Source organism: Diadema setosum, chromosome 3, assembly GCF_964275005.1.
Source record: "Diadema setosum chromosome 3, eeDiaSeto1, whole genome shotgun sequence".
Lineage (NCBI taxonomy): Eukaryota > Metazoa > Echinodermata > Echinoidea > Diadematoida > Diadematidae > Diadema > Diadema setosum.
This window is the reverse complement of record NC_092687.1, coordinates 35,705,085-35,777,173: the sequence shown is the minus strand read 5'-3', so window position 1 is coordinate 35,777,173 and position 72,089 is coordinate 35,705,085. Positions and strand designations below refer to the sequence as shown.

The following is a 72,089-nucleotide window of genomic DNA, read 5'->3' as shown; positions in this document are numbered from 1 at the left end:
AACAGCCGATGTTTTGAAAATAGAGCTATTAGTATGCTCCCAAATTACCCAACCTTTTAGCAGTCAACGTACGCAAGCCATATACACACTTCATTATCATTAATGCAAAACGCTTAAGCATTTTATGCAGATTGTTTAGTCAACTAGGGTGAATTGTCCAGTCTGTTTTTTTTTTTTTTTCTATTCAGAATGGCATCTACAAAGGGTGCCATCTGAACTGAATACAGTATCAGCCGAGTGTTATATTCTTCTCCACTCATGCAGTGCACCGGCTGTCTGTACAATGTATTTATAATATGTTAACCTGTATTTTGTTGGAATTTGGTGTGTGCTTTGTTCGCTATAGAGTTTTCCTTGGCAACCGTGTACTTGCACCATATAGTGATGGTTGGCGGTCCCAGGGTGTTGGTCTTCTTGGGGCATAGGGATGGGGTGATCTTTTGCTCCGTAGTTATGGAACAGGAGAAATCCGTATAAATGATAAAAACGGTTTATTCATAGATGTTCCTTGTGAACAAGCCCGTTGCTGGTTCTTTCCAAATTGATTCCTCGGGCAAGGATTCCCTTACGCTGTAGCTGCCTGAGATCTGTACCCTGCAGGCATGATGGTTGTCAGATCAATTTATTGTAATCTAGAGCCTGGGATTAGGATTCATTGTAGTCAAATTTATGGTTATATCATAGTGTATGTGATAAATATATTGATATGATTGCCGGAATTTTATTGCGATTAGATCCAGCACGGGATATGGTCCGTGACAACCAAATCCACGCCTACCGCATTATCCATGTGAGAGATATTTGTTATGATTCTCAATATTCATCAAACCCACCTGCAATTACAGTTTTTTTTTTGTTGTTGTTGATAAATACCCTTATGATATAATGATAGTAAGTTATATCCTTTTGTTGAGATTTAGTTTTTTTTTTCTGATTAATTGACATCAGCCAAATGTTATATTTTTCTCCACTCACGCAGTGGACAGGCTGCACAGTGTATTATAATACAATTGGTGTGACAATAGGCCCTACATAATTCTGTTAACCTGCATTTCGTTCGAATTTGGCGTGTGCCTTGCGCTTTAGAGTTGCCCTTGGCAACCGTGTACTTGCCCTATGTAGTAACTATTGGCGGTCCCAGCGTGTGGATCTTGTTGGGGCATACTAGGGACGGGGTGATCTTTTGCCCTGCAGCTATGGGAGAAGAGAAATCCGTAAAATAATAAATGATAAAAATGGTTTATTTATAGATATCCCTTGTGTTCAAGCCCATTGCTGGTTCTCTCCAAATTGATTCCTCGGGTATGGGCTCCCCTAGACTGTAGCTGTTTGAGATCTGTACCCGGCAGGCATGATGATTGTCAGGTCACTTTTTGTAATCAAGAGCCTGCACAGGGTAATGGTTTATTGCAACCAAATCTGTGTTCATACCATAATTTATGTGATAAATACGCTGTTATGATTTTCGGTATTTTATTGTGATTTGAGTCTGCAAGGGGTTATGGTCCATGCAACCTAATCCACGTACACATTACAATACATGCGAGTTGTTATGATTTTAAATATTTACTAAACCTACCTGCAATCAATGTTTTGTTGTTGTTGTTGATAAATACCCTTTATGATGTAATAATAACAAATAAAATATGAGTTTTGGGATTTTTTTTTTCTCTTTCTCTTCTGGTCGAAATATTTTTCTGATTAATTGGCATTCTCAGTCAAAACTCCAACAACTGATGTTTTTTAAAATTAGAGGTATGCTCCCAAATTACTCATTTTTTTAGCAGTAAACGTATGCAAGTTACATTCCATTATCATTAATGCAACACGCTTAAGCATTTGATGCAGGTTGTGTATGGTTACCCAGGGTGAATTGTACAGTCTCCTCTTTATTGTTCAGGATGGCATCTGCAACGGGTGCCATCTGAACTGCATACAGCATCAGCCGAATGCTATATTCTTCTCCACTTACGCATTGGACCGGCTGTGCAGTGTATTACAATTCAGTAGGCCCTATGTTAACCCTCATCTTGTTCGAATTTGGCGTGTGCCTTGCGCTTTAGAGTTGCCCCTGGCAACCGTGTACTTGCCCAGCGTGTGGATCTTGTTGGGGCATACTAGGGACGGGGTCATCGTTTGCGCTGCAGCTATGGGAGAAGAGAAATCCGTAAAATATTGAATGACAAAAATGGTTTATTTATAGATATTCCTTGTGTTCAAGCCCATTGCTGGTTCTCTCCAAATTGATTCCTCGGGCATGGGCTCCCTTAGACTGGGAGTAGCTGTTTGAGATCTGTACCCGGCAGGCATGATGATTGTCAGGTCACTTTTTGTAATCAAGAGCCTGCACAGGGTAATGGTTTATTGTAACCAAATATGTGTTCATACCATAATTTATGTGATAAATACGCTGTTATGATTTTCGGTATTTTATTGTGATTTGAGTCTGCAAGGGGTTATGGTCCATGCAACCAAATCCACGTTCACATCACAATACATGCGAGTTGTTATGATTCTAAATATTTACTAAACCTACCTGCAATCAATGTTTTGTTGTTGTTGTTGATAAATACCTTCATGATGTAATAATAATAAATAAAAAATGAGTTTGGGATTTTTTTTTTTCTCTCTCTCTTTTGGTCGATATATTTTTTCTGATTAATTAGCATTCTCAGTCAGAACTCCATCAACTGATGTTTTTTTTTTTTTTTTTTTTTTTTTTTTTTTTTTTTTTTTTTAAATGAGAGGTATGCTCCCAAATTACTCAAATTTATTTATTAGTAAACGTATGCAAGTTACATTTCATTATCATTAATGCAACACGCTTAAGCATTTGATGCAGGTAGTGTATGGTTACCCAGGGTGAATTGTACAGTCTGTTCCTTTTTTTTTTCTTTCTTTTTTTTTTTTTTTTTTTTTTTTTTTTGTTCAGGATGGCATCTACAAACGGGTGCCATCTGAACTGCATACAGTAACAGCCGAATGTTATACTCTTCTCCACTCACGCAGTGGACCGGCCGTATATACAGTGTATTACAGTACAATGATTATGTTAACCTGTCTCTTGTTCGAATTCGATGTGTGCCTTGCGCTTTGCAACTGTTACTTGTCCTATATAATACAATGGCGGTCCCAGCGTGTGGATCTTGTTTTGGCATAGGGATGAGGAGATCTATTGCTTTGCAGCTGTGGGAGAGGAGAAATCTGTATAAGAATGAATGATAAACCCGGTTTATTCGTAGACATTCCTTGTTTTCAAGCCCATTGCTGGTTCTCTCCCCAGTTCTCTCCAAATGGATTCCTCGGGCATGGGCTCCTTTAGACTGTAGCTGTTTGAGATCTGTACCCGGCAGGCATGATGGTTGTCAGGTCACTTTATTGTAATCTAGAGCCTGCACGGGGTAAGGGTTCGTTGTAACCAAATCTATGTTTGTATCATAATCCATGTGATAAATATGTTGTTATGATTTTCGGCATTTTATTGCGTTTAGAGCCTGCACGGGGTTATGATCCATCGCAACTAAATCCACGTCTATGCCATAACCTATGCAATTTTTTTTTTCAATATTGACTAAAACTGACTGCAATTAATACTTTGTTGTTGTTGTTGATATATACCCTTTACGATAACGACAATAAGTTAATAAAATGTGTTTGGGTGTTTTTTTTTTCTCTCTCACTCTCTCTTGGTCGAAATATTTTTCTGATTAATTGGCATACCAATTCAGAACTCAATCAGCTGATGTTTTGAATTTCAAGGTATGCTCCCAAATTACTCAACCTTTTAGCAGTCAACGTACACAAGCTAAATTTCATTATCAATATTGAAACACGCTTAAGCATCTTATACAGGTTGTGTAGTTATCCAGGGTGAATTGTTGAGTTTGTTCTTCTTGTTCAGGGTGGCATCTGCCAACGGGTGCCGACAGTATCAGCCGAGTATTGTATTCTTCTCCACTCACGCAGTGGACCGGCTGCACAGTTTAATACAATTTATTACAACATACTATGTCAATTTGTAACTTGTTCGAATTTGGTGTGTGCTTTGTTCGCTATAGAGTTGCCCTTGGCAACCGTGTACTTGCCCTACATGTTCTTTTTGTCCAGGATGGCATCTGCCAACGGGTGCCATCAGAACTGACAGTATCAGCCGAGTATTGTATTCTTCTCCACTCACGCAGTGGACCGGCTGCACAGTTTAATACAGTTCATTACAATTTATGTCAACTTGTAACTTGCTCGAATTTGGTGTGTGCCTTGTTCGCTACAGAGTTGCCCTTGGCAACCATGTATTTGCCCTATATAATATACTGGCCGTCGGCGGTCCCAGCGTGTTGGTCTTTTTGGGGCATAGGGATGGGTGATCTTTTGCGCTGCAGTTATGGGAGAGGAGGAATCCGTATAGAATTAATGATAAAAACGGTTATTTTTTTTTCTCATTTCTTGTAAAATTGATTCTTCGGGTAAGGATTTCCTTCCTAGAGTTGCCCTTGGCAACCTAGTATTTGCCCTATATAGTGGCGGTTGGCGGTCCCTATGAGACTTGAGATGTCTTCTCTTCTGTCATAACACAATACGTATTACATACATGTGTTCCTTCTATTGATCGGATAAAGAACAATTACCGCAGTTTTATTATAACTTATTTTGAATATTAGTATTCATGCTTATGACAAACTGTTCTCTTTATGTTTGTGCCTACTTAGATCGTATTAATGTTATGTATAGGACGATCCTATTTTCCTTTGTAGACAATGTTATATTAAGAGACAACGATAAAATGTGTAACTGCAATATTGCAACAATCTCCACAGTCAAATTGTTCTCTACTGCCCTCTACAGGTGCCCTCGTGGACTGGAGCAACAGACAACACGCTCACCCTTTAATACGCAATTCTATAGACACAGCATTCAATTCAATTAATGATGATGACTTTTTTGATTTGGCAGGACCTTCTTTTGAACAAAACGAATCAAATATCAATCAAAATGACAATTTTTTTGATAATTATGTTTCTGACAGTTTTAATTCATCGCCGCAAGAATTAGATTATGATTTTGACACAGAGAACCAATTGCAAAGTCCGTCTTCTGAATATCTTACTCAATCCCAATTTACCAATGTTGTCAAGGAATATGATAGTACTACTTTTTCTCTTTTACATTTTAATATTAGAAGTATTAATAAGCATTTTGAAGAATTGAGGTTATTTTTAAATAGTCCCATCATGCATAATATCTCGGCGGTAGGTTTAACCGAAACCTGGCTCTCTCATGACTCCAGTCTTCCCTTCGCTCTCGACGGGTACGATTTAGTGGTTAATAACAGACAAAATAGGGTAGGTGGAGGCGTTGCCATATATGTTAAACAAAATTATGATTATGTAGTCCGCGATGAGTTCACCAGTATGACTGATTTTTTTGAGTCTTTATTTATTGAAATCACAGTTCCAGGCAGCAAAAATATAATCATAGGTGTAGTAATGCATGATAGACCACCAAACGCGAATACTAAATCATTTTTAGATTATTTTTCGGATCTGGTTAAAAACCCACTTTTTATCAATAAAAATTGTTTTATAATGGGTGATTTCAATATAGATTTACTAAAACAGAACAATATGTCGCAAGATTTTTTGGAAATATTTTTGTCTGCCTCTTTTTTACCCTTAATATCTAAACCCACACGTATAGTTAATGAATCTGTTTCTTTAATTGATAACATTTTTTGTAACATTCTTCCTCCTCCTGATTCTTTTGTAGTACTCTCAGATATCACCGATCATTTCCCCATCTCGACTGGTTTTTCTTTAAATGAAACAGTTAATAATAAAAACAACAATATATTTAAACGAAGAATTACTCATGAAAGTATAGCTAGGCTAGGTGCTAGCTTAGACACCGCAGACTGGTCCTGTATCTTTGATACAGATGATGTTAATTTGTCTTATGAATATTTTATGAAGATTTTTATCCAACATTTGGACATTTGTATTCCAAAACGTAGAGAAAAATCAGCTAATTACAAAAAAATACCCAGGCTCCCATGGATTTCAAAATCACTCCTGCGTTCAATAAATAGAAAGAATAATTTATATTACAGATTTAAAATGAAACGTACTGAGCAATCAAAGTTGAAATACACTAGTTACAAAAATACTTTGACGAAAATTATACGAATAGAAAAGAAAAAATATTATACTAATCAGTTACAATTTTACAGGCATGATATGCAAAATACATGGAAAGTTTTAAAGCAAGCAATGAATATATCAAATGTTAAGTCAAATATTACAAAAATTAGATTTGATGGTGAAATTGTTGAAGATTCTCAACAAATTTGTGATATTTTGAATAACCATTTTTCTTCAATTGGGGAAAGCCTGGCAAGTAATATTCCTCCCTCCACAAAACATTTTTCCGAATTTTTGGGTCCCCCAAATTCTAGTTCAATATTTTTTAATCCAACATACACTCAGGAGATAATTAATATTGTCTCTGATTTCAGTTCCAAAAAAAGTGCTGGACACGATGACATCAGCAATTTTCTTTTAAAGGGGGTAATATCGTCAATTGCGGATCCCTTAGCTCATATATTTAATCTATCCCTTTTTAATGGCACCTTCCCCGAAAGTATGAAAATAGCAAAAGTCATCCCCTTGTTTAAAAAAGGTGACAAATTAGATGTAAATAATTACCGACCAATTTCTTTGTTAAGTGCATTGTCAAAAATTCTTGAAAAAATTATTTATAAAAGAACTATTAATTTCTTTAAATTTAATAATATATTTACGAATTCTCAGTTTGGATTTAGGGAGAAACATAGCACCACACATGCATTATTGAGTTTTATAGAAAAAGTGGCACATGCTATCGATAAATCTTCTCATTTGATAGGTTTGTTCCTGGACTTCTCCAAGGCCTTCGACACCATCAATCATGATATTTTACTTAACAAATTACACCATTATGGAGTGCGTGGGAAGGCCTTGGAGTGGTTCAGGAGCTACCTCATGAACAGGAAACAATATGTTTCTTTAAATGGTTGTAATTCACAAATATTAAATATTAAATGTGGGGTGCCACAGGGAAGTTTATTAGGTCCACTGTTGTTTACTGTTTACATAAATGATTTTTGTAGATCATCAGATGTTCTTTCTTTTATTCTTTTTGCAGACGACTCAAATCTATTTTTTTTCACACAATAATCTTTTTACCCTTGTTAATACAATAAATTTAGAATTAGAAAATGTTGCCCAGTGGATAAAAGCAAATAAGTTATCTCTTAATCTTCAAAAAACTAAATATATGCTTTTTAGCAATTCTACTGAGGCATTACCTGTTGATATTGTTTTAGATGGTACTCCACTCGAAAATGTTTCCCATATAAAATTTCTTGGAGTAACAGTTGACAATAAGCTGTCCTGGAAATTTCATATTGACAGTATATGTAAAATTATTTCACGTAATATTGGTATAATTAATAAGCTTAAGTTTTGTTTTCCTTTGTCGTCCCTGCTCGTATTATATTCATCCTTAATATTGCCATATTTAAGTTACGGTATTCTCGCGTGGGGAAATACATATAAAACATTCTTAGATAAATTACTTTTATTGCAAAAGAAATCACTCCGTGTTATATGTCATACTGCATTTTTGTCCCATACTGACCCACTATTTTATGAGCATAAAATATTGAAAATTAATGATTTGTATTTGTTTAATCTAGGACAATTTATGTATAATTATAATAAAAATAATCTCCCAAATATATTTGAAACAATGTTTCAAAGAAATCAATCCATTCATAATTATCCAACACGGCGATCAAATGATTTCCATTTGCCATTTATGAGAACTTTGTTGGCTCAAAACACATTTATTTACGACGGGCCAAAGTACTGGAATTCACTTCCCAGTAACATTACTACAGCTCAATCTCTGAATTCCTTTAAGAATAAATTAAAATCATTTTTATTGAAACTTTATAACATCCAACAGAGTTAGTTTCCCTTTATCATCTCAGTCAAGTCATCATTCTTTTTTACATAAGTCCTTCTATTAAACTATGTCCCTGTTTGTGTTCTAATTATAACGATGTGTTTTTTTTTTTCTCCTGCATTCTTACCAACATAACTACGTATAAAAAATGTTTTGCATTACATTCAATCCAGCTTGTATTTTATCACTTATTTTACATTATGAAATCCAGATTGCTTGCGTCCACGATGGCACATGCTGTAGTTCCCTCTTTTTTCTCCCTTTTTTTCTCTTTTTTTCCTCTTTTGCTTTCCTTTCCTTTTCTCTCTTTTTCCTCTTCCCAATCATTTTGATGTCAGTTGACATCGGTTCGTTTATTGTGTTTTATATTGATGTTTTGTGTTTTTTTCTGAGGGTCCCATATCGTACAAGCTTTGCTTCTTAGTGGGACCCTCCACTTCCATCCTCATCCTTAGTTGACTTGTATTATACGCTTTATGTATTTAACAAAGATGTAATCACATCTACTTTTCATTTTCATAATTTTCTTATGTACCTTTTCAAATTTTGTTCTATATCACAAATATCCCGTGTATATGCAATGTAAATAAATTTCTTTGTTCATTTTGATGGAGGTGAAAGTAAAGTTGAAAGTTGAAAGTTGAAAGTTGATCGACGGCTGTGTCAGCGTAGCATGATGGATGATCGATTATGTGGAAGAGCGATATAACGATGATAATCGATCGTTGTAGTCTGTGATACAGCCGCTTGTTTGGTGTTTAACCACAATAATTACGTCGGCTCGACAGTAAAATGTGGAAGAAAGAAAGTGATCTTGATGCGTCTGTTTTTTTATCGTTTTAGTTAATTTTCTCCTGCGTGTGACTGTGTATCTGTCAACATTGTTTGCTGACTAAATGATGGACAGATAATATGTGTACAAAATGTCAGTAAAAGATATATGAAAAAAATGGGAATTGTCCATCATGAATATTGCACAATAAAATGGATATTTACTACAAAACAAAAGCAAATACTGGGGGTGCAGTTTTTGTATACATAATACAAAAAAAAAAATGTAATGGAAAAAGTAAATACTATCATAAAGACAATTACTTTCTAGTATAAGTTGAACCTATCAATTAAAAACAAATTACTATTTCAATTTCAATATTCTGTTTCTTTTTAGGTAAATGAGCACTTTATGAGAAGTCCACAATATTAACGTAAATACATGATTGTATAACATAACATGCACTTTTCATAATACTATTCTCATTAATTTATTATTTAAATTAGGCCTATAAATTATGTAGATTACTAGAAACAAATCCCCTTTGAATTCAACTTCCTTCTCATCTTCTTTTCTCTCTTTCTCTGTCCCTCCTAATACCGTAATAAATAGCCTAACCATTTTATTCCCTTCATTACTATTCAAATTAAGTTATTATCAACTTTTGTCATGATAAAATTAATACTTGCCACAATATTTAAAGAAAGGATCGATGTCTAAATCCTGGTATCAATGATATGTACCTGTATCAATAATTTGAATAGTGATAATCATGATAGTGGCAATGAAAACAGAGAGCTATCACTATAGCTCACTTGAGCCTTCGACTCAGGTGAGCTAACAGTGAAAAAAAAATACGAAAAAGAAAGTAGGGGCTACACATGAAGTTTAGTGAAGAAAAGAATATTCAGTGTTTAGTTTAATGTACTTTTATAGTACAGTTACTTTAAAAGAGTAGACCTTGCAATAAGCAGCTTAAATATATATATACATGTAGCTATAATGGGGGAACCATTCTCGACTAGCACTTGTGCTAACTTTTGGTTTCCCCTTTAACAACATTATCTTCTGTTTTTCTTTTCTTTTTTTTTCAGAACCTTTGTCTATGCGTATTTCTGCATTACATACTTATTCATACTCTTTGCCTTTTCAGTGATAAATGTATCACAACGAAACTAAATCTATTACACCACATGTATTCTAATGTAAGATAAATATAAGTATGTCAAATATATGCTTGCATAGCTGTAAGAACCTTATACAAAATCATTGTATTCTCATAAAAACTTTTCATGTTATTGTATCTTACCCTATGGAATTTCATGTTATCATGTTATTATATTCACATGTATGTTGTTATAAACTCAACTCAACTGAACTCATTACACGTATTGCACGAGTCAAGTTCGATATTGTTAGTAAGCGGCTAATTAGAGACTACCTACCAGAATCGATTATAATCGTTGACATCGTTCTCGCGAAATCGGTGCACTATACTTACATCGGAGACTATGTTCGCGACCGACGTACTTTTCAACTCCGATTTCTCATTTTTCTTACCTTTTCGGCTTTCTAATTCCATGAAAACTCTCTGATATGGCCCTAATCTCCCGATTCTCAATCATTTTGAGAATATATTCATTAAAAAGCTTGAAGTCAAAACTTTACTTTGCAGGGCGAGGGTTTTTGACACACCATATATCGCATTTTTTTCTGTACACGAGTTTCTTTGCGTATGAGAGGGGTACTTTGAGTGATTTTTTACGTGTTCATGGTGTTATACGGCTTTCGTGCGGGCGGCGGGATCAAATGAAACACACTTTTCCACATGTTTTGAAATTGAAATTCATGGGTGTTGTGATTTTCGTGCGGGCGGCGGGATCAAATGAAACACACTTTTCCACATGTTTTGAAATTGAAATTCATGGGTGTTGTGATTTTCCCCCCGATTTTTTTTTTTTGACGAACCAAAGTGTGTGTGTGTGTGTGTGGGGGGGGGGGTGGCTGCAGTGTTCCCACCCCCCCCCCCCCCTCCCCCGGGTTCCGTGGCCCCTGCAATTCAATGTCAGAGCAATGGACATGATGATTTTATTATAATAGGCATAAAATATATAAATAACTCACAAGAATCTTTAATTTCAATGTTTTGTTCGTATGCTTGTTTGTTTTATTCTTTTAGTCTCTACGGCAGCCAGTGAAGCTGTTACCAGCGTGATGCCAAACCCGTGTCTTTTTACGGGAGACGATTTTCCCTGTGATGCAGAAAATGGAGTTTGTGAGCCAAATGGGGCTGATTACCAGTGCAGCTGCAATACGGGATTCAGCCTAGAGGACGGAAATGTTACATGTTCACGTGAGTTAACGCCCAGGTCCCATTACCTTTTAGTTTCACTGTTTTGTTTTGGTTTTTCGTTACGTAAACTTACGGAACTACTGAGCATCATAAAGAAAGGAAAGTTAACAAACAACAACTTGAATGAGAACAAATAGACAAAAAACAAAACAACAACAACGCCTTGAGTAGACATGAGTCTGATTTGTTTATTTCTTTCGTTTTTTTTTAATCAAATATGTATGAACGTAAACGATCGCCAATTTGTAAAGAAACGTAATACCCACATTATCAAAAGGCGATTTTGTGCTGATATTATTGTTGTTGTTGTTGTTGTTTTTTTTTTTTTTTTTTTGGGGGGGGGGCGGTGTAGGACTACATGAAGTAATACGCTGCTGTATATTGATACCCATACTGTATCTTGAGGTCGGTCCTAAGTTATTCACATTCATCTCGTCTGTTCCAAGCAATGTTAATGATAAACACTTATTTCGATGAGGTAGTTTCATTGTCGTCATGGATTGTTTTGATTAGTCTTTCCTTTTCAAAGGTTGAAAGATGATGGTAACTAGTCTACAAGATTGCAATTAGGAAAAACGTCTATCGAGACGATGTTGAATTACAAAACATTATGCTTCTTCCTCATATTCTCTTTCAGCTTTCAGATGTCTTCGACTTGGAAAAAAAAATGTTGAGATTAATTCCCCAGTTTCCCTATCTTAGTGTTAAATGCAATCTTAGCATCACGTATGAACATTCTTAATATTCATAATTTCTGCATATATTGATACACATACATATGATGCAAAGTAATTTTGTGATACCACAGCACACCTACAGTCTCAACAAAGGCATTGAAAAGTATCATCACACCAGATGGTCTTCGTTTAAAATTTTTAGTTTTAATGTTTCATTTGACGTTTGTACTATGAGCATGTGTGATGTTGCTGTAACGTTACCTGGCAAGAAATGGGAATGAAAAAAGGTATTAGAAAGGAACACACACACGCACGCACAAACACACACACACACACAACCTTACAAGACTGCGGGGCGTACCAAACATGTACAAACATGTATCGCCCATGTCATGTTTTGTCCAGCTGTTCTTCAATTAGAATTTTAATCAATATCTCATTCTTTTTGTCGAAATAAAATAATCGGACCACTCTAGCGACATAATTAGTAAAATGTGGTATAAATATTTTTTACGTTTTTTTTTTTTTTTTTTTTTTTAAGAGTTTGAAAGGCATTAACTCATGTGAAAGGGGTTTCTTCACGAAAGTAAAAATAATAACCGCTACATAACATGAGGTATAAAGACATGAGGTACATATGTATATAAATCTCTCTCTCTCTCTCCCTCCCTCCGTCTATGTATATGTGTCTATATATATATATATATATATATATATATATATATATATATATAAACATGTTGTATATATATATGAAGAGTTTGCAAAAATCGATAAGTCCATTTGTGAAGATTTTGAAGTACGATCTCTGTCATAAAGTACACAATAATACCTTTTGAATGATATATTGGTCACTACATAAAAAGGTCTTCTAAATTAAGGTTAAAAGAAGCAAAAACATTCTTATTATTCTCTTTATTTTTCTTGACCTTTAATCGCAAATATCTCCATTTGGCAAATATGGACTTATCGGTTTTTGCAAACAAACTCTTCATATTATATATATATATATATATATATATATATATATATATATATATATTTTAATGAATAATTAATCCATCCCTTTCATTGTTTGCAGCACTCTCATCAAGATATTGATATGCACTTTTTAATGTATCTTTCCGCATTCTTCTAATAACTAGCAACGAGGCTGTACAACATGTTACACTCACCGTTTAATTTCGGGCTTCTCTTTGGCGTTGTTGTGGCACTGTACGGTGCGGCGGTCTCCACTCCACTGATTGCCCGAGAGCTGAAATTTTGCTTCCTTCTAATATTTGCCGTCCGAAAGAAAAAGGTGTAGTCAAAATAACTAAGTTATGTTTTTTTTTTTCCCTCAAAAAACACTCATCAGCTTTGAAAATTGACTCTCAGTCAACACGGAACGCATCATGCAAAAAAAAAAAAAAAAAAAAATCCTTTTCAGGTCTGCAGGAAACGTTGCTGTTTCCATTTAAATCTGAGCTTTTTATCTGTAAATGTTCTCTCAAATACCTTTATATGAAATATCGTGCGAGAAAACAAACACCTTTAGATATAACCTGCTATTAATCGCCTCGATTCGTTTTATCTTATTCGTTATCAATTTTCTTGATTGTACATGGAATGTCTATACTTCATTATTTTTTTTTCTAAAGATTTGCATGCATTTCAATTTACAAGTAGACAACAAACCAACTTGAACTTTACACTATCAAATATCCACACATGTTAATTTGTTGTTGTTGTTGTTGTTGTTGTTTGTTTGATGATCTATCGTCTTGTTATCCTGGAGACTGTTTTAGTTCGGCAATCAATCAGACAATACATGCAAGCAAACACGAAAAAAAAAGGGGGGGGGGGATACTAGTTTTCCACCAATCACGCTACATTTTCCGGTACCCTGCTAATGATTTTTTTTTTCTCTCTCTTTCTTTCTATTAGTTTCCTCATCCAGCGGTTCCAGCACCAAAACTTTTAACATTCACAACTTTTGCATCGATTGTCCCGATTTTCCTCAAACTTACACTGATATGTTCTACGTTATGTTCCTGTTTTCACTCAATCCACACTTCTCTCTGGGTTTGACTTTCCTTAATATTAAAGAAAGACGTAAATCATTAATTTCATGTAGGAACTCATTCGACTGGGAACAGAGCTGCTACGCACATCTAAGTTTGATTTTGAATTAATGAAGACTACTACGGAATGAATTTTATTTCGGGAAATGAAAAAGTACAGCCAGGGAGAATCACGTTCCCTCCTTTTTTTTTTTTTTTTTAAGTATATCACTCTTTTTCATTTATTCACTCCTTTATCTTTAACTCCCTCCCTTCTCTCCTCCTTCATGTCATTTGTTCTTTTCTCCTCTCTCTCTTCTAGGAAAGTGTGAAATTCATACCGGTACCGATGTACAAGCTGGTCAGATTGTCGCATGAAATAGTATGAAGTGGGGCGATCAGGACGGTGAGCAGGAACGTTGTGGTTCGTGTAAAAACTAATCCTGCAAATGTTTAAACTCGAGGTTCTATGGTCTAATCCTGTTTGCTGTTAAACCTCTTGTAAGGGATGCACAACCCTAATTGTGCATAATATACCTCAGCGTATTCTTTAAGAACCTTAAATGGCTAGTTGAAGGACCAATACTGCTATATGGAAATTTTAATTCGTTTTTATTTCAGGTCTGAATAAATCAGCGAAGAGAAATGAAATGAGTTTCATGAAAACCAGATGCTCACATGAACATGATGAAAACAACACACAAATGAATTTCATAGCTTCATTCGTCTTTTAATAGCACGCAATGCATCTGGCCAAAAAAGAAAATATAGGGACAGCTCGTCACAGCTGTATAATTATCTTAAAGAAGTTGAGGGAGCCTTTATCCATTTTGTCAGTGTTGTTGTTATTTTAAAGATCGAAAGAAGAGAGAGAGAGAGAGAAATGGGGCCCTATACAAATAATTTGCCCCAGTGCAAATAATTTTTCAGTGACAAAATAATTTGTCAGTGCGTTTGAATGATACAGATGTACGCGTATACATACGGTGCTTGTGTATTTCTTCTTTTCCAAATTATTGCGTTCTAGATATATGCATCAATAATAAGTGAGTACAGATTAGGCATAAACCATTTCAAAGCGCCTGGTTTATGCGACGATGCTGCATAATCTATATGAGTTAATTGTTCAATGATACATTCTCTCCCTCTCTCTCTCTCTCTCGAGTTATCGTTAACTGAGGGTGAACCCGTCAAAAGACTACGCAATGCTTCCATTTTGAGCAGTCTGTACGATTTTTTTTTCGATTAATTTATTAGATACACTTTGTAAATAGCTGTAATATGAGGCGTCTATCCTTTTAATGGCCAAAAATTAAGTTCCTGCTTTATAGTTGGACATTGTATTTGAACTGAAATGCGAAGCAAGAAGTATCATCCCTATACGGAGACATTATTTTCAATTTAACTATTTGAAGTCCATTCTTGTTAATCTTAATTATTTTCGATTAAAGCTATTAAAAGTATAAGAAGAATGCTTGATATTTCCGATTATCATTACGGTAATATCTCCTACTACGCGACATGTGAAGTCTAAGGTGTACGTGTACTGTATTTCATTTCATCTGTTGTGGGACATACAGTGTAATTTAATTACACGTTTAAAAATGGAGCTCAATCATTTTTGTGACCTAACGGTTGATTTATTTTTCTTTGGGTCGAGCATGGCTGTCTTCATACATTCATGGCATCAGTGTTTTAATAAACAGAAGCTATATTGAGTGTATCGACCCTATCAGTATCAGTATAATGCATTTGTATAAATAACTGCATTTGAAGAATGCGTATAGTTGTGTTTACAAGCATATTGTGAAAGTGATTTGTTTTCGAATCGTCAATGATGGTCCTAATGGTCAAAGACCACATAGTGACGTCGCGTGTGTTTCTTTTGTTGTTTATGGATATGTATAACATTCTACCCGTGTAGTATACACACACACACTTTATATATCCATACATAAGTGTGTATGAAGAGTTTGTTCGCAAAAACTGATAAGTCCATATTTGCCAAATGGCGATAATTGCGATTAAAGGTCAAGAAAAATAAAGAGAATAATAAGAAAAATTTTACTTCTTTTGATCATAACTTCAAAAATGTACCTTTATATCCAGTGACCAAAATATAATTCAAAAGGTATTATTTTGTACTTTATGACAGAGACCGTACTTCAAACTCTTCAAAAATGGACTTTTCATAGATATATATATATATATATATATATATATATATATATGAAGCGTTTTGTGAGAAAACAATTTTTCTCTATTCTTGTCAGTTTTGAGGTATTTGCGATTAAAGCTGATGAAAGAAAATGAAAAAAAAAGTGGTACATCTTTTACCATAACTGAAAGAATATTCCTTGTTCGGCACAGTGTCCAGGGCGAAGTTCGATAGCTAATAAAATGGCTAATTGCACAAAGCAACGTCCATTGGTGTCTTTTGGTTGTCACTGTCTTATGCATCAGTTTTGTATTTGTACAAAATTGTATTTCTGTACATTATGACAATTATGCTTACAGGATTCTTATAAAATGATATAACACTATGTCTGAAGTATATGGAGAGTCCGACAGTAGAAACAGATATATGTCATTTTCATTTGTTAAGGTCATTTACAGTGTTTTGCAATCACCACATGACAATATTCATTTTTTTAAACTTCAGTGAAAGATTCTACATAAATTATTATCATTTTCACTTTCGTTCGACAGCTATAATCTGAAATATTGAAACTGGCAATACATGTATGTTTGTTTTGCATTAAAGGAATGTAAATAGAGTATTGGTTGAGGTGAGGATTCCGGTTTTAATTTTATGCAAGATATTTAGATACCAGTTTATGGAATGTCAAAGAGCATACAATTCTAAGAGGAAATAAAAATTTGCTTGATGAAAATCAGTTTGGACATGGCTGAAATATCAAGAAACAAAGAAAAACAAGAGGGCCTTACAAAAAGTGGGTCCCACCATTTATCACTTTTTATAGGATCGCTCTTGTTTGGATATCTCAGCCAATGTAAAGCTAATTTTCATCATATAAACTTTGAATTCCTTCCAGAATTGTATGATCTTCCATATTTCATCGGAGATTTGTATTATTAAAAAAAAAAGAAGAAAACAACAGAAAACAACAAAATGATAACAAAAGTTGGAAACATAAAGGCCCAGCTCAACCGACATTGTCCATCCTTTCTAGCTTTCATACACAGGTAAATAAAGCCTCATTTGTTAATCTTATTTACAGGTTTCAATTTCTTGCAGACTCCCACCGCTACACAAAAACCCTGCACTGTCATATAACTGTTAGGCCCTTTTAGATATTAGCAGACATGTTGATCAAGACACAATAAATGGAAGACACTACAGCATACATTTATTTTCACGGAATGATAGGCCCATTAAGATTTCTTCACCATTGGAACAGAACGATGGAGAATATGTCGCAATGGCAAGATATTACAATGTCTATTTTTGAAAAAAAAAACAACAACAACAACAACAAAAAACAAAACAAACAAACCCAACTACCAGATTCCTGATATATGCATTTATTGGTTTACAGACTGTAATTGGTACATAGACATACACAAACTGACCAACAGCCCAGGCAGAAAAAGGTCAGCATACAACAGAACAACGTATTTTACATTCAAACAGAAATAATTGCACACACAAACACGTCTACGTGGAGAAGCAAGTTGAAGACAGTAATACGGAATATGTAAGCTCTCTGCCTGCTCCGATTGTTGGTTGGCTCAGAAACCCTATAACCTCCAAATTCTTGGCACAGGAAGTTTCATCCAAATCAAACGACGACAACAGAGAAGGAAGGACATACAGAAAGAGAGAGAGAGAGATATAGATAGAGAGGGAGAGAAGGGGATATAGTCACACAGATGATGCACATTCGCATTTAAGATAGTAGACCTACGTACAGAAACAAACAAAACAAAAAATCAATGAAGATTGCAGTACCTAATTATAAACGCATTGAACTCGACTTCACAACAACAACAAAAATAACTTTATAATTTATAAAATAAACGTTCGGAAACAAAGACATCATTACATTTTAGGCTACATTACAGAAATCAGGTGGAGTGCATTCAAATTACGTGTGTAGCCATGACGTTTCACGCGTACCCGGTATGAATTTTCAGTAATGAAAATCAGATCTTAAAGTAGCCATACTGACATATCGCTATTCCTTTCCCAACCTGCTTTAAAACCAGCAAAGGTTCTCTCTGGTAGAGAGAAACAAAAAAAAAAAAAAAAAAAAAAAAAAAAAAGGAGTCCGTGAAAGCAGACTAACCTCACAGAACTCCCTTACTCCCACCGTAACTGCATAACGGGAAATCCCGCACTCCTTACTACAAAAGGCCACGATAACCTCGTATCCTCCTCTTTCTTTTGCCGGCGCCTGGAAGGCAGTCGTCTGTATTTATATAACCGGCTATCCTTACAAGTTCTATAACTTCCTCCAGCTATCTTCGCAACCACCGCTTTTTTCAACTAACACAGAGGTTTTTGTATAGAGAAGATGTCGGAGACTCAAGAAGAGTCGGGAAATAATGAGAGGGCAGGGAGTGGCCATCATAAGGTGGGCTCTTTCGCCACTGTCGCTCCGACTACCATTCAAGTTTACGGAAACGCAGAGATCCCCGAGAAGGGCTGAGTTGAATCCGTACATGAACCTCCCCAAAAGGAGACGTCAGTTCGGGGAGAAATGAGAAAAATTCGGACACCCCCTCCCCCCCCCCCCCCAAGAAAAAAAACAAAAAAAAAAAACAAAAAAAAAACAAAGAAACAAAAACAAAAACAAAAAACATACCTACTTAGCCGGACAGAGTTGAGAAAGATAAGGACGCCCATAAACCCGCAGACCTACATCCAAAAAAGCCGACCATTGCAGAGCTACTATAGTAACATCAAAGTGACCGCTACACGTACCCTCTCAAAAATTTCTCAACAAGAACGTCGATCAGCAAAAGTGATCAATATTCATCTTAACGTACAAAACACCATTCAAACGATAAAAGAAAAGTAAATTACAAAATGAATATAAATACATACTTTCTGAAAGCAATCACGATGGGAAACAGGGGACAAGATTTGCTGCTATACACAGACTCGTTGGTGGAAAGTTGGGCCCTACGAGCAATCATTTTCGACAACTTATAAAAGGTCTAACCAGAAGAACATGAGGTAAAGACACATGTCAACACAGCTACAGTAGCAGGTGTGAAGAGGATCTGATGACAAATTACTCCTGTTATAAATTCGAGGAGAAAGGAGTCCCCACTAAGCACAAATCTCATTTCGGGCAAACCTAAAAAAAAAAAAAAAACAAACAAAAAAACAAAAACAAAACAAACAAACAAAGCTACATAACTATGGCGTGTACGATTCTACTTTATCGACGTTATTTTCCAAGCGCCCTGTGCGTCTCTCGAAACTCTCGAAGCTTTGGCCATGTTGACTCTGCATGTGTACATAATTTGCATAAAGCTATGCATATTCATGACAGTCCTCATGAAATAGACTAAAGTGAGGTGGCTCTTGTGGTTTCAAAGGTATTGAAGTTCTAGAATATGGAGTGACTCTGGTCAAGAACGAACCTTCACTGCTCAAAAGCAGGGCACAGCAACAACAACAACAAAAGAGAGAAGAAAATGAATTAAAAAAAAAAAACACACATTAAAAAGCGATCAAATGTGTTAAAGGGATGGCACAGTATTGGTGAAGATGAGAATTGGGCTTTTAACTTTACCAAGATACCCAGAAAACACGTATGACATAGTACAGAGCATACCATTTTAAGAGGAATTCAAAGTTTATTTGATGAATATTGGGTTTAAAATGACAGAAACATCCAAAAACAAAGTAAAACAAAGCGATTGTAATAAAGTGTGGGCCCCATACTTTATTAGAATCACTCTTTTTTGTACATCTCAGCCATTTCAAAACCAATTTTCATCAAATAAATGTTGAATTCCTCATGGAATTATATGCTCTTTCATGTTTCATAAGAGGTTTCTCATTATCTACCCCCCCCCCCCAAAAAAAAAAAAAAAGTTAGAAACCTGAAATTAGGTCTCAACCAAAACTATACGATCCCTTTAAAAGCAAACAATTCTAGAAGAGGGTGTGATCGAAAATAGTATTCACTCGGGCTAAATTTCCATGTTGACACTTGTATTTCATGTAATATAGCATGCTTTCAAAAACTGTGATCCTACTAAACTATATGATGCTCAAATTTTGGATGAAAACTGAATAAAAAATTTATCTACAATTGCCAAGATTATCACCAAAAATACTTCAACATAACCATTTTGCCACTATTACACTGTGCAGCGTTGTGCAGCTGAAATTTGTAGCTACAACGTATATAGCATAATCATTCAAATCTTGAACTTGAACTGGGACATCGGCTGAATGTGATCACGTGCATGAAAATGGAACAGACACAGGTGGCAGTCAGGGTTTGAGCAGCCCTCCTGAGGTATCAAAGGGGGAAAATGAGGATCTTGAACTTGAACTGGGACATCGGCTGAATGTGATCACGTGCATGAAAATGGAACAGACACAGGTGGCAGTCAGGGTTTGAGCAGCCCTCCTGAGGTATCAAAGGGGGAAAATGAGGATCTTGAACTTGAACTGGGACATCGGCTGAATGTGATCACGTGCATGAAAATGGAACAGACACAGGTGGCAGTCAGGGTTTGAGCAGCCCTCCTGAGGTATCAAAGGGGGAAAATGAGGATCTTGAACTTGAACTGGGACATCGGCTGAATGTGATCACGTGCATGAAAATGGAACAGACACAGGTGGCAGTCAGGGTTTGAGCAGCCCTCCTGAGGTATCAAAGGGGGAAAATGAGCAACTGACAGATGATGATATTATAATGTTCCCAAGTCTGAGGATGTAAGTGAAGATAGTGACGATGAAGAGTTTATCCCACAAAAAATCCTGGAGAAGACCCGTAGAGCAAGCTTCATCAAATCACAACAATAACACATCGAAGGGAGAGAGTGAGCAACTTGTCAAACTGGGACATCAGCTGAGTCACAGGAAAAAAAAAGGGAAAACGATGCACAAGCTGTGCGTTCTGTAAAAACTAAACACTACAACGAGTGATTTTTTTTTCCCCAGTTAAGCTCCCAAGCAATTAGCTACCACATTTCCCCCCCCCCCCCCTAATCATTTGCTGAAAAAAGAAATGTCGGACAGAAAAGGAAAGAAATGATGCAAATCGGAAAAGTCACGTTTTGCTTTCAGCATGCGTGTAACAGCAAAAAAATGTTCCCGTCAAATAATATCTTCTGAAAGAAAGGCTATTCATGATGTCCTGGAGCCTACGTACGTTTTGAAAGACTTTATTGTCAGTAAATACCCCAAATACGAGTTACACAAAAACAATCCCATAACTTAAACACAATTGTTTGCAGACTTGGTAACAAGACGGATTGAAAGTCTTAAATTCCTAAATTCCTAAATTATTGTGATCCCCGGCAGTTCGGCCAAATCATGTTTCCGCTGGACTCCAGGTGGAAGGTAGCTGTGAGGATACACCCATAACAAGCCCCAAATGCCACGGCATCAACTCTTGATCGCCTCCAGGCATTCATTTGCAACCCTAGGTTTAACACAACTTCGGAGGTGGGACTGGACTTTTCATATCCGCCCAAGACATTCAGGAGTCAAGAAAGACTCCTGAATAGGATCCTTTGCAAGGACGTGTCCATCGTATGCTGGTTCTCCACGTGCGGGGCAAGAAGGATGTACACCCTGCAGGAACCAAACCTAGTCGGCTGGTAGTATAGCTCTTAAGATACATTGCTCCTGTCGCCAGCTAATCTACGGAGGCAGTTAAATACAATGCATTGCAAAGCCAACTAATTTGTTTCTTTCTTCTCTTTAAGTATTACTTCTTTTACCAGTACCAGTACGTGATGTGGAAGCTCCTTACAAGAAATGTTGCTAAAATTCAGTACTTACGTCATGGAAGAATTGATCAGGGGCCACCCCAAAACTGTATGGATTAAAATGAAAGACGACAGCGCTTATTTCTATACAACCCATCTAACACTGCAAACATTTGAAGACTACAAGGGCATCACAAGAGAAATACACCAGACGTATAATAATCATGAAAGAAATCAACCCCGGGTAATGAACAATTTTGAATGCTAATCAACATTTTTTTTTTCCTTGCTAGCCATGTGAAACTGTTGTCTAACATTGTCATGATGTACTATAGTCCTATTGGGAGGCAATCCACCTGTTCTAGTGACCTTTCTATTTTCTTTTCTTCTTTATTGACATTGTGTATCTAAGCCTGTATACTAGCATGAGGTAAATTGTGAAGGGGATGATAGAGTTTTGTATGTGATGGGACTACAGATTTCAATGTGTGTGTGTGTGTGTCCGCATGATAATGACAAATCTCTCATGAAAAATGAAAAGTATATCATTCAAGGTTTATTTGATAAAACTTTGTTTTGAAATGGCAGAGATATCCAAAACAAAGCGATCCTGACAAAGTCTGACCCACCTTTTGTTAAGATCGCTTTATCTCACTCATTACAGTATATTCATATATGTGAGGCCATTATCCTCGTCAAGCATGTGCTTTAATAATCGTCACCTGCATTCTCATTTCTCCTCGATATGTTCAATTTGTCTTTTAACAGCTTGTATGTTAAAGCGTTTTCATCAAATATGTAAAGACACCTGGTCAAAATCCGCTCGAAAACCAAAACTTCTTAACAATCAATCAACTCATCTCATCAACAAGTTATAAGAGTGTAAAGCCACCAGCCCCAAAGCATGCAATTACAAGGGAAGATTGAAAAAAAAAAAAAAAATCCTTTCGTGTTGGATTTCATGGAATCACACACAGATTCCAATCTGTTGGCAAATGGAAATTGTGTCCAGACTGCAACATGCAATTTCATTCTGCAGTTGTGTGTATCTGTGACAGACACATTTTCCTTTTTAATACTTTATTTTGTCTTTTTTTTTTAAATTTCATCAAGAAAAAAGTTGTGATGACAATTGAACTGTATACTCAAAATATACTATTCCTTTTGTGTATTTTGCTATTGGGATGAGTATGTGGACATATTGGAGAGTGACAGTGCAGACAGCGGGCTGCAGAAAGCACTTTGAAATGCAAGAGCAAAGGTAATAAATGAACCAATACTAAAACTTACTAGAATCTTAAGAGTTGGCACATGCTAGTTGCGGTTGTCCAAGGCCAGCAAGCATGTCAAATCAAACAACTAGAAGGTCACGAAGAGTTCTCGTACAAGATCGTGTGGAACGATCGTGTGGAACAAAGACAACATCAACATCTCCACGCACTCCTACGTAGAACGAAGAAAGAGCACCGGTCCGAGAAATGTTCTTGTACTGACATCCACGAAGCCGATCACCGGCGTAACCACTGATGACAAGAAAAAGAAGCCTGCAATTCTGAAACTCTATGACTTCACCAAGGGTGGCACAGATTTCGTGGACCAGAGATCGCAAACGTACACCACCAAGGCCAAGGTAAACCGCTGGACAATGGTGTCATTCTACTTCCTCCTTGACATGTGTCAAGTGAACGCTTTCACCATCTTCACAATGAACGGGGGACAGAATCCCAGATTAATGTAGACAGCTATGACTTTGGGCGGAAGCTCTGACACTGCCATTCACCAGACGACAAATCCATGGCCTATCAGTCTGTGTACAGTGAAAGATAAGCACCGCCCTTGCTGATCCTGGGCCACCAAGGAGACAGCCAGAGTTAGAGCATGAGCAAATCGGCATCTATGTGAGGTCCATTACATGGGGCACGAAGATGCCAACACTATGTCTCGCTGCCTTTGTCATGAAGACGGGCAAGGTAGGGGTGGTCACCCTAAACCCAATTAGACTATGGGGCAAGCCGATTTTTATGCTTGTCTTGTTCTCCGCATCTTGTGACTACCTGAAACTTATTTAGGAATTAAGATTTACATTTGTTATAGATAATTTTGATAGTTCCCAGACTGGGAAGTGGAGCATTACTTAATATTTTGATTAAAAAGGTCAATAATTTTTTTTTTTCACAAAATTGTCTGCTTCTCATTTCGCCTGAATTATCGGTACATCCTATTGGCCCATCCGATCATCGAATCGCCGATTGTCGCGAATCAGCAGCCAATCAGAAAAATTGTATCAAGCGGCTTTGGTACACTGTATTGCCTTCATATCTCATCCCGTACCGATCATGTCTGTCCCTGGAAGCTCACCTGATACTGATGGTAGGTGTTTTGTCCATTGTTCTGACGTTTGCGAAGATCTGAAACCTTTTACGGAGAAACGATGGAACACATTTTTAAGCAGTGTTAAGATTTGGAAAGATTTAGTGGGATGTCAGGCCGATATCGCGAGAGATTTTGTGCAAGAATTTGGGTCTGATGCCCTTGCTTCCGATGCAGATGGCGATGGCTTACCAATTCCGGAACATGGTGGATTTCACCCGACTTGCTATCGATATTTTACGGATTTATCAAAGCAAAAGCGGGGAAAACTCAACAAAGAGAAGCAACAACGAAACATTGGACCATGTCAGACAGGAAAGCCGTGCATTCGTTTACAAATAGACCAAATAAATCTGCGAACTGCAGATACTGCTTAACAACTACTTCAGTCCCACACGTAGCAAATCGTGTAATCTACAGCGTATACATTCGCTGCGATACATTCTTTTCTAACTCTGTGAGAATGGTGAAAACCCGATGCCGTGGTTCCCCATAAAGTAAAGAAAGAATACCCCTCCCCCTCAGTTGACACTAAATGAAATAACTTAGATGGGAGCCGTGTGGGAATAAACGGCTTAGTCACGTCACCCCCTCATTTTATGACTCATTATGACTAATGAGTAGGGCCTACTACGGTAACCCCGGGACGCTCCTTGTAGGCCTACACAGTATGCTGCGCGTTGGGGCTGGTCGCAGTTAGGCCTACGGTAGATAATTAACTTCATTAAGAAATGTAAAAAAGAATTATTAGGATGAATGCCGTGGGGATATGAACGGCACATATGAACAAAATCAATACAATAAAGATGGATACAATGCCGTGTACAGTTGTAGATATAAACCAAAAACAAATGTACACCAGACTTTTACTCTCTGACCATATTGTCCATAGAGATGTTAGTGTTATACTGTGCCACACAAGTGTGCACCCCATCATAATCCCCATTTATCTTGCATTCATGTGTGTGAAAGGTCCCATTACTTGTAATTGGATCTTTTATTTGCAGAAGTGGTTTTCACTACGTGCTAGTGCACTTTGGTATCCAGGTAGATAAGATTTACACGCTCAGCCAATATCATTAAAATTCAATAGAACTTTCAGAGAATATTATCAGAGCGTTTTTCAAATCACTCATAAATTTACCAGATTGAATCACGGGACGGGTCGATATTGGATTCAAGAATTCCTACTGCGTAATAGACATGGACACCGCCAATTTGCCAGTCAGTAAATATGGACAGCAAAAATGATATAATTTTTACTGTTAGTTCACAAACTTCTTAAATATTCACATCATTTTCATGTATATTTCTAAAATCTTTGAGGTAATGTTTGACTTCTTTTTGCTTTATTTATGGTGTCCATCTTTACTGATTCGCACCTTATAAATATGCAGTGCCCATTTTTATTCTGTAATTTGAATCTTTGCCTGTCTTTTTAGTGATAGCCTCAGTTTAAGATAGTATCTTGTGATGTACACAACATTCAGACAGTGCATCATCCCATGGAGGATGGAGTGATGATGTCGAAGTTTGAACCCAATATCACTTCTTCCGTGATCTGATCTGTTTAAAATTTATACGAGTGATTTGAACAGTGTTTGAGGATAGTACATGAAAGTTTGGTAGAATTTTTAGCAGCACAGCATATTTTATCCATAAGAATACCAAAATGCACTAGCACCCCTTGATATATCTCACGACGAACTTGAATTTGCAAAAAGTAATCTAACAAAGTAAATATTTGTAACAAATATCCACGAACATGGAGTCAGAATAAGTTACTGCTACTCAAATGGTAAGCCAACTAAAAGTGGCTTGTGCCCCACCTTTATGTACATTGTAAGACTAATTCAACTGCCGGACAGGCCCCGTACTATGAACAAAAAGTAATGGGCTCTAAGACCATCGAATTTGCAGCTAAATTCCACTTTTCTGAAATAAGGTTTACTGTATGACATTATGCTCCCAGTGTTAGTTTCTTTCTCAATAATAATTTATGCAAATGTAACAAGTACAATGTAGCTGATTCTTAATCACTCATTTGTCTCAATTTTCATTTATTTCTACAGAGTCAGAGCCCTCTACATCAAGTCCTGGTGGTCAAGCTGCAGGTCTGTGTGCCTCCGCAAAGAGACACTTGCGTTCCTCAGATACAAGTTTTGCTGGAGTTCCAAAGCAACCCTCTGTCTCTGCCCACATTCTCCCCAAGATATGCATCATCTGCAGACAAAATAAAACATTTAAGGACTCTGACGGGAGGAAAAGGAAGGAACCCTTAATGCTGTGCGAGCAGCCAGATGGTGGAAAACTAGCCACAGCCGCAAAGGACAAAGAGGACGAGTATATTCTCCTTCAGATCCAGGATCGAGACTGCGTAGCCATTGAGGTACGATATCATCGCAGTTGTCTCAGGAACTATACAGTATACCAGTCAAGGAAGAGTGTTCTTTCTCAACCCATCAAAGAGAAATATGGGAAGGCATTTGCTACATTTTGTAGCAATGTTATTGACGAGAGAATAATCAAGCACAAAGAAATATATCGAACGTCGTCATTGAGACGATTGTTTGTGAAAGCTGTGAGAGACATTGAGTGTCAGGATGCTACAGGCTACAAGACGTTCAGTCTTAAGCAACGCATTAAACGCAGGTATCCTCAACTCTGCTTTCTTCAGCCGCATAGGAGTTACACAAGTGAAATTGTCTACGTCGAGTCACTGTCAACTGAAGACCTCGTGCCCGGAGCAGTTGGCTCTGAAACAGATACAACCACCACCACCACTGATACAGACACCTTCTCTAGTACAGACACAGACACCACAGACGATGAAAGAGTTGAACTTCTGAAGAAGCCAACGAAGGGTAGATCCAAATCTCTGATACCTATAGCTTCACTACGAGATCGTTATGCCACTGCACAAGACTTAAAGGATGACATCATGCAGACAAGGACTAATCTACCATGGCCTCCTACATCATCAGATTTAACATTGGAATCCGCACGCGCTAATGTATCCTCCAAGCTGTACAACTTTTTAGCATGGGTTGTAGGTGCTTCTGATGATCCAGAGAACAAAGAAAATAGTGAAGATAGGAGAGGCAGAGGATCGCCGCATCCTTACAATATGTCAAGATATTATCTACTTGGCTACAAAGGGGAGACAGATGATGCCCAAGCACGCATCTCTTTCAATGGCAATGCGTCATTTGACTGGATCGTCAGAGCTGGTTGGACTACTTAATGGTTTTGGATATTGTGCGTCACAAACCACCGTTTTGGAGCATGATACGGCTCTAGCACTGCAGGAGATAGAGAAAGGTCCGAGTAACCTGCCTTCAAATCTGGAAAAGTCCTCTTATACTACTCTAGTTTGGGATAACAACGATTTCGGGGAAAGAACACTATCAGGAAAAGGGACAACGCACAACACGAATGGGATAGCTGTTCAACACGACAATGTTGCTGGCGTAGTCCCTCAAGCTCTACCAGCTCAGAATAGAAAGAAGACAAGACAGCGATCACTGCCTGCACCTGCCACAGCACTGGTTAGATTCACCGGCCAGAAAAAATCATCACCAGAGGCATTTGATGATTCTGTGCCGCTTAAGATGAGTCAGTACAATGATGTTCTCTGTCCTTACAAAGAAAAGGATGCAGCCTTCTATGTTGCAAAATCCTCACAGGAACGATTACTCCCATCGTGGACTGGATTTAATCAACTGCTTTCATCCAATATCCTTCCTAAGGCAACCATAGCATACTTGCCAGTGATAGATGCCAGCCCTACAGATTTCAACACAGTCCACACAGTACTACACCGAAGTTTGGAGATAGCACATCAGTTGGAACTTCCAGCCATTGTGATAGTGGTTGACCAGGCCATTTATTGCAAAGCGCAGACGATCCGCTGGCAGGAACCAACATTCCTTCAGAAGAAAGTCATTCGTCTTGGGGCTTTCCACACAACAATGGCAGCTCTTGCTTGTATTGGAAAGCGATTTCAAGAGGCAGGATTGCAAGACATTCTTATCGAAGCAGGTGTCGTAGCTACAGGTTCAGTCGCTGGTGTGATGAATGGCCACAACTACAATAGAAGTATCAGATGTCACAAAATCATGGCCGAAGCACTTCATTGCTTGCGCTGGCAGAGCTTCATGTGTACCTTGGAAGAGGAGAGGCAACATCGGTACAGAGAAGAAGTGTCATCTCTACAAGGGTCATTTCCAAGTGAGTTCACCAACCACATTCAAGGAGAGGTGTACCAAGCAATGGTCAAGGAGTATGACAATTTCATTGAAGAAGGGAAGAAGGATGCTACATTCAACTTTTGGTCTTCCTATCTTGAAATGGTAGAAAATGTCCTTCTATTCATACGAGCAACACGAGAAGGGGATTGGCAACTCCATCTTGCTTCAGTGAGAGCCCTGCTCCCTTGGATGTTTGCATATGACAGAACAAACTATGCACGTTACCTTCCAGTGTATTGGATGGAGATGAGCCAACTTCCTACCACCTATCCTTACATTTACGAGGAGCTGATGAAGGGTCACTTTGGAGTCCAACGCCAAGACAGTCATGGATTTGCACAGGTGGCATGCGATATGAGCATTGAGCAGACTGTGAATAGAGACACAAAGACCAGAGGAGGAGTAAAGGGGTTCTCAACCAAGGACCTACAAACCGTTGGGTCAGAGGCCACCATGAAAGAGCACTCATCACAAGACAATGTGAAGAAATGGCTGGAAAAGGCCAGAAGTCTTCAAAAAGAGAAGACCTAATAAAAAGCAGAATGGCAAGAGACCAGCAGGATGTAGCCAACATCATGAGTACTGTCAACATGACAAATCCCTTTGTAGTAGATCGGGAGACAGATGCTGATGATCTTGTCCACCTCTCTTCAGGCATTGTTGCACCAATCAATGTTTGCTCAGATCTCCTGAAAGCAGGGGAGAAGGGGGATGAAGCATTCATCAACTTTGCCAAAATCAGACTACAAGGAGATACGGATCTGAACAAGACAATCACCAAAATGAAGCTTAAGACCTTTGCCAATTCCGACAAGCCAAAAGTCAACATCAAAGGGAAAGAAGTTGTACTGAAGAGTGCTCGTGAGTTACTGGCAAGGCTCATCATCATTGGCCGTGTGCGTAAAGTTGATCAACGAAAGATGCTAAGTCACTGCTTAAGCCCATACCCACCAGCCATTTGTAAACAAGATGGATGCTTAGTCAAAAGCAACAAGGCTGCCCTTCTTCACCAACTGGAAAATTTACCAGAGTCATCCCCAACCTTGGATCCACCACAAGAGTCAGTGTGGATTATTGATGGTATGGCATTGCTTCAATGCCTCATTCCAAGTAAAATGCCTGCTACCATGGGACAGTTGGCCAAAAAAATCCTGAAGGATGTAGTTTACCTAGCCAGAAGCACCAAGTCTGATGTTGTCCACTTTGTCATTGACACATACCCATCTGTCAGCATCAAAAGTGCAGAAAGAAAAAGGCGTGCTGCAAGTGGATCCCAGCGGATTAAGATTGCAAACCAGGATCAACCAGTTCCAAACCAATGGAAGAAATTCTTGGCAAATAGCTTCAACAAGCAACACTTTACCAAGTTTTTATATGAGACTTGGTGTGCTTGTGGTGCAGATGAATTCAATGGAGTTGATGTATACCTAGCTCACTGTGAAGAATGCCACAAGTTATCTTGTCGTAGAGGTACCACTGTGAATGAAGCAATTCCAGAGCTATATACTACTCAAGAGGAGGCTGACACAAGGATGATGCTACATGCAAAGTACATCAGCAACATGGGTACGAAGAATATCATCATAAAGAGCCCAGATACGGATGTATTTATCATCGGCATTGCTGTGTCTGCCAAACTTGATAGTTCCAAGTTGTATTTTCACACTGGAAAGCAAGATAAGGAGCGTACACTTGACTTGAATGCGATACAAAGTCATCTCGGAGATAACATCAGCGATGCAACCATAGGCCTCCAGTCATTCACAGGTTGTGTTGCCGTGAGTGCTTTGTATGGACGGGGAAAGACCAAGCCCTTCTCGCTAATGTCCAAGTCTTCAAAGTTTACCAAGGCTTTTCAGGAGCTTGGAAAATCCTTCACACTTACAAATGACTTGATTTCTACTCTGGAGGAATTCATTTGCAAGTTGTATAGGATGAACAAAATAAGTACAGTGAACGAAGCAAGATATGCTATGTTTTCCTTGGCTACTAGACAAGAAGACATTATGCCCCCTAACAAAGATGCCCTCGTGAAACATATCCAGAGGGCCGATCACCAAGCGGCTATTTGGAGACGCTGCTTAGAGAGCCAGCCAGATGTTCCATCACCAGTTGGTCAAGGCTGGAAGCTAGTTGAGGACTTGGAATAGACTGGATGGATATGCTACCAGCTCAACAGAGCATTCTTGAACTGACTTCATGCAAGTGTAAGAAGTCCAAGTGTAAAGCCCCAGGTGCAGGTGATCAGTGTTGTGCGTCTATGGACTTTCCCTGTACAGAACTGTGTGAGTGTAAGAACTGTGAGAACATGGTTACGCCAGATGAGGAGCCAATCGTTGATGAAGTAACAGATGATGAAGGGGATAACAGTGATGATGAGGAGAATCTTGAAGAGGAAGAGTTATTCTAACATGTACAGGTAGATAGCAGAAACCTTTGTACATATCCCTTAAATAAGTTTTCTTTTTCACACTTTAATATTTCATTAAAAAATATGAAATTAGACCACATCCTTATCATATTCACTTATTAACCCGTTGAGGACGAGTCCCGAGTATACTCGGGCAGGTGTCTATGGGAAATGCGTGTTGTAGCAAAATCAGCCCGTCTTCAACGGGTAAGCCAATATATGACTTCAATTATATACAATATATTCAAATTTATGGATGGATGTTTTCTGGGGATTCAGCAATGTATTCCATTAAACTTTTATTGAAGAAGGACCTACAATACTTGGGATCCAGTTTGCTTGTAGTGTTCAAATTGTAAACAATTTTTTTTTTTTTATTGGAAAGGAAACTGTCATTTTATTTTAATTTGTTGCATACAACTGTTGAAGTCATCTGTCACCATGTATGTAAGTGAAAATTACTTGCCTTCATTTTAATGCCTGTTTTTAGATCTTTTCCTCTGCACATTATTTCTTCGATGGTGCTCCACTTCTTGAGCTGGAAACTACCTGAATTGAAGGCATAATTTTGGTCAGTTTAGGTCAAAGTCATTTTGGGAGCTATTTATACATACCGTATACTCTAAATGACCTCTGTGACCTCTGACCTCCTGACCCCCAAATCGTATCAGATTATTGCCACTCCCACAATGCATACTTGAGCCGAGTTTGAAGTAGATCCCTCAAGCGGTTCTTTAGTTATTGTGAAAACAAGGTATTTTATGTTCATAATGACCTTTGACCGTTGACCTAGTGACCCCAAAGTCATTTCAGATTATCGTCGCACCCGTATGCATACATGAATCAAGTTTAAAGTTGATCCCTTCAGTGGTTCTTGAGTTATAGTGAGAAGAAGCTATTTTCATGTATATAATGACCTGTGACCTATGACCTTTGACCTTTGCGGAAGTGCTCCACTTCCACAGCTGGGAACTATGAGAATTTTGATCAGGGATTCAATACCTACATTTTGAGCCATAATTTAGGTAGTCACAAGACGGAGACAACAAAAGTCATTTTTTAGAGCTATTTTCACCCCACGCCCCATAGCCTAAATTTACCAACTTGCCCATTTCCTTCCTGCGAAGCAGCAATGGTCGATTTAAATCGCCACCTGAAGAAAGTTCACAAAAGACACCCAATTGGTAAGGAATAACCAATGGTATGTGATATGATACACGAGTTCAAAAGATTTTTTTTTTTTTTTTTTTTTGGGGGGGGGGGGGAGGTGTTATCCATGCAATATAAAGACGACCTTCTTGGCAGCAATACCTACATTAAAAACTAGTAACATTTATATGCCTCCAAAGTGGCACAGAATAACACAGGCAACTACATGTATTACTGAGTTTTGTATAGGCAAGTTCAATGACTCATAAGTGGACTCATAATGTATTTCAGATACAGGAATAAATGTTTAAGTACCTTGTATTGAGTTGGGACGAGGTTGTACTACTCCATTACTGTATACAAAAATGTACATGAGCAGACCTTTTACAATATGTCATTAATTTTTGGTTTCTTGAGCAGACCTTTTACAATATGTCATTAATTTTTGGTTTCTTTTTACAGTGGCCAGGAAAATTGTGCACATGCAAAAGTATAAGAAATTCCAGAAGAACATTTTGGTAAGGAACACACTTATTTCAGTTTGCATTGCAATACTTCTAATAGCTATAAATTGAAGTCCCCAACATAATGTAATAGTATATCACAAGAATTCCATGGTTGCTGTTATGAGCATGGTACATGTATAAACATTATGTCAGATGATTTAAGAACGATAGATAAATGATGTTATGCATGAGTGTATTTTGTTGAAGACACAATACGCCCTGTGTACACATTGCAATGACACAGAAACAAAGTTTGATGTCATTATATTAATTAAACAAAGAAATTTGTATTCTTTTTAAAGATTGTTTTTAATTAGTACACTGTCGAAAGGGTACATTAAAGAAATAAGCTAGAAATAATTGTAATGTGAACATTAATGTAATTCTTTACCTCCCACCAAGTTCTAGAAAAGGAGATGGGCACAAGAGACTCAAACAAAAGATGCCAAAGTCGCAGACACAATGCCAAACCTGCGGCGATGCTGCCTGCAAGCGACACCTGGTGTATATTTGTGAAGCTTATTATCTTGCAATGTAAATGTAGGGTAAATCATACCCACCTACAGTTAACTGTCATGAACTTTTGCAACTGCAGTGAATATTATGATGTATATTTGTGCCCAACATATTTTCACTTTTGACATTTCTGATAGGTACAGGTACATGTGTGGCTGACAGCTTTATTTCATACAGTTGATCATAAAACTTCAAATCAATACTGTATATAACAAGAACCCACAGTATATGATGCACTTCTTTTACAATTATTATCAAAGGTTAGTGATTATATGTTTATGCGACCCATACACTTAACTTATTATAATATTTTTGTCCCACAACAGAAAAGTATAAGAGTTAAATTCTTTATTTTATTTGTTTATTTCTTTATTCAATCCATACACTGAAGTTATGTCATTATTTTTGTTTGATAACAGAAAAGTACAAAAGTTAGAGGTTTGTGATTCTCTCCCTGATGCAAACCATGTATTGAACTAATCGTATTGTATTTCTTTCAAAACGAAAAATTACAATAATCAGCTCTTGATTACACTTGTTTTATGGAAACTGTGTATTGAAACTATGAACATAGACTACACAGCTATAATGGTTACAATGAGTGTAGCATGATGAAGTATAACAAAGTAGAAGATGAAGTAACAAACATTTTTTTTTTTCGTTCACTCATTTTGAAATGTGTTTCAGTCTCCTTTTACTATATTTTCTGATTGGTATAATAGTGCTTTATGATGACCACGTTTACTGAATGAAAACTGTATACTTTCAATGATTAGCTTGTACAGTACATGTATCGTTGTATTGTGTTATTAAGTCATATATAATTAATGTATTGTAGTAATGTAACGTAAGTGAGGGGACTGCAATCTACAAGTTCGCTTTTTAGCAGCCCCTCAATTTTCATTTCCGTGAAGTTCTTTTAAGAACCAATATGTATTATTATGTTCCAATATATGTAATCATGTCAAAGTGTATTACCTGTGTTTGATTGGAAATAAAAAAAAAAACAAAAAACAAAAAACATGCATGTGAACATGCATGTGTGAAATGAAATGAAATATGACATTGCGTATGTGTTGTTTGTTTTGTGCACTGGTTTGTGATTATTGTAATGAAGCTGTGTCTGTGATCATGATGTATGATGATCAAGTGCATAAAATGTAATTTATTCTGTTCAAAAACTATTAAAAATATACAGTCTAGAGTGTATTCTAGTGAAAATTCTACTTGAATCCTAAAAATTATGCCAATTAGAACATAATTTGCATAATCTATTCATAAATTGATGGTGAGGGGGATATTACAGCTGCTGTACATGAAAAACACGATTTCATTTCCATTTTCTTCCAACCAAAATACGCGCATTCATATTTCAATGAGCTCTTTTCATGGATAAAATCAGGAATACTAATTTGCATGTTCACATAATTATGCAAATTAGTAACATATTCTTTCACTATAAATGACATGAATGTGATATATTACCTCACTTGATAGAATTTTTACAGAAAACCTGAAGAAATCCAGTAAATTCTCATGATTTTCTCAAAAATTCGAAAGATCGAAAGGAGTTAACCATATCATCCACAATCCCAGGGAAAAGTTGAAAGGTCTCACCATTGTGTACAGTTGTACCTCTGCCCAAAAGATATTATTCAATCAGCTTCAAATGACAAAGGTAGGAGTTAATGATTGGTTAGAACTCGGATGAAAACTATACCAAAGGCTTCTTTACGAGAAGATAATGGATGTCCTGAGCAGGCAGAGTACTTTCAAGCTTTTATATTCAGGTATTGCATTTCTTGAGAAGGCTCAAAGAAATGCTCACCAGAACACCCAAGATTTCAACAGGTATTGGCCTCGCACTGCCATCTATTGACCGATTCTGTGACGCGCTATGTGTATTTTTGGCATGGGCAGCGCCATTACTGCGGTGTCTCAGCCGACCCCCCCTTCCCACTCCCCACCCCTCTCCCTACATTAGCACGCGCGCAGAATGAAAAACTGCTTAAGCCAATGGGCGTCTCGTACCGAGTGCGCGAATGCTTGCTTAGTGCGCGAACCTTTGTTACAAGTGCGTGATAAACATGTTGCCCGGGGGGTGGGGGAGAGCAGGGGGGTCGGCTGAGACACCGCAATTTGAGTTCATGGCTGCGCCCAGTGCCATAAAATGTCTGCTGCCCTCAACGAACCCGAATCGGTCAATATGCAAAAAAAGGAAAATTTGCAAAGTCTCGGATAACAAATACATCCAACACAGAATGAGAAAGAAAAAATCTTCAGAATATGATACAGAGGAAAGAGATTGATCCGTCTTCCATTTTAAAACTGTCATTTGTTCTATGCAAGCATAGATTCGTAGTCTAGACAAAAATAATCTATAAATGCTTCCTTACACACAAGTATAGGGCTTTAGTTCGGTACTAGATTAAAGAAGAGATCGTACATGGATGGATCTATGTTGAAGACAACACAAGTACTCCTCTCCCAAAGGATAAAAGAAAAAAAAAAAGAAATCTTACCATTTCCTTTTCACTATTTCATACACCAGGAGCTACATCAAAATGAGCTTTCAAGGATTTGTCTCAATTCATCGAAAAAAAAAGCCAAAAGACTGCAGTATTGGAAAGGACTCAAAGAGGCAGCAGCTGATGATATTTAACTTCAAAATCACGTAAAAGGGAAGACAATGTCACCTGTTAAAAAAGCACATTCAACAGCGTAAACTGGAGTTAATCTATGAATGTTTACCTGTGATAATAAAGTTAGGATTTGGTTTGCTGAATGGGGATTTACTTGTTCAGTTTGGAATTTCAACAGCATCCACCAATGGACAACTATTGCATAAAAGAGGTATTCCCTGTTAAAAGGAGCTTATAAATGAAAACACTCCAGGATGTTAGAGAAATTGTGAAACAATACTTGCATTTTAGGGAGGATGAAATGGGAGTCCCCCAAAACCACTGGGTGTGGCTTACTCGGTATCTAATACATCATCACAATTCAAGATGTTTTTAGTAGATACACTGTACCCATGACTTCAACCAATATCTGGAAAAAGCGGCAGAGAGATATCCACTACAACTGTATCATGCAAGAGTTCAACTCCATTATCGGTCCCCCTTGAGTGCTCCAGTGTAAGAATTGTGGAGAATTCAAAAGTGCATCTGAACGTCTTTGTATATAAAGGATGGAGGTAAAGATCACAAGGAGTTCACCCTACTATCCACAGAGTCAGGGAAAAGTGGAGAGGTCTCACCTTATCACTCGGCCAAAAAAAAATATATATATTCAAATTGTTCAATCTGCTACAAATGACAAGGGTAGAAATGAAAGAAGAGCTCAGTTGAAAAAATTACCACAGGATTCTTCACAAGGAGATAATATGTAGATGTCCTGGGCAAGCAGCAATGTGTAGGCCTCATGTATTGTGTTTCTTGAGAGCACTAAAAGAATTGCTACCTGACGACCCAAGACTCCAAGAGATATTGACCTTGCACTGATACCATACGCAAAAAAATATATATATATTAATGAAACAATAAAAACAAAATAAGAAGAAGCAAGATGGATGTAGTTTTGAGATCAACACTTTCATCCCTGCATCCATCGTGACTGGACGTGTCATTTCTTCCCTTCTTACAGCATACATTACAGTCCTTACACACTACAGTCTTACTTGCCACATCGTGACGGGTGTATCATTTTCTGGTGACTCTGCAAGGACAAAAAAACATCTGAACAGGACAGAAATGAAGACGAGAGGCGGATGCATCATCCTCAGGATCACAGCCTAAAACCTTCCCACCGAAAACCAGCTGAGGGACTGGGCAACCCAAGAGACCAATATGAGCCTGGAGGAGGTCACTCCAAGGGTCCAGGAGAGCATGCACCATCTCGAGGAGGACCAGCTCCATCTGCTCACTGAGAAGCTGCAGTTCTCAAAGGAAGGATAAAGAATGATTGTAATCTGGCAGAACTCCATTACTTGATTTTGGTCGATTTTCTGGTTTTTGAGTATTTTTTGTCTTTTTTCCCATGCTCTTTCAAGTGGGCCAAAAAAATGAGTTTCAATTGGGTACAGAAATTCATTTTTAGAAATTCCTAAGGAGAGAGGGTGATTAATCTGGCAGAACTACGTGTAAGGTGAGATACAAAATTAATTTTCCAATATTAATCAGCCAGAACTGCATAAGTAAACTTACAACAATGCTTGGATCAAGGTGTGTCTGCATCACGCACTGACATGGCATATCCTAACACGCACGTGGGCGACAGCTGTAGTGACGAACGCGGTGCTCGTTATTTGAAATTAGGCGCAATTCGAAATGGATCCGAAATCAAAGAAATCAATTTTCCCAAATTCGAGGGGAAAATTGATTTTCAGCCTGTCACTAAGCCGGCTGGCCAGCTTTAAAACAGGTAAATGTATATACGGTATGCTTCACTATTAAGTTTTGGTACAGGCGATCATTTCTTTTAAGACTTGAGCATTTATAGATCCAACAAACTTATAGTTTGCATCTTGTCTGACATCATGCTCAAGTTACTTCGATCCACACTGTTCAGGTATCACATTGATAGTTTAGACGTAGAACTTGTGCAATAGGCCACGCTACAATGTGACACTGCCTCACACTTTAACGCAGCTTCTACCATGTTAAGGATTTCCCATTATTATAAAATTTTAGTTGCCTTGAATCATCAGCATTGATTCTATATCTAGGAACTACCGTCCATAGCAATGACATTTTCGATCCAATCCTGAAGTCGCTACCGTCCCCAAAAATAGAATCACTAAATTACGTTAAAAGAATTTGCATCAATTGTTACTTAGCCTAGTCTAGTAAGACCAATCGCTGGTCAGTTTTTATTGTCTAGTTTAGTAGTTTTATAGATCTAGATTTAGTTCAGCACAGAGACTCTTAGTGTGTACTGGTACTACTGTAGATCTAGACATATATAGGACCTATTTAAAACTTTTATACAGGTTACAGCTTAAAATAAGTTGGTGCCTTTATGTAGAGTCTAGCGTCTCTCTGACTCTAGGAATAGGATTAAGGAACCATCACTAAGTAGACGATCTAATGCTCTAGACATTTTCTAGAGATATGTTAACGTTTATTAGCGTTTGATCTACCATCTAAAATTATAAATCTCTGACCAATGCCAGTTAACATGTTAGAATGCAATTTAGACAGATAGTGTCTCTATTAATGAAATGCATAGTTTACTAGTAGACCCGTATCTTAACTTAGACTGTATTGTCTCTTGTCGTCACTAACCTCTTCTCAACAACTTGGGCTTCATGTACGTCTGCATCCCCGCCGCATGTACAGACTTTCTTCAACCGCTTGATGCCACAGTAAACAATGTCTACAAGAAAGAAAGCCCAATTCAGCCAGTCGTACTACCAAAAGGTGGCTGACAGGGAAAAGGCAGGGCGCACCATCCACGAGATTGTCACTGACATCAATCTCCTTACATCCCTAATCAAACCCATCCATGCCACTTGGATGATGAGAGTCCATGAGAACATCCGCCACCTGCTGGACATCATCATCAAAGGGTTCCAGGAGACGGGCATCCTCAAAGCTGTGGCGGATGCAAGGCTCCACGCCATCCCAGATATGGATGACAGCGATGCATAAGGAAGAGTATTGGCAGGACCAGTAGTAAAAAAAGAACTAGAAATGTCACTATGGCGACTGGTATGCCTCCGCCATAATGCATGATTCTCCTAATAGGTCTATAGTACATGTGGACAATGTGTGATTACATTTTCACAAAATTGGCAAAATACTAAAATGATATGTTTGTCACAAATGTATTGAATGTTCACCTTCCTTGACCTATGTTTGATTGGATGAATAGGAGAGCATGTATTTGGGGATTTAGGAACTTTAACTTGACTTTGACCTTTTCATAAGTTTATGCACTGAGTAATTTTCAAGGTTTGGAGAAAAAGAGCAATTTCTGTATTAAACAGTAAATTGTTATCATTTTCATCTGGCCTTTGATTTGTAAGAGAATCCCTGTCAGGCAGAACATATATGTACTAAGTTTCAAGATAACTTGAGCCACTTCCGAGATATGGAGAAAGAAGTAAGTTCAGCACTTTCACTTGATCTTTGACCTTTTGCCTTTGACCTTCTTGGCAAAAAAAAAAAAAAAAATCCAAGAGAATCTCTATTGGTTTATACATGCATACATCAAGTTTAAAAAATAATAATCCTACTGGCATTGCATAAATATAAGGAAAATAGTAAAATTTTGAAGTATTGCCCTTGACCTTTGACCCCTGACCTTTGACCCCATGAACCCCCAAATCCCTAGATAACCACTGCCAGCCAGTACATGCATATATACTATGTTCCATGAAGATACCTTGAACAATTTCCAAGATACAGAGAAAAAAGTGAATTTTTTACATTTTACTTGACCTTTTGACCTTTGACCTTTGACATTTTTACCTCATGACCCCAAACTTTTACCAGAGAATCTTAATTGGGTAATACATGCAAACACTAAGTTTCAAGAAAATATCTTCAGGCATTGCATAGATATGGGGGAAATAGAGAAATTTTAAGCATTTGACCATGGCCTTTTGACCTTTGACCTTGAGCCTGTGCACCCAAAAGTTGATAGGCATAACTTCACCCCCTAATACACATACATGCCAAGTTTCATTAGGATACCTTAAAAGGTTTTTATAGTTACGCTGTCCACAAAATTCATTACGGACGGATGGAAGGACGGACGGAAGAACGGAAGGACGGACGGAGGAACGGACGGACAACCCGAAAACATAATGCCTCCGGCACCACTTCGTGGTGGAGGCATAAAAGCAAACAAACCAAAAAAAAAAAAAAAGAGAGCTAACAGCTCTTAATTGTGTTTAATTTATTCGTTAGGATTGAATTTTTACAGTTTGGATTTTCCACACATCAACTTTGAATTATTGTCTTGCTGTTGGAGACATTTTCCTCAGTGTGAATGTGCTTGTAAATAATTCAATTTACTGGAGTTTGATTCAGAGCCTGTGACATCGTTACTGCTTTTGGAATTTAATGTTGAACTGTGATTGTGAAATAGGAGGTTTGACCAAGCTATGTACGTATGCAAAGCCGAGGCAGTGTGGATTATTATTGCATGGATAACAACAGCATGCTGGGGTGATGCATCCTCTTACCATTTAACAGAAAAGTAAGTAGACCATAATAATTTTGTTTTATAAGCATTATAAGCACACGTGTATCCATTTTCATCGTGCGTGTTATTTCAACCCGTTGAGGACGGACTGATTTTGCTACAACACGCATTTCCCATAGACACCTGCCCGAGTATACTCGGGACTCGTCCTCAACGGGTTAACATCCACTTGCAAACATGTAAAGTACGGTACAGTACAGTATCCAGTAGTGCACTGCGCCTAGCTAGCCTTCAACTCATCGATTGTGCACGCACGTCGCACAGTACAGCTAGCTACTACTTAGTAGTATACTAGTACTGTACCTGTTTATAAGTGCGTTCAGTCTACTCTTGCAGCTACATTCTTGGTGTTCACCTGTCGATGTCCAGCATGAATTCCGGAAGTCCTTGTAAAGTATTTCTTTTTGATATTTGTTTTACTTTCAAATTGACAAAGCACTAGTACTTACACTTGTGAGGTACTTTTAGTTTAGACAACTACTAGTATACTAGTAGTTTTTTCGTGAGAGTTCAAGTAAGTTCAGTTAGACCCTTGCAATTAAATGTGACCCTGCACCTCAAAACAAACAAAAAGTCGCCAGACATGAATTTTTAGTTAAGACCATATTCCGAAAGAGCAGACTTTAAGCTTTAAAGTGATGTATAACTCAAATCAAATGGACTCTCCTAACCTATCTAAATATTGGAAAGAAAGCACAAACTCAGGAAAAGTTTGAACTGAGAAAAGAGGCTCTGAAGTACAGTGTCTATTGAAGCGCTTAATCTTTACCAAACCGTGCTGGCTGTGCGATGAATGGGACAAAAAAACAGGAAGTAAACCACCAGAGTAACAACAATGAAGGAATTATCAGATTAAACTGAAATTAAGCATGCCTCATTAACACATTCTGTCCATAATTAATGCCAACTTTCAAAGCAGTAGCCCTATCCTCACAAAAGTTATTAGAGTTGAAAGTGAAGAGTGTGGACAAGGTTTTTCAGAAATGAAAAACGGATTCTAAAGACACACCTAATCACACTATTCTACCGAAAATGTTCGAGATAAACTGCTAAAAAAAACACACTTTCCTGCCCGTTTTATGATACCAAATTTTAGGATAATGTAAAAGAAGACCCGCTCTTTCAGAAAATATGAAAAAGTCAAGTTCGGCTAAGTTGACCCATTTTACTTATTTTCAGTCGTCACGCAAAATCAGTGTGTGCGACTTTATGTTCGTTTTGAGGTGCACAGTCACAAATTAACAACACGCGAAAATGTCCTCCAAGCAGCAATTCGCGAAAATATTTGTACGCGAAAATTTCAGCTCGTACAGTAGGTAGCACCCCAATTGTCAAAAACATAGGATCATATCATTGGTTATTCAAGTAAAAAAATGACAAAAATGTAAAGAAGGCGATTACCAAAATGAGATGCTAAAACCACTGCACAGTGTAGAGATAAAGAGTAGCCAAATTTTCAGGAGAAGTGAAGGCAGAATGATTACAAGTGAAATGCTTGTCTGTTTCCTCAATGTCTAGTACAAAGTGTAGAGGAAACAGAAAGAACACTTCTATATCAACCCCAATACAAGCTTACTGGCCATCAATGTAAGCTTTGAAAACAATAAAATGAACTTTGAAATTGGCCAGTCAAAATCCAAAAAGCCAACAAAATGCAAAGCTAGGGTCTGCCCCCTTCTGCAGCCTGCCCATATCGTGCCCTGGAAAGAAATGCCCACGTCATCCACAGATGCCCCACTTTCCCCCACGAACCAACACCCTGGACCTTGGACATCCACATCTCGACATCGACACAGCGAGCTGGCTGCAACGAATTTGCGACTCTGACTAGCCATGTAATACTATCGACATAGACAGTCACAAGTTCCAGCTATTCATAATGGTTTGGAAGATTTCTGACAGCCATACTCAAACAAGCTAAAATAAAACGAATTAAAAATCATCAGACAATGTTCAAAAGTACCATCTGCTTTAATCAAAGGATTTATATGTTTTAATTACAGCCTAATGTTTAGAAAGGGCTTTAGAGGAAGTGGATACACCTCCCAAATGAGATGTTCTATTATACAATGTATACCATTTTGTAAAATGACCACTTAGATTATAAAATACCATACAGAAAAGTTGCAACAAAAATGTAGTTTGGAAGACTTTTGTATATGTTTTCTTGAAATGCACTTGTTTTGTGGACTGATGGCAATCGATTGTCACGCGAATGGATTATGAAAATCCAACAACTGATGACATGGAGCCTCTTTTCCTTGAATGTGTACTCAGTACAAGACATATTTACAGGAAAGATAATTTAGCCACAGACATGCTTATGCATCTGAATTAGTCATCGAGTTACAACTTTAAAAGAACACAAGTGAAGTGATTTGAGCTGCACAAAATCGTTAAAAAAAGGAAGATAATAATAATAATAACTCTAAACCATATAGGCAGAAAGTAATTGTTTGGCTGTGAAAACAGAATTATTGAGAAAGTTGGAAGACAAAATAAATGTTGAATGTACAATGTACACCATTGACAGTTGGAGTTTAAACACTGGAATACATATTGATAGTGTACTGTTTTCATTTAATACCAATAGGTAATGTGAGTTGTAAATCAGAATAATGCGGATTCTTGTGATCACTTGTTTGCTGCTTAAAGCTGTGGTGCTACAGGCACGTTGTGCACTTAGTTTTTATGCAAAGGATGTAAACTTCTGTCAAGTATAATGTTGTTTATTGAACACAAACCCTAAAAGTGGGCCACTATATGTGCATAACATTGTGTTAATCCACAAGGTTTTGAACACAGGTAAATAGCCTACTATATTCACCATATGCAAATGTATTATGGCTTGGTCAATAAATCATGCTAGAATTAGACTATCCTGCCTTGTAGACTTGGAGTGAGGAAAAACATTGGTATGTTGTCATGGAAAAGACAAACACATTTCCCCAGTTCTCAGTAAGTGGTGCCACTAAAATAATGGGTAAAAAAGCAATAACACTACAAAAGATGAATGATAAAATGTGCAATCCAGTTAGTACTGTTTGTTGCTGGCAGTGCAAGTCATCAAAATATGAAGAGTTTGTTCGCAAAAACTGATAAGTCCATATTTGCCAAATGGAGATATTTTCGATTAAAGGTCAAGAGAAATAAAGAGAATAATAAGAACATTTTTGCTTCTTTTGTCCATTACTCCAAAAATGTACCTTTATATGTAGTGACCAGTATATCATTTAAAAGGTATTATTTTGTACTTGATGACAGGGACTGTACTTCAATATCTTCAAAAATGGACTTATCGGTTTTTGTGAACAAACTTTTCATATTTCTCCTCATCCTTGTATTGATCACTTAACTATTGCAGAGCATTGTTTACCAAGTGGAATGAGTTCAGAAACTGACAAAAAAGGACAAAGATTACCTCATCCCTCAAAGACCTTGTTATTGTGTTTTTCCTTTCGGACCAAGGCACATTGCTACATCTGATTGGGTTTGCTGTCTCTACGACTAGGTCTAGTTTGAATGGATTTATATGCTCGTGAAAAGGTTTGTCAAATAAAGCTGAGCCTGGGTAATTACAGGATTCATGCACTGAAAGATGGCTGAACGAGGTTCCTTCCAAGGGGCACACACTCTCCTTTGAACACAAATCATGTAGACCTTGGTTCTTTGTGCACATGTTCACCTCCTAAAATTAGGTACATCTCATCATCATGTAGAAGTCAGCTGTGTCAGCTTCGCCTCGAGCTCAGCGGGTGTGAACACACCGTGTTCTGTTACGATCCCTGAAATGAGTTCAGCCGGTGTCACATCAAAGGCTGGATTCCAGCAGCCAATTCCTGGAGTTGGGCAAAGATTTAGGTTAATTGCAAGAAATCAGCACTTTTGTTGTGTGCAGAAATATCTACAGCAAAGAATAGACAAGAATTAATCCAACTTGAAGATTGTGTAGCTTGGAACTGATTCATTGTTGGTACAATTAATGGGGTCATCCCACAAGACTGACACCCAAGAGTCATACAGCCCATGAGTTTGACATTGTAACCAGGTCCGTGAGTCATACAGCTCACGAGTCATACAGCCCATGAGTCCGACACTAGGCAAAAACGTAAAAGCCTCTGAGTTTGACACTAGGTAAAAACAGCCCAAGAGTTTGACAGATACAACACAGGGCTTAATGTGTCGGTCTTGTGGGCCTTGTTCGCTTTATAGTGGGCTGTAAGACTCGTGAGTTATATAACTCATGGCCTGTATGACTCATGAGCTGTATGACAAATGGGCTGTGTGACTCGTCGCTGTCGGTCTCGTGACTCGCACCCCAATTAACTCAATGCCCATTGGGTATATTAAAACACAAGGAATATGTACATGTACATTGTAGCACCAGTCAGCTGATATTTGCAGCAAAGTGTACGCTCATTGGTAATTACAGTCGACTCCATTCAAGATTTATCAGCTGTGTGTGTACTTCAGATTTGTGGTAAGTATGTATACTATTTATTATTTTATTCTTTCTCTTATTTTCTTAATACCCAAACAGGTTACACTCCGCAAATCCCAGGCTAGTACAGTAGGTCTTTTAGAAATGAAAGCAGCAAACCAAAACGATGTTGCATTATTGACAACACATGGAAGCAGAAATTATCTTATTTCATTGTCATTAACTGACAGAAGTGGTTGGAAACATCTAAAGTGATGAATAAACCGAGGAACTGTTCGTTTTGATTTTCGGATAAGTCATCAATACTTGATTTACACTGTAAATTTAAATCAGCATTTCAGTGGCTCCCACCACTTCCCCCACCACACGTCATGTGATACATATGATACAAAGGTGACTGATTGTGTCACCTTTAATAATTTCATTCTGTCCATAATATGAGATCCACATCATAGTTAATCAACACTTTAACTGTGAAATATTATAATTCCTCACAAGTGGGGTTGCAGATCTTCATCCAACACTATTACAGAGACTCTAAAGATCAATCAGGGAGGAACTTTACACTTTATGTTTCAAAAATCAAGAAGACTGTAATATTCTGCTACCTACCCATGTAGAGATAACTTTGACTTCAGGAAGCACCCCCCCCCCCCCCCCCCAAATCAGGCAGCTCTGCGTAGGACCGCTTTACAGACATAGCCTCTGTCACACAATCATTGTTTTCGGGCAAATTCACACCAATACTACAATATCATTTTGTTGCTGAAATGTCGACCTCTAATCAATACAGAGCATCGTCTTCAAAATAATTTTGTATCATGATCATGTACAAGTGTATTCATGCAGAAAGGCTTGTAGAGTGGGGTGATGGAAGTTAAAAACATCAGACTCCTACAAGGTGTTGCCAATGGCAGGAAAGTTGTGTTGTGTATACCTGGAGCTGCAATCTGCATGTCCTTTATGGAGGTCAATTCCTTGTGGGGGCGCTCTTCAATGATGATCTGATCGCCGGAGGCGAGGCCCAGGTCGCACGACGTGACAGGCGCAGCGACGTAGAATGGAATGTTGTGGTGTCGAGCAGCGATGGCCAGCTGGTAGGTGCCAATTTTGTTGGCCGTGTCACCGTTGGCAATGACTCTATCTGCCCCTACTACAACAGCTGCACCCAGAATGAAAATGGAAATGAAGATAATACTGAATGCTGAGACACTTGTAGTAGTGCACATGGAGTGAAATAAATACACAGAATTAAAAAGAATGAATAAATAAACAGTCAGTCAAAATGCGGCAATAACTGTTGTATTTTTTTTCACTCTTAGAATTTCTGAATCTGCCATAATTGTAAGTACCTTGAGAGCAATTGTGACCGGCGCCAACGGTTTCAGGCAAAAGTTGGGAATTTTGAAAATTCATTTTTTTATTGAATCACTTTGCCCATTTCCCAAGCTTTACATTGTTATAAAACACTTGTATTCTCCGGTACTGTAAGTGGTCTTATAAAGCGTAATATAACACACTTTTTGATTTGTTAGCCTGACAAAATTGCGAGAAAACGGGCTTTGAAAGATTCCCCTCATGCTCAAAGACAATGTCCGAGCGGCGATGCGAGGTGAGAATCACCCATCCGTACGATGGTGCCAATCGAGATTAAGCTCCGCCTCTGGCAACCATAGCGGCTTCTGATTGGCTCACTGAGAGAGTCAAATTTCCGGGGCACCATCCTCGGAGCTCAGCGTATGGAGCCGAATGCACAATGCGTTTCCCTCGGGTTTATTTACCAGTACGTCTTTCAAGATGGTGGATACGATAATTACAAGCTGCTGGTTGCATGTGTATGGTGCACGTATTACTAAATGGCATCCACACGCTATGCCTGTGTGTATACGTCACAGGAGCGGGTGGCACTTTCCACATCTTTACAAATCACGTTTTCATAGCGGTTGATTTGTCTTGTAAATTTTGTCATTGGGACCCTTTCGAAGGCAGAAACATGACAAGGGTCATGCTTCCTGTTGTTTGTTTGTTTTTTTTTTTCAAGCCGTGAATGTGTTGCATTGTGCGGTAGACAAGCAAGCAAACAAACGAACAAACAAAAAAACACGACTTTATAGTTCGGTGCAATTTTTAACCTTCACTACAGTGTATTATTTGAATACTGGTCATTTATGACCACTCCTTTTCTCTCTTCTGCTGTCTTTTTGAGTCAACCTGCTGTCATATTTACTACAAGCACAATTAAAAAGTCAGTTTCGATCGTATGTTGCACGATTTGTGTGGCGATTTGTCACTCTGATACACTTAAACCATGTTCCCTATCGTATCTATTTTTCACGTAAAGTTAGTGCTGCCTAGTGTTGCTGTTCACTTTTTGTTTCACTTCCGTTGTCGAACATTGCGGTAGAAAAGCTCAGATAGAAAGCCAAACGAAGAGCATACACTTAAGACCGAGCGTACTGAATCTATTGTAGCAACAAAAATGGAGCATGCATGCGTGGACAAAACATTTCCGACACGCTGTATGGCGTATCGCCAAAAGCCGAACTATGTAAATGTGTGCGACGCACTAGCCAATAGCACGCGAGATGCCTCGCCGTAGCAACACTGGGCATAGTGGCGCGGCATTCGAAAGAAGATCGAAACTGACGAGTGCGATCCAACATAGGGTGTTTAAAATTCCATTTTCAGTAGGAAAAACTTAATGTTATGCTGTGAAATTTAGTGTAGATGTACAAAACATATCAAAGATTCAATTTCTGGAAAAACCCAAAATCGACAAAAATAATGGTCAAAATCTTTGTACCCCGCCTAGGAGGGAATTTGCTCTTGCGACTTTAGCCTGAAACCGTTGTCGCGGGTCACAATTATGTTGTTAACATTACACACAAGTTGCATATTAGCAATTGACACTTAGCTTCTCCTACGTTGTAGTTGCAAATTTCAAAACATCTGAACCGGCATGATTCCACTCCTCTGCAAGCACTCGCCACACGTAAGTGTAGTGACTCCAACACTTCAAGTTTTATGAGGCACAGTGTGAATTTGTCTATCCTCATTCAGAGCTTGGTGTATTTTGGAGCATGCATCAAAATTCTTAAGCAGCCAATGACACATTAGGGGCCTTGCAAGGCAGCTTATACAAACCTTTGAAATTCAGTTTATAAGATATGACAAAACCTGGGATTTTCCCCCTTTCAGATTCTAAAAAAAAAAAAAAAAAAAGTCATTGAAATCCCTCTTAAGTTTGAAACACACAGTCTCTCTAATATAGTGAAGGGTAACATGGCTGCATTGATGAATAAAAGGATATTGTTAATGGAGAGAATTTGTAGTACTAATCCTCCTCACAATGACAATGTCAAAAAATGATCATAATTATTGTTGATGAAGATAGTGATATATATATTCTTTAATTTTATAACAAAGGTGATGAAGATAATGGTATAGGTATCCTTTCTGACGAATGTGATGGAGACGATTATAAATATGCTGATGAAGATACATAGATGCAATTTAAAATGGAAATGGACATGGTATTTAAACTACATGCTCTTTTTTCATTCAAGAAATCCTCTTTAGTGCCACTGCTCTTCCAAGGGGGAGTACCAGTATGCCCTAACGTTGCCAGGTACCTACGCATTTACGTATACACCTGGGTGGAGAGGGACATAGTGGGTCAAATATCTTGTCCAAGGATGCATGTGTAGGCACTTTACAAGATTCTAACTCAGAGCATCCAACTGAAAGACAGCAGTCTTATCAATTATGTTACAGTGCCCCTGGTGACATGAATACATTTTTTACAGTAGGGTTATGTAAGGTGACGGTGATGATAGTGATGACTGTTGCATGGACAAAGAAGACAAGTTCTTGCGATGACAAACCTGTTACTCCTTTCCTCAGCATACAGAACGAAGCCATGCTGTCAGTGATGAGGGAGGAAGGGATGTTCTCGTAGACCAACTCATATGCTGTCAGCCTTGCTCCTTGGTTGTACGGCCGAGTTTCGGTGCAGTAGACATGGTCCAACATTCCCTTCTCATTGAGAGCCCTTATAACACCTAATTGACAAAGAATAGTAACATGCCAAATTAGGGATATCTTGATAAACAAATTCTTTATGAACCATGGCACTTACGTAGTTTAACTTTGTCAACCTAATTCATCAACGTTAAAGGTAGGGGATACCTTTTACAGACCTCCCAAAATGCAGCATAACATTGAATATGAACCTCAGGGGACTTGTTTAGGCCACTGCTGAGAAATTTGGAAGTCAACAGTTATCTACAATTTGAATAATGCACAAAACTCAACTACTCAGTAGTTCTGTGTGTCAGCCACACTTAAGCCTTTTTGTTGCAGTCTTCTGTATTTTTTTTTTTTTTTTATCTATGAACACAAATCTTAAAGTATAAGAGCTGATGTAATAACATATATAGTGTGTGGCAAGAATGTATATATGAAGAGTTTGTTTGCAAAAACCGATAAGTCCATATTTGCTAAATGGAGATATTTGCGGTTAAAGGTCAAGAAAAATAAAGAGAATAATAAGAAAATGTTTGCTTCTTTTGACCATAACTTCAAAAATATACCTTCATATGTAGTGAGCAATATATCATTTAAAGGGTATTATTTTGTACTTTATGACAGAGATCGTACGTCAAAATCTTCAAAAATGGACTTATCGGTTTTTGCAAACAAACCCTTCATATATAGAAATGTTTGCAAGTTTTGATGAACTTTCTTCACAAAATATACATGATGGACACACATGCAGTGCATGGGTCTGCAAAGGTAGCCTAGTAATGTACTGGAATTTACGGTGAGCCCCGAAAAAAATTCAATTCAAAATCTAACGGTCAATAAAAATGTACTAAATGTAACCTTCCACTTTCAATACTTTATGGGAGTTTCTAAAATGATACTCTCTTCAACATACCACGGTATTTATACAACTCTTCATTTAAGGCATGCAAATGGGATTCCCTACCTTTAAGTAAGCCAAGCAAAACTGTGCACAGTTGCAATATGTAGATTGTTATTCATTATTAAGCTGAAGTGTAACCTCCAAATACCAGAAACTTGACTAGAAATGTGTGTGGTGCTTTAGGTACATGAAGGACGGCTTGAAATAGATCCAATGGGAGAAATTCGGATCAGCGCTAGAAGTGCATCAGTGTGTGAAAGTTCTGTACATCTTCACAGATACATGTATTAGGCTTAGGCACAGAAAAGTGAATGTTCCACGAATAAAAATCTGCAATCTATGAATGATTCTACTAATTTATCAGGTATGTTTTTGTTTTGTTTTTTTTTTTCAAGGAGCTCTCTGAACAAAGATCTTGCAGTATTCATTGACTGGTTTATTCAGAAAATATGTAATCTAATTGTCTCTCTTTTAGCTGTTGTTGTTGTTGTTTGTTGTAGGAGTTGCAGCTGATGTTTCAGATTTTGCTATCAATTTCATTGCTATTGTTGTTGTTGTTATTGTTAGTGTACGAGTATGTTGCTATTGGTGATGGTCTTGATCATCATGTGGTGTTGTTTGTGATGGTGATGTTGTTGGTGCTGTTTTTGTAATTGTTGTCGGTTGTGGTGGTGTTAGTGTTGCTGTTGGTGGTTGGGATGATGCAAGCGACCTACCAAGTGCTGTGCCATACCCAGCAGTGGCCAGGGAGCCCGTGTTGCAGTGGGTCATAATGGTCTGACTGGCGTTCCCAGACTTGCTGGCTATGTGGTTGGCCCCATGGAGTCCTATGCTACGGTTGGTTTGTCTGTCCACCTCAAGCATGGATTCTGCTTCTTCTATGATCCTGCAACAAAAGTAATACTGCGTAAGTGAATATTTTCGTGGCGTGGAAATTTGCCCGATTTCCAGGGGCATGGAAATAGTGGCAAATTATTAAAGCAAGTAAATTTTAACCCTTGTCATATGAGATACTGGCATAGACATTAAATGTATTTTTTGAATTTGCAGAATTTAAAACAACTTAAATTCTTCTTACTGGCTGAACATGGTTACTCACGGAAAAAAAAAAAAAAAAATATATATATATATATATTGTCCACTTTTATATACAGGTTGCAAGAGACAAAGTTATAACAAAATTTCATTGCAATACAGTAAAAATTCAGGTCCACTTACCATTATCAGAAATATCTATGGTTTGAAATTCCCTTACATGATAGCATTCCAATGATGAAAATATAAAAAAATGCCTGCATCATGGACTTTGTTAAAACTGGAGTCCCCTTGCTTACATCTTTAGGTACTAAAAATCTCTAGACATGTACACAGAATAAGAGACATAAATTGAATGAGGCTTCCCTCCACACATGACTGGAGGAGTAGTATCAGGGTTCCCACAGAAATTTGAAAACAGAATTCCATCACTTTTCCATGACTTTTCCATGACTAAATTGCTGCTTTCCATGACTTCCTTTCTGGCACGGTTTCCAAAATCAGACACGTTATGATGGCCTCCACCTCCCCTCACAGCCATCCGTTCCACCCACTATCTTACTCATAACATGTACATCTATTATCATTAGTATATGTCCCGGGAGTTATGTAGAATTTGGGATGTCACAAAACTGGGAAAAATGGAAATCATGAACACCAATTATAATAGCAGAGTATGATCAAAGAGTATGAGAGTTGCGAGACACGACAAACTGGAAAGCTGTCATAGCCAAGAGGTAAATGCAATTCCATGACTTTTCCATGACTTTTCACAAATTTTCCAAATTCCCAGACTTATCCCTGACTTTCCATGAACACAAATTTTTCAAGGATTTTCCAGGATTTTCCATGACTGTGGGAACCCTGTAATATTGGCAACACACGTGTCAAGCATCCTGCTGTTTAGGTCAACCTTTGAAGCAATCCCAAATAACAACTCCATATTCAAGTTCAATACTTAATAACCTTTAGAGTGTCCACATGTGTAATGGAACATTTTGCTCGACCATTTTGTTTTTCTTTAAACCACTGACACTACACAATAACTAGAGCAAGAAACCACAGTAAATCAATGATGTTTCACAATGTATGTGCCTCTGAGGCTCTAACATTTAACTTGTCATGCTTTGTCAGCGTTCACTGAATTCCTCCAAAGTTAGCCAGCCAACTCAGGTTAAACAATGTGCCTCCATCCAACAAAAGGCCAGGGTGACATACCTTAAAGATACTATTTACCTTTTGGAGCAGTGGTTTAAAAAATGTTCAAGATATCACATTTGATGCGTACACGTGTACAGGTCAGCTGTATCACAAAACATCCTACATGTATATGTACCATATACAAATTTTGCAGTAAAGCCTAAAATATAGGGAGATATTGCTGTTTTTCCCACTAAACCATAACGGTAGACGGGTTAGTCTACAAACATATATATTTTTTTTTAATAGCTATTGTTCACATTTTGTATGTTTAACAATGCTCAACATTGATTGCAATGATTGACATTTTTACATTGCTTGCTTCTGTTCCTATAACTCACATTCTAGATCTATCTGGAAATACTCTAAAGCTGGATTTATGTTTCATCTGCAAATGGTAAATAATGTATTTAAGGGAATTAAAGTCATCATTCTTTAACTGCAGTAATACTAGACACTTGTGCTGATCTGCAAAGAAGGCACACAATTGTACCTGTCAATAGGCAAACAAGGCACTGTAAGGGTTAATCTTACCCTATACTCACCTGTCTTTTATTGACTGCACTGTGGAATCAGCATCAGTGGCCAGCTGCTGAGTTAGGGCAGTGAACCGCTTCACTGCTTCGGACATGTTGACCGCTGTGGGCCTGGCCGTGTTGAGATAGTTGAAGCGGTCGCAGACGTGGGTGACCAGCTCTTCCTTGCTGCCAAAGTCCATCCTGGTCAGCTCCACGGCCAGAGAGAGCGTACCCACTATGGCTATGGCCGGAGCACCTCTAACCTCAATGGGAAACAATCATAGCAGATGGTTACTATTCTCAAACTCAGTACCATTGCAACCAGAATTGCTTACTCAGTCATGTGTCTTTCCTTTTCCTGAGCTCAATGGGACATATATACACTAATGGGTAATGCGCTACATGTACATAGTAGGCATGTAACCTGTTCCCTACAGGAACTTGGTATACCAGGTTTCTATTGCATTAACTCCTCGACACGAACTTTTCCAAGTTAGTAATGTGCTTGCTTTGCTACAACACGTGTATGAAGATGTATGGAGCAATCAGTGACGACCTACATGTACGTTACTAGCAGATTTCTACATTTGCTGACCCCTTTCTGGTGTCCTTAAAGGGAAGATAAACCCCAAGAGCAATGTGGATTGAGTGAATGCAGCAACAAATTTAGAACACATCAGTGAAAGTTTGAAGAAAATCGGACAATCGATGCAAAAGTTATGAATTTTTTAAGTTTTGGTGATGGAACCGCTGGACTAGCAGACTACTAGAGGTTATGACGTATGAGTGGACAACAATACCAAGAAAATATAAAGAAAATTCTGCAAAACTCCATTTTTCATGAAAATTACAAATTCCATCAACTTGATATTGACGACATATGTTAAGGGTAGTAATTATTCCCCTGCTTTCTGAAAGCGGTTGGTCCATTGCTCTTTCATAATTCTAGAAAAGTGAGGTTTTGTTGAATTTCCTTTATATTTTCTTTGTATTGTTGTCCACTCATACGTCATATCCTCTAGTAGTCTCCTCATCCAGCGGTCATAACACCAAAACTTAAAAAATTCATAATTTTTGCATCGATTGTCTGATTTTCCTCAAACTTTCACTGATGTGTTCTACTAATGTTGCTGCTTTCACTCAATCCACATTGCTCTTTGGGTTTACCTTCCCTTTAAGGTGTCTCACAAGACACGAGTCCAGAGCATGCTCTATTTTAACCTCAAGTCCAATTATTGCTACGGTAACTGTAAAAGTGGATATTTTACTTATTTTTTGCGCTTGGCCAGGTAAGAAGAGTTTCACGTTTTTAATTTCATAGAATCAAGACATCAACTACTGGAAAATATGGCACCCTGAAATATTTGCATCCTTTTATTTTTGTGCTAGCCTCTAATAGCACAAAATGTGTGAAAATTCACTTTTACAGTACAATGTATATTGCATTGTTCAATAGCACATGCAGTTGACTGTGGATAGCAAATGCTTGTAATTCTTGACTGCTTTTGGTTACACAGGTGGTTTACCAATATGTCCACTCTTTTCAACTGGCAAAAAGAATATCATTTGGGGGCAACAAATGTTCTTGTATGTGACCATGCACCACAAAAAGAACAAAAAGGTGCACTGGTTGATTTTACATGAGGACTCTAAACAGGTGAAATTGGTCAAATAGGTCAATCTTAATTTGTGATAGAACTTTCTTTCTTCTACATTATTCTTTAACGTTAGTTTGGGATCATAACACGAATGGGAAAGTGTGTTTTCTGCAGTTTTTCTACAACCTCTTTTGGTGAAGAGTAGAATGACCAGGTATTTATTAGAGGCCGCTTTTCATTTCTTGAAAGCCTTTGCACTTTTCACTTTCAAGTCTAATGACTTTTGAAAGGATTAATGCCACTGCTTTGAAAGTTAGCATTAATCATGGAGACAGAATGGCCCAAATTCACGAAGGTGGTACAAATGAAACCATGGTTTAAACCATGGACAAAAACCATGGAGCGCCAAGTGTCGCATGGAATATTTCGTTACTGAATCAGTCATTTTGTCGATGAAATGATTATTTTGTAACGAAATGACAACATTTTGTAGATAAATGAACATTTCGTTAACGAAATCATGATTTCGTTAACGAAACGGTCATTTTGTCGACGAAATGACCAATTTCTTAACGAAATATTCCGCGCGACACTTGGCGCTCCATGGTTTTTGTCCATGGTTTAAACCATGGTTTCATTTGTACCACCTTTGTGAATTCGGGCCAATGTGTTAATATATCTGTATGCTCAATTTCAGCCTTATCTGATAATCCTTTCATTGTTGTTGTCCCTTTCACTGCATAGCTAGCGCAGCTTGGTAAATATTAATTGCTTGAATAGACCCTGTACGTACTTCAGAGTCTCTTTTCTGAATTCACACTTTTCAAGAGTGAGTGATTTCTTTCCAGTATTTAGATAGGTTACGAGAGTCCATTTGAATAAAGTTAAATACCAGACATCATTTACATGTAGAAAGCTTTAATAAGAGTCTGCTCTTTTAGAATCTGCCCTTAACTGAAAATCCATGTCTGATGACTTTTTGTTGGTTTTGTGATGCAGGGTCACTATCAACTTCTTTAATCTTACTTTCATGAGCCTGATTGCCTGCCAGCCATCATCAGCAGACGCCACTCTCTCGTACTCGGTCTGAAGCGGCAGTAGAAGCTGGTTGAGAATCTCCAGATCGCCCCTCTTGTATCGGATTGCCTCCAGGCTCCCGGGTCGGGCCTTCTTCCCAGAAGGCTGCCCATCTGTCCCGCTCATCTTGTTTGTTTGCTATATAATTAGAAGATCCTTGCCGTCAATAGTGTGTATGCACCTGTAGACTGTAAGATTTGCATGCAAGAGGATGTAAGCTGTCATAAAATCGTGTCATTCAAGGCATGGGTGGTTAACTATACAAAATACTGTGTCGCTTTGTATGTGGGAACTACCAGAGAGAGGCCAGTGTCACGGCTATGAGGGAAAGTATCTGTCTCCCTACCCTAGAGGACAGAAGAAAACAAGCTTGACTTACCAACTTTTACAAGGCAATAAACAATCAAATTGCAGTACCCATACAACACCACCTCAAACAGAGACAAAGAACAACACGAACAAATGACGAAGCAGCCAACATCAACGCTTTATGTGAGAGAACCAGCTCTACCTTGGATGCCTACAAATACAGTCCCCCCCCCCCCCCCCCCCCAGGACAATCAGAGACTGGGATAGGCTTCCTCAATACATCATTGAAACGCCCTCTGTTGAGCCATATTACTTAGAAGCCAACTAAACACGGCAGAGATTTGTTTTTAGTAAATTTTACTAGCACAATGAGCTATGAGCACCTGGTAGTGTTACATTTGAAAGAGCACAAAGCACAAATCAAAATGGCAATGCTTGGCATGGCCTCCACTGTCTGAAGCACCGCACCACACCACAAACCCTCATCCAGTTGCTGAACAGGCCTGCAGGCTTTGATGAGAAGCACCCCGTGTAACGACCAACGTGACTGATAGAAGTAGAAGTAATTTACGTGTAGAAGTATATTAAAATACAAATAAATTTATTCAGTGTGACCGAGTGTGGGATGTGGGTTGCTGTCGCCGAGTGTCGGTTCAAAAAAGGAGAACTCTTCCCTTTGGCTTTGCCTTGGCTTTATGCCTATCATACATTATTTAAAGCTAAGAAATCCGACTTGAGTAAATTAACACTGAGAACAACAAGAGGATATAACAAGAGTTACGCAATTATCTTCCAGCGGTGTAAGCCAAAGGCAAGGGCAAGGCAAGGGCAGGCTAAACCCCGGAGCGCTCCTGGCCTGGTGCACAGAGAGACTAGACCTCACGTTTACTGTGCTGTGCTGTGGAAGCAGGCACAAAAAATTAACAAATAGTACAGCAAACTTCTTAGTATATGGGACTACGTACCACAGTTCGCCTCCCGGTAACTATACACAGCCCTGTCGCTGTACACAAGTAAGCTAGCTTAGCGCACGGGGTCTGGTCGGGCTAGCCTCCCGGCAGCTGCTGTTCATACCACCAGGATTCTGGTTGGCAGTGGTTCTTGTAGTAGTCGTGACAGAAATTAGTCGTTTCATTTGAAGGCAATTGTGCACTTACACACTGCGTGCTTTGACAACATAGACTAGGTGACAATACTTTATCCAGAATATTTTCGGAGTTTTTACCAACACATCTAGAATTCGCAATAGACTCACCACATCCAGGTAACATTTACAGGTCCACGTCCACCCACATGGTCCGAAAAATGTGACGTCGAGCTCTCGGCATCGCGGCGGCGCGGTATGATGGTGAAGAGAGCCCAGAAACCGCCTCGGAGTGGGGTAACGTTGCCACCCCCCCCCCCCCCACACACACACACACACCTACACACACATACACACACACACACACGCACACACACACGCATACACACATACACACACAACACACACACACACACACACACACACACACAACACACACACAACACACACACACACACTTTTTTTTCTTCAATGATCTTTTTAGTCATTCCCTTTTCATTTGAAAATATAACAGTTTAAAAAAAAATACCTTCAGCATCTGTCATAAATGTTCCTACATAGGCCTATGTATGAGACATAATCCACAAGACAAGAATATAATCATTCAATTCATTTTAAGGCAGAAATCAAACAAAAGAAAGAAAATAGAATGAATAATTATCCGGTCATTTCTTTTTAACTACAAAAAAAAAAAAATCATAATTATGCAATTGTAGGCAATTTAGCCATTAAAAACACTAGAAAAACAGAAAATGGAATTTCTATTATATCAAAAGAACAATAGCAACAACAACAAAAACCATCCTCATTCCCACCTTTCCACCTACCCAACCCCTCAACCACTCATAACTTTATCTCTCCCCCCCCCCCCCACAAAAAGAAACCGTCCCTCTCGTTTCCAAACCATCTCTCCGCCCTCTACACCACATCCACCTCCTTACCCGAGACAGACACACTCCCTCTCATCCACATAACACCCATTCACACACACACCCTGCAGACACATCCACTTAACACACACACATCCACACAAACACACATCGACACACCTACCCTGCACACACATACACTTAACACAACACACAATTATCTGTTCGCATTCAGAACATTAATAATTCTACTAATTATGCTTATGATTATGCTACATACACACGCATACATGCATGCACATACACATATTATACACATAACGTACGGTACATGATGTCCACATACCTGCATATATATTTTATATACACAATACTTATCTCTGAACTAAAAAATATTTAGAGAAAAAAATAATGTCAGTGATCAAACACACACAAAAGGGGAGGAGTAGGACCTACGAGTGCGTGGATAAACTAATCCTTTACAAATTATTTAAACATTCCCATTTCAGCAAATGCAAACCCGATTTATTTCTTTTAATGGCAATACCATTCTCTTCCTTTCGACTTATCATTAATGTTGTTTTTTTTTTTTTAATCTGCCAATGTCGGTGTTATTGACTGTGACCTCGCTTTATTAGCATATATTTAACTATAAGAATAAGAGTGTTGTACAATTTGATTCCGTGAGAAATTCCTTCTAAACCAATATGTATATCCCGCCAAAGTAAATTACGTAACTCTTCTAACTGAAAATACTCAATGAAATCGTGTCATAAAGATTTAACTTTTTCGCATTTCCAAAATAAATGCGAGTAAGTTTCAGAGCTTTTTCCACTGGAACATAAATTATCAGCCATAAAAACCAAATTTTAGAAGCTGTTCCTTGGTATAAATCGCCCGGTGTAGTAATTTATATTGAAATTCTCTTAGATCTCCAATTAAAGTTGAAATTATGGGCCTTTTAAAAATATCTCTCATACTTTTATCAGCGAAAACAAGTTTTTGGTGTCCATCTCTGATATTCAAACAGCAAGACTGCTTTAAAAGAGACATGAATGTGAATAAATCTTCCTGGATTGTATCTTTTTTAAATCTGTCCAAAAAAAAAAAAAAAACTTTTAAGGTATAATAAAATCATTCACATCTACTTCATACCAATTGCACAAAATTCCATCATATTTCCCACTTTTCAAAAATGGACTCACAAACACTCCATAATATATAAGAAATATTTTCACTTTGTAAACCTAAACTTTGAAAATCACTAATTGGTCTTATGGATTGTTTATCAAATATTGTTCGAAATGATAAACATTCAGCACAGACAAATCTGCATTAAAAGTCATTTCCCTCTCAATAAAAAATCTTTATCATTAAATATAATTGGATTAATTTTCCCTTCTTCAAAACTTCTGCAGTTATATAGATCTTCCCAGGCAGCTAAAATTTCTAAATAAAACGATGGTGCCTCAAGTGGAAGTTTTTTTTTGTTTGTTTGTTTTTTTTTTTTGGTCTCATAATTGCAAAGAAATAAAATTCTACCTCCTACTGCTTTAAAACTGTGATCAAAGTATATTTTCCAACTCATATTTCGTTCTCCATACAAAAGTCTTTTTACCCACATCACCTTCTGAGTTTTCACAAACAATTCAAAATTCATTATTCTCAATCCACCGTCCGTGTAATCCTGATGCATAATGGCTCGTTTGATGCGATCCTTGCCCTTCCATACAAAATCAAATCAACTTTTTTGAATTTTATCAATTAGCCATTTTAGAACAACAGAGGATGACGCCACATAAATCAATTTAGATAAAGCATAAGTTTTAAGTAGATGAATCTTCCCCATAATGGTGAGATCTTTTTACCTACACCATCCCAAAAGTCTTTTAATTTTACTGAATATGTCTTTATAACTAACTTCCTCCATTCTCTTCCTTTCTGAAGCAAATGTAATCCCTAAAATCTTAATTTCTGTAACTATACTTCCAAACTGAAATTGTGCTACATTCTCTTCATCCTTACCAATAACCAAAACCTTCGTTTTATCCATATTAACCTTTAAACCCCTGACTTCCGAAAAAACTGAAAAAAAATTGTGATAACCTAACTGACTCTTTATCTCTTATGAAAATTGTCATATCATCAGCATACAGTATCTGCTTTACTTCAAAATCACCAAGATCAATCCCTCTCAAGGTAGTCTCATTTTTCAAAGCATGTGCCAAAATTTCAATGACTACTAAAAATGAATAAGGTGATAATGGGTCACCCTGACGCACACCCCGTTCTATTCTAAAATATCCGGTTGAAAACCCCTCATTCATTACACAGCTGCTAATATCAGTATAACATGTCGTTATCCAAGAACAAAAAGGAGGGCTAAATCCAAAACTTTTTCAAAACGGTTAATAAAAACGAATGAGATACCGAGTAAAAGGCCTTCTCAAAATCAACTGCTATTAAATAACAACCTATTATGACAGACAATGAAAAATCATATCGTCTATTTGTCTATTCGAATTGCTTCCCCAATATTTCTGTTTTTCATGTGCTCCCCACTTGATCCATGTGTATTATCTCACTCAAAACCTGTTTCATTCTCTTCGCCAAAACCTCGGAAAGAATTGTATAATCCACATTCAAAAGTGTAATCAGTCTATAATTCTTAATGTAAAGAGGATCTTTGCCATCTGTTTCTATTAATGTGTCCCTTGCTTCTGTGATACTGATAAATTATCCCTATCGTACGCTTCATTAAATGCTTCAACTAACTGCCTGCCTAAGTATGGCCACACACACACACACACACACACACGTGCGCATACCACCTGACCACCACCACCACCATCGTGACAAAAAAAAAAAGGAGAAAAAGGAGAGAGAACAAAAAAGTCGCCGCTGGGGCTATCATGACTTCCACCATCGCAGTTGGCGGAACGCCGCCTTGAATGTGTGTGTGGGGGGGGGGGGGGGGAGGACGAGGGAGCAGGGGCAGGGCCCAATGTACTAATAGTACACTTTTTTAGTCAATTTTGACATTTCGAAATGCATCTTTCATTTCTTTAGCAGATTAAACTGGAATATCAGCCTAATTTTGACATAATGTCCACTTGAATAAAAACACAAGAAAGTTCCGTTAAATCGTTTCATTTCAGTTTGCCTTCGAACTTCCAACAAAAAGCACAACAAAATGAAAAAAAAAATGAAATCTACCAATTATACCCCATTACATTATTTGATAAGTTTGAAAAACAAAATACATAACGCAATATATGAATCGTAAACTACTGTAAGTGATTTTTAATGAAATGTAAGACAAAGCAGAATAACTAAGCAAGAACATGAATGCATTACTCGTAATACTTTGAAAAGGATAAAACAGGATCGAGTGATCCACTATAAAAAGCTTGTATAGGCCTACATGGAGTCTCTAAAAATCATTTTAAAAATGGCAGTATGTCACTAAACAGCATCACTATTTACAAACAATAATAAATATGTGCAAGAAAGTGTCAATGCACGTTATTAAGGCAAGGGGTGTTACTTGTAGATAGAATGATATAATATTGTTTACACAAGAAGATTAAAGGTTCATTGGTGGTTTATTGCTGCTCCGAGTTTCGCGCACCGCTTGAGATGCGATCATCAGGCAATTAAGAGCACAACATTATGAAATAGATGTGCTATTTTTATTATCATTATTATTATATATCGTCTGTTGAGAATGAGAAGGGCGTTAAGTTGTCTTGAACACTATGGGTTTTGTGACAACTTAACGCCCTTATATTGATACCACCTGTATTTTCAGAAATGCAGTATTGCGCTCCCATGGCGGAGAGGTTCGTCTTCCTCGTGACGTTCGTGAGATTGTGCTGGTATACGGTTCTGCAAGACCACGTTGCGTAACTATGTCCATTTCAATCATGTATGGATTGTACCTAAAATGGTGATTGAATTGCGAGATAACGTTATGAGACAGGAAGGCAGGAATACATAAATTAAAGATCATTACACTTACGTTGTCGGGATAACATTTTTCTTTTTTTTTTGGCAAAACGAGATAACTCAATTCTTTACATGTTTTATGTTTGACCATATCTTGTAGAATATTCCTTGTTATGTTACAAGTGGTATTACTTGTAAGGTTTAATTTTTCTCAATCTGATGGTGGACTTACTTAAAATGTTTAAAAATGGTGCTTAGCCCATTTTGCCCAAAAAAAAAGAAGAAAAAAAAATAAAAACTCTTCACGATTATGTATGCATATTTGCATGGAAGAAATCAAGATTTAGGCGGACGTAAAACTACTATTATATATATATTTTTCCTTTTATCAAGTTTTCGACATACTGTCATAGCCTTCATTAAGTTTAGCATTTAGCATTTTTAGCATTTAGTATAATAATCATTGTTGTCTGGATGTCATAATGGGTCATGATAATAACAAGTGCAATAATGCAATATTATACGTGTAATTCAATAAGATGATGAATCCATCTGAAATGATTATTGTTTGATGCCTATGTCGCATGAAAAGTAAAGGTAATGATAAGAAGACCGTTTCAGGGTCATTCACAACAATAAGTACTTCATATTTTTGTCCCTCAGCAAATTTCAGACAAGGAAACCCCACTTCATTCACTATTATAAACGGAATTTGAACAGAAAATAACACGCAAAATCTGACTGACATGGTTGTCAGTTTACGGTTGCTAAGGAAACCAGCAATATCGGACATAACTAATCTGGTTTATTAAAATGTTTGCAATATAGTTTCAACAGTCACCAAATTTGGTTGAAATTGGGTTAAGGACATGATTAATATGAGTGGCAAATGAAAATAATTATAGTAAGGGGAGCACAATATGCCCCCCCCCCACGATTGCCTTTATACGGTTAAAGTGTATACTCTTTCATAATCTGTCCTTATAAGAAAACTCCATATCTAGCGACGCTTTGTTGGTTTTGTGATGCACTGACACAATAGATAGAGAAAAGGGCTATTTTCAAAATTCTAATATTAGTACAAATGTACATCATTCAGTTAATTCTTTTTCCCTCGTATAGATAAGTAATTCTGTTCAAAAATACAATCCGACACGAAGACTATGTTCATTATCGGATACATTGTTACTCCAAGCACCCAATGTATAAAAACATGGATGGGATGATCGTGCTTTCTCCGTTATGGGACCAAAATTGTGGAATCAGTTACCTATTCAGTTAAGGGAACTGTCATCTACAGTAATTCAAATCCAAACTTAAAACTTGTCTGTTCCTCTCACACTGAGGACTGTAATTGCTTTCTGTCATTAATGTTCGGAAAAACATTGTATCTTTAATTAGTATAAGCTGTATTCTTCAATTGGTATACATTTGTTTTTGTTAGCCATTTTCTTCTTTGTTGACATGTTTGAACATGCATATGCATGGTACAAGGATACAAGTAACGTTATTGTCAGTTAAAAATACAGAAATTCGTCTTCCACTGGCATAACAAAGGAAAAAGAGCAGACAACATGTATGGCACGTATTTCAATAATAGCATACAAACAGGCAGACAATGCTAAGCATTGAACGGACAGTACCTTGAATAATTTAAATAAGATATCTGTAATTCATATAAAAGAATATAATACACAAACTCCCGCACGAAGGTTCTTATACACACAAACACACACACACACACACACACACACACACACACATGTAAGCTGTCTAAAAATACCCTAGGAGACCCTAGTTGCACATTTCCTCACTTCCTACAAATCATCTATTTAACTACTCGTCCCCCCCCCTCCCCATCTCCCCCATCTCAGTTAAGCCCTCAAAAATCACGTGAATTGTGCAAAATTTGACTAAAGCATGAAACTTTCACCAGTGTTAGTACATACCATAAGATTTATTTTAAGATCGGGAGGTAAGTCTGATTTGACCTCTGATGACCTCCAGAGGTCAATGTACTTTAGATATCAGAAAATCGATGTTTTTAGACATTTGCGAATGATATATGTGGTTATGTTGCACTAAACATGCATTAATAACACAGAGAAATCATTTCCAGATTCAACAGAGCACTGACAGGTTTTTACCTTTGACCTCTGATGACCTCCAGAGGTCAATGAACTTTAAATATCAAAATATCGATGTTTTTAGACATTTGTGAATGATATATGTGGTTATGATTCCCTAAACATGCATCTATACTTCAGGGAAACCATTTTCTGATTCCACAGAGCATTGACAGGTTTTAACCTTTGACCTCTGATGACCTTTGGAGGTCAATGACCTCAAAATATTATATTGATCTGTGATGTCATTGGTTAATGGTAACCATTGTTAAGATGTACAAAACAAGCATATCTGTCTTACAATGAAATTGTCTTCATATTCTAAAGAGCAGACATGTTTCTACCTTTGACCTCTGATGACCTTGAGAGGTCAATGACCTCAGAATATCAGAATATTGAAGTATGACATCATTGGTGAAAGGTCAAACATGGTAAAGATGTACAAAACAAGCATATCTGTGTACATTGACATCATCTTCATATTCCAAGGCACACAGACGAGTTTCTGCCTTTGACCTCTGATGATCTCGAGAGGTCAATGACCTCAAAGTATCAGAATAGTTTGGCATCACCAATGGTAAACATGATGATGTTCTAAAGAGCACTCGTAGGCCCTGCCTATTAACGAGCCATTACCGTTCACCTATGAAAATCACACAAGGTCAAATACCTCGAATGAAATGTGAGGATGTTAATATTGATATTGCGATAGTTAATAGTTAATACTTGTTTATAATGTAGGGCTTACAAACCATGCATTTCTCTTACCAAAAAAAGTGGCTACTCATTCCGCAGAACTTTTCAGGTAATTATCTGAGTCGGGTATGTGCACAGAGCAAGGGGTGTCGATCTGTTTTCACTTGGGGGGGGGGGACTTGGAAAATATGTAACAGCATAAGTTCATGGTGCAAAGGAATGAAGCGGAGGGGGAGGGGGAGGATGTGGGTGGGGGATTGGATTTTTGCAGGTTTAGACCTGAAATCAGTGATTCAGTGTAGCTCTTGATTAATGTGTGCGTCATCACTTATACGGAAGTTGATGGGGTGTGGGCGCATCTCACCTACCCTCCTCCCAAAGACGTTGTTGAAGTTGTTGTTGTTGTTGTTTTTTTTTAAGAATCTGATGCATACGTTTTGGGGAATATTTGGAAAATTTTGGATCACCAAGGTGTAAAAAGTCTATATGGATGGGAACCCAGCAAGCGCAGCGTTGGTGAGGGTAGGGTATTCCGCTCCCATTCGAGAGAGCTCTTGTATTTTGAGAAATGAGATTCAACGACCTGGCACACAGGCACTTTTGAAGGAATACCTCGAAATTTGTATGAAAAAGGTGTCGTAAGTCAGCCATCTATGGAGGGAGACCAATCGACAGAAGGATGTGGGTGGAGGTATCCCCCTCCCACATTATGAAGCTTTTGCATTCTTTTCATTTGCAATTCAATGATCTCGTGCCACTCTTGGTTGAACTACCATTTTGGAAAAAAAAAAGTCCATACCCAAATGTGTAGCCATAATCAAAGCATGGAGGAGAGGTTGATACAGCGAGAGCAGGGTATGGAAGGGGCTGTCCCCCAATCTTTCCCATGCGAGGGAACCTTTGCTGTAAGAATAGAAATGTAAAAAAAAAAAAAAAAATCTAGTATACACATTATGATGGAATATTTGGGAAATTATCAGTAAAAGGAGTGTACCAAATCTAAGGGAAGAAACCGAGGAGGGATTGTTAATTGAAAAATACACTACCCCCTCCAACAAGAGGAATTTTCTTTAATATGTCGGAACTGAAATTAAAGATCTAGTTCATACTTTGTGATGATATAGAACAAAATGGGACAGAAGCACTGAGCGTATATGGAAGGGGACATAACGAAAGATAGTGTGGGGGAGGGGGTATGCAAAGGAGATTCTGCCTTTTAATCTGGTGCATACTATAGCTGAAATGTTCAGTGACAATTCATTTTCTGTCACAAAAGTGAAGAAAAAAATCTCCATCTCAGGAAATACTTGGAGGCCAAGTTCTATGTCCCCACCATTCCCCCTGCCATATTTTCTCGGGAGGCGGAGCAAATGCCTCTTGCCCTCCAAAATGAACAATCGTGCATATATAGGAAAGCCTTTTCATCTTTGGAATTCAAATAAAAATATCTCTTAAAAACATTTTTCATAGAATAAGGGAAATTATCATTCCCCAAAGTATGTTATATCTGTGGAAGGAACCAAGCAGGGGGAAGGAGTTATTGAAAGGAGATATCCCCTCTCACAGAAGGGAGATTTTGCATTTCAGAATTAAATTTTAACAATCCGATGCACACTTAAAGTGAAAAACTTGGGCAGTTTTCTGTCTAAAAAGCAAAAAGCAAAAAACAACAACAAAAGTAACAACCACAAAACATAGTCCACATCTCCGAATTTAATGGGGTGGGGTCAATTATCCCTGCCACCACCCCACCCCTCCTCCAAGCTGATGCCCCGGTATGTACATGTGTTTTATTCCACTTGTTGAAAAGAAGAGAGAGTTTTAAGAAACAATATTGTTCAGTGGTCGCTATCCCAGTCAAGTAAATTGTTTATCAATAAGGTGATTTCCTTCACTTGTATACCTTAAGATAATGTAGGCCTGGTATTTGCCTTGCACGTTATTACATCTATGTCTTTTTTAGTATTCTCGTTTATATTTTGATGTGAAAGTTGTTTACTTTGCCACGATTTTATTTGTCCATAGAAAAAATAATCCAAGACTGAAAATGAAACTGATACAATATTTAATGATTGACATGATGCACATATTGTGTATTTCTATAGCAATAAAAGTGAGCAATTCAAAAGGCGTGTACTCATTTCACATGAACATTAGCGATGATCCTCTGAACTCTGGAGGATATTGAAAGCATTTGATATGCATCAAAATGTAAGAAAATTGATGTCTGGTCTCATTGGTTTGTAATGGCCAGCTGCTTATGAAATAATAATTATATTAAAAAGATGCATTTTGTGTGTGTGTGTGTGTGTGTGTCCAAAATTGTATGCAGAGTATTCCACACACAGTTCAATTTTGACTTCCATCTAGGACAATGAGCGGTTACTTTTTTTCTCAACTACACTGTAATATCAAAATCTATTGAAAAAAAACACGGTGGCGGCTGGGTCTAACACATTATCATTCCTTTTCGTTGGAGATCCATGCGGGATGGTCAAAATAAACATAAAAAACAGATATCTCAGACCTAATTGTTATAACAAAGCATCATATCCTCATATACCCAACCCAACCCTCTATGCCCAGACAATGTAAACCACCCCATGGACTTACTTGAGCTTTAGAATATCCTTTGTCAACAGAGAGAGACATCCAAACCTTTGCAGTGCCGACTAAGATCTGCCATGGAACTGATTGGTATTGGCTCTGCATCATTGACAGCAGATCTCGTTTCCAATTCTCCTTCTTCTTCTTCTTCTTCTTCTTCTTCTTCTTCATTATTATACTGTGTAAGTTTTGTAATCTGCCATGGAGCCGTTTCTTAATTGGTTAAAGAAGGTATCCAAAGAGCTAAATGAAGCAACAAACAAAAAGAGAGACATATGTATCTTTAATAACAGAGCTGAATATTGAGCATAGGCGCCGGAAGTGGGGGGGCAGGGGGGGGGCGGCCGCCCCCCCCCCCCCCCAATCCAAAAAGTGGGGGGGCAAAACGCATTTTTGCCCCCCCCAAAAAGCCCCCCCCCCAAAAAAAAAAAAAAAAAAATATTAATAATGATAATAAAAATAAATGAATAAACAAAGAAAATAAAATAAATATGTATATATATGAATAAAAGGGAAAAATATGGCTACAAACGGCAGCTTTTGGACTGTAAAATATCAAAATTTTCAAGCTCGCTCGCTTCGCTCGCTCGCATCCAGCAGTTGAGCCCGGTGCGCCTCCCCCTTAATTTCTACAGCGAAAAACATAGCTACGACGGCAGTTGTTGGACTCTAGAATGTCAAAATTTTCAAGCTCGCTCGCTTCGCTCGCTCGCATTGAATCGTTATGCCATTCTCCTAATGTTGCTGACAGTAATTGCCGGTAGTTGCGCCCGATGCCCCCACCCCTTAATTTCCAAAGCGAAAGATAAATATAGTTACAAACGGGAGTTTTGGGACTGTAAAATGTCAACATTTTCAAGCTCGCTCGCTTCGCTCGCTCGCATTGAATCGTTATGTCACTCTCCTAATGTTGCTGCCAGTAATTGCCAGCAGTTGCGTCCGATGCCCCCCCCTCCCTTAATTTCCAAAGCGAAAGATATAGCTACAAACGGGAGTTTTTGGACTATAAAATGTCAAAATTCTCAAGCTCGCTCGCTTTGCTCGCTCGCATTGAATCGTTATGCCATGCTCCTAATGTTGCTGCGAGTAATTGCCAGCAGTTGCGCCCGATGCGCCGCCCCATTAATTTCCAAAGTGAAAGATAAAGCTACAAACCCCAGTTTGGGGACTGTAGAATGTCAAAGTTTTCAAGCTTGCGCGCTTCGCTCGCTCGCATTGAATCGTTATGCCATTCTCCTATGTTGCTGCCAATAATTGCCAGCAGTTGCGCCCGATGCGCCCCCATTCATTTCAAAGCGAAATATGTAGCTACAATTAAAACTCCAGTTTTGGAACTGCAGAATATCAAAATTTTCAAGCACGCTCGCTTCGCTCGCTCGCATTTTATTGTTATGCCATTCACCTTATGTTGCTGACAGTATATGATTTGTCGATCGTTTCACACCGTCATTCCATAATCCATGTAAGGAAAACTTACAATGTTCCTCAATGACTGCGTTGTTGAATGTATCACATTCCGTAATGTATTGTTTGTAGTCCCATTATTGCTCACGCACACACGCACAAGCATACAGACCGTCAAAATTACTTTATGGTTCCCCCCCCCCCCATGTTTCGACCCACCGTACGCCACTTTACACTCACACACACACGCACGCACACACACACACACACACACACACACATATATATATATATATATATATATATATATATATATATATATAATAGATGTGTGCGTGTGTGTGTGTGTGTGTGTGTGTTCTTGTGTATGTGTATATTGTGTAACATATGCATGGTCTAATCTTGAGCCCCCTCCAATGTTTGCCCCCCCAATCCAAAACTGCTTCCGGCGCGCCTGATATTGAGTATCTCTCTCCTGAAGTGTTTCAAAGAGATACAAGAGACAGTGGCCGAGAGTAGCCGCCACCTTTTTTGGGAGTAGGCCTACTTTGTGTTCTTGCAAATGATGCCTGACATTTTTGAAGAATGCAGCAATAGAGCCACAACTTCCTGCGGAGTGGATATTGTGGGGTTCTTGATGCAGAACATCATCGCTGAATTTGCCTGTGCTGTACTTTCTTACAGGGATTGCCATTGTAGTTTTGTTTGTTTTGCTTTGTTTTGTTTTTCATGGTCATTGCAGCTGAAGAGTGCATATCTTCTCTGGATCATTCCAAACTTCATGATGTTTCACCTGGGTGAATTGATCCCAGATGATGCATGCATATTCCAGGACAGTCCTGAGCGGCATGGAGTAGCAAAACACCTGAACTTTATGATACTCGTATCTTCGTCTGGAGAGAGTCTTTGGTTGAAGTATAACCTTTTTAAGCTGCTGTGGCGATTTGATTCCGGCTGAGCCTCCTATTGGAACTCCAAAATATTTTGCACAATACGCTTTCTCCATGTTTGCATGAATGCTTATCTATTCCCTGGGTAGGTCTCGGATGGCAATAGCTAGTTGCAATACACAGGATTGCTTCAAGTGGAATGCATGTTGGGCCTCACAGTATGTCGAAGTTTTCAAGATGGTCCATGATGTCGCAGCTGTGGACTGTATACTCCAGGACCATGAGTCATTCATCGCAGTCATACTGTAACAACCCACCAGCTTTACACTGGCCAATACAAGCCCACCAGCTGGAAACTATGCAAATATTGCCCATGAGCTTGACACTTAGGCAAACCAGTCCCATAATGAGTCCGACAAATGGGGGAAAAGATCTATGAGACTTACACTGAATAGATTAAACACTCTGTATATCAGTCTCGTGGGTCTTGTTTTCCTCGAGTGTCGAGATAATGGCCATATTTGCCTATATTTGCTAGTCTACATAACTAACCCAAACATAACAGTTGTATTTGAGGTCACTGCCATCACTCAAGAAACTTAAGCTTTATTTCTGAAGTAATTGACCTCTCACATTTCAGAGACCTGTTACTATAAACCAATGCTCTGTGGAATATGCATACATACTTTGATCAAAACGTCAATGCGTGATTTGTACATGATTAAGCATTTACGATTACACCAATGAAGCCAAACATCAATACAGGTAAGCCTACACATGTGACCTCAGTGACCTCTCATTGTCCTGAGAGGTCAAAGTTGGATATAATGCACAGGCTAATGACCAATGTTCCATGGAATGACAAGATTCTCTTGTATTATAGCATAAATGATTGTACATCGGGTATTACAAAGTTGACTATTGACTATACATAGAATATCAATATTGTGATATTTTGAGGTCATTGACCAGTCACCTTCCTCAGAGGTCAAAGGTAGAGACACGTTAGTAATTTCTCTTGCTCTGTAGAATAGGAAAACAATTCAATTGTAATACAAATGAATATAACATCTAAATCATGTTTGTCATCAACCAATTGCACCAAATATCAATGTTCTGACATTTTGAGGTCATTGACCTCATCATAGGTCATCTGAGGTCATCAGAGGTCAAAGGTAGAAATCTGACTCGAAAGGCTCGGTGGAACATTGAGGCAATTCCTCTTACAAAAATTAGTTTTTAGTACATAATTATCGTGTTTCAGTTATGAGTGACGCATTAAAATATCAATTTTCTGACATTTTGAGGTCATTGACCTCTGGAGGTCATCAGAGGTCAAAGATAGAAACCTGTCAGGGCTCTGTGGAATATAAAGACAATTTCACTGTGACAAACATACAGTTTTAATACATCATTACTGTGTTTTATCATTAACCAATGATGCAAAATATCAATTTTCTGACATTTTGAGGTCATTGACCTCTGGAGGTCATCAGAGGTCAAAGATAGAAACCTGTCAGGGCTCTGTGGAATATAAAGACAATTTCACTGTGACAAACATACAGTTTTAATACATCATTACTGTGTTTTATCATTAACCAATGATGCAAAATATCAATTTTCTGACATTTTGAGGTCATTGACCTCTGGAGGTCATCAGAGGTCAAAGGTAGAAACATGTCAGGGCTCTGTGGAACATAAAGACAATTTCACTGTGACAAAAATTAAGTTTTAGTACATCATTACTGTGTTTATCATTAACCAATGACGCAAAATAGCAACTTTCTTACATTTTGAGGTCATTGACCTCTAGAGGTCATCAGAGGTCAATTCAGACTTACCTCCCGATCTTAGAATTAATCTTATAGCATGTACTAACAATGGTGAACGTTTCATGCTTTAGTCAAATTTTGCACAATTCTTCGGCTTATCTGCTCTACTCCCTGTAAGTTATGATGAAAAGTAGATGAAAGGGGAAAAAAATCATGTCATAGAGAGAAGTAGGAAAAGAAGAAAGGTAGAAGGTATTGACTGGTGGCGATGAGAAGGAGCATAAAAAGCACCTGGTCAATACAAAAAGAAAAAAAAAATAGAAATGCACCAACATTTAACAACAACAACAACAAAAACAATTGACATAAGGCTACCCTTCAGAAAAATCTTACACTCACCCGTGAATTTATACACAAGACATAATAACAAACATACGCGTATAAATGCACCATGTCTTCTTCCGAGACCACTCGTCCAAACTACCAACCACGAAAAGCACCCGCCTATTATACTGAAGGTGCTTGGCCAGCACAAACAGCACACAGCGCTGCCCCGCTCGATCAAATTGAATACAGAGAGAGGGTCGCGCGTGTACATCTTTTCATTTTTGAAGCGCCATGAGCACTGAAAAGTGGACCTGCCTGTACTAGTAGCCACTATTATCATTATTATTAGATCTTTCTGCTTTATTTTGCATGAGTCGCAAACAGATGAAGTCATGAAACGTCACAATAGACATGATAGACGTAAATGTAAGTATACACTGCTGAGGAAAGCTATGTCATGGAAGTATTAAGTGTTTTCCGTTTTCCAACATGTCAGGCAATATGCAACTTCTGAAATTATGTATATCATATATTCATAACTCTGACATGAGAGAATGTAGTTGTCCCGTGCCACAAAGTAACTTATTTTGCCCGCTGTTCCTTAATATGTAAAACAATTATTAATGACTTATGTTCTTCAGCCAACGGACTATCATATCCTTGTGACCGTGCACCACAAAACAAACAAATAAGTCGCACCCCTTCATTTTACGTGATGACTAAAAATGGTGAAATGGATAAACGAAGTCAATATTGAGTTTTTCATATTTTTTGAAAAAAAGCTATACTTCTTCTGCATTATTCTTCAGTCTGGTATCTTAACATCAATGGGAAAGTGTGTTTTTAGCAGTTTTCTATAACTTTTTGGGGAGAAGAGTCGAAGATCAGTTGTGTCTTGCAGGTCGCTTTTCATGTTTTGAAATCCTTTGCACACTCTTCACTTTCAAGTCTGATAACTTTTGAAAGGATGACGGTACTGCTTTGATTGTTAGCATTAATTATGAGCAGCATGTGCTATTAGAACATGTTCAATTTCAGCTTAATCTGATTATCCCTTCACTGTTGTCGGTCCTGTGG

The 72,089-nt window shown here is 38.0% G+C and overlaps 2 protein-coding genes and 1 pseudogene across 2 annotated transcripts; 2 read left to right on the top strand and 1 right to left on the bottom strand.

Annotated features, from left to right (window-relative positions):
* The first annotated feature begins 23,772 nt into the window (after positions 1–23,772).
* Positions 23,773–29,731, top strand: LOC140226355 (uncharacterized). The gene is given in 3 exon segments (XM_072306840.1): positions 23,773–24,471; positions 26,214–27,223; positions 27,225–29,731. Coding segments are annotated over 3 exon segments (3,072 nt in total). The 5' UTR covers positions 23,773–24,107; the 3' UTR covers positions 28,923–29,731.
* Positions 29,732–29,923: 192 nt separating this feature from the next.
* On the top strand, positions 29,924–30,897 carry LOC140226354 (uncharacterized; annotated as a pseudogene).
* An 11,239-nt stretch (positions 30,898–42,136) lies between these two features.
* Positions 42,137–56,662, bottom strand: LOC140226353 (methylthioribose-1-phosphate isomerase-like). Its single transcript, XM_072306838.1, has 7 exons — positions 56,545–56,662; positions 54,930–55,168; positions 52,333–52,568; positions 50,269–50,438; positions 48,510–48,686; positions 45,563–45,787; positions 42,137–44,023 (listed from the first exon to the last, which is right to left on the bottom strand). Exons 2-7 carry the CDS (start codon positions 55,104–55,106, stop codon positions 43,896–43,898), a joined length of 1,113 nt encoding a protein of 370 aa, XP_072162939.1. The 5' UTR covers positions 55,107–55,168; positions 56,545–56,662; the 3' UTR covers positions 42,137–43,895.
* Positions 56,663–72,089: the final 15,427 nt, after the last annotated feature.

Excerpts from the sequence above, each read along its gene's own strand:
- LOC140226353 (XM_072306838.1), bottom strand. The coding sequence starts at position 55,106 with ATGAGCGGGACAGATGGGCAGCCTTCTGGGAAGAAGGCCCGACCCGGG. Across the intron at positions 52,569-54,929 it reads AGGCAATCAGGCTCATGAAA|GTTAGAGGTGCTCCGGCCAT; the intron begins GTAAGATTAAAG and ends TTTCCCATTGAG. Across the intron at positions 44,024-45,562 it reads CATGCAGATTGCAGCTCCAG|GAATTGGCTGCTGGAATCCA; the intron begins GTATACACAACA and ends GCCCAACTCCAG.